We start from the raw sequence: 72089 nt of genomic DNA, 5'->3' as shown, positions 1-72089 counted from the left end.
ACTGTAAACCCTGACGGTCTGCCTCCCGCCTATGTCTGTGGTATTAGGATTGAAATAACTTTGTTTTTTGACATACACAAGGTTTATTTACAGGTTCAATTGGTTCACATTTTCAAAGTGGCATCCAGACATTAATTCTGACATCAGTTCCAAAAAAAAGTGTTTTAGGAGAAAGTACATAACAAATGTGTTAGATCCACTATACTGCATGCTCACACAGATCCCAACTGACACATGCACATATGTTTTCCACTCAATTTAATTACAACGTATGCTTTCTGTTAAGTGCCTGTGTTTGGTAGAGTAAGTCTCTATTCATTCTTGGAACTCTAATTATATCCTCCCAAGCAATACATTTGACACTTTTTCTTATTTAGTAAACAACCACATTCATAAGACGTTTACAAAAAATGGACAGAGTTTTTTGTCGTTATGAGAATACAAACTGCAGACGACTCTCTGCCTGGCACTGTCTGCCCCTTCATTTCAGTTCTTCTGATGAGGATGGACTCTCTGGGGGTTCCTGGCAGATGTGGAGAATAAGATATTTTAGCAGTATCGGCAGTGAATGTGATTAGACAATGGAAAGGTCATGTGGTCTCTGGCTCGGAAGAGGAAAAATATAAATTGTGTTATATCCACCTTATTCTCAGTCTCCGGCTTCCCTGGCAACGATTTCTGTGTCGTATGAAAAGCCTGGAGAAAGACTTACATTAGCATACCAACAAAGGAAACCAGCCCAAAGTTATCTATCTGACAAATAGTAGTTCCATCACTGGTTTAAGGAATTGACAGCCATCTCTCGCTCTCCTCTCTCTCTGACATAACATTCCACGTGTTGTAATGAAAGGAAGACCTGCAGCTCAGGGGGTTTAAACACACCAGCAGGGGGCACTCCCAGCTGTGAAACAATGTGATGGATGAAGATGCTTTTGGATACACATGACATGAGCAGACTGACTGATGGTATAATGTTGTCTACCTTTTTGGCTTGTTGAATCTCATCTGTTGACTTGGACCTGTTCTTCACTGTCTGTTTATTAGGAGAAGTTGGTTGAGCCTATGTGGGAAACAGCGAAAAGGAAAGAAATCGTTCAGACAGGATGATGTCACCAATTCCCACAAAAACAAAAAAGTCCACTAACTTTATTCTGTGCTGACTCCATAGTAGTCTATTCCAGCCCCAGGTTATCTAAGGTCTGTAGTTCAACGTCAATCTCTATCCACCGATGACTGTTCTACCTCTGGGAAATAAATCAACAGGAAACAGGACACCAGGTCAGTCAGGGCGCAGAATGAGGCTTCTCTCGGATCAGGTGCTCTCTGCGGTCCCAAGCAGAAAATGAACATAGTACATTGTTAGTTTTGTCATGGAGCTTACTCAATTGCAATAGACTTGGTCTGAAAAGCTCAATTGCAATAGACTTGGTCTGAAAAGTTCAATTGCAATAGACTTGGTCTGAAAAGCTCAATTGCAATAGACCTGTTCTGAAATAGCCTACTAATTTGGAGGCCTTAATGGGCGTAAGTGTATTACTGAGACTGTCAGAGTGACCTTGTATAAATCAAAACAAGTGGTGCAAAGTCAAGGAAACTTATCCCAGCACAGTTACAGCCCATAGACAGTTTTTCACTGGCAGATGTATACTATTAATGTAGATGTCTGATGACTCTCGTATAGGGAGGAGTACATTGACCTTGAATAGGAACTAGAATTACAGATACAGAGCTATGGATACAGATAGATTGCAGTACAGACTAGATGTCATAATATCCACTTCTACGCCACACACCTCTCTAACCCCTCACACATGCATGTGTATGTGTTTGAATGACTTTCCTGTCTGGCTCCCATCAGGTTTTATGTATGAAGTGTTGAAGAGGAAGCCAGAAGCAAATGGTGCTGCTATTTAAGAGAAGACAAACAGTGAGTCATACATACTGTACCTCTCCAGCTAAGGGTTTGACATGTCATGCACCACTCTAAAAGCTAGTGGGTTCTCTCTCTCTCTCGCTCTCTCTCGCTCTCTCTCTGTGCAGTTGTGTGTGTGCGTGTATTCTGATTCTAGCTTTGAGGAGAGCTCTGAAAGGCATCAAAGATGAAAACATGTTATCTCATACTTTTGAAGAAAAATAACATCATACAGCCTTGCTTTTCATCCCTGAAAATAATATAGCCCAAGTATTGCCCAAAATACACACCACCATGACATGCAGGAGCTAAAGCTAGAATGACAGTACAGAAAGCATCACCAAGGCAACAACATGTGGGCTGGAGCCTAGTGGGCTAGCTGAAAGAACCCAACTGTCTGAGAGATTCCGCCCTGGGGAACGTGTTCTGCTACACAGACACACAGACTGACAGTCACTCACTCAGTCAGTCACTCACCCACTCAGTCAGTCAGTCAGTCACTCACTCACTCACCCACTCACTCACTCACTCACTCACTCACTCAGTCACTCTCTCACTCTCTCACTCACCCACTCACTCACTAACTCACTCAGTCAGTCAGTCAGTCAGTCAGTCAGTCAGTCACTCACCCACTCAGTCAGTCAGTCAATCACTCACTCACTCATACATTCATTCACTCACTTTACTCAATCACTCACTCAAGCACTTACACACTTACTCAGTCACTCACTCTTCCACTCATTCAGTCAGTCAGTCACTCAGCCACTCACTCAGTCAGTCAGTCACTTACCCACTCACTCAGTCACTCACTCAGTCACTTACTCAATCACTCACTCACTCACTCACTCATTCACTCACTCAGTTAGTCAGTCACTCAATAATTTACTCACTCAGTCATTCACTCACTCATTCAATCACTCACTCGGTCACTCATTCACTCACTCCCCACTGGGCACACTGGTTAAATCAATGTTGTTTCAACATACAGTTTTTTACAATCACTTTGGCACTAATTTCAGAACCTTGATGTAATTTTTCAAAACTCTAGACACAAAACTCAAAACGGTCATCACTTGTAACACAGGCTGTCCAATGTTCAAAACATTGCATTGTGCATTCATATCTTTAAAGAAATATTGCACTTGCACAATCATTGGTTCAAAAAACAAATTTATTGTGAAATACCAATGAAACGTTAATTTAGATCACCCACACACAAGCAACCGATAGTTTCACTGTGTCATTGTTCGTACAATCATTAGATATTGTAGTATAAAATAGGTGATACATGTTTCATTATGGTACTACATGTAAATACATCCCTGTAAAAGTACTGCTGTAGTAGAGAGAATACTACAGACACAGTGGAATCATTGAACAAAATCTGAAATATGTTGATGAAAAACGATACAGTACTGTAAAACATCAAATGCAGTGTTCCTCAACTTGCTTGCTTGTACTGTAAAAAGCAAAACATAGGAGTGATTACTGTACTTCTACATTTTCATCAACTCTGTCTTGTGGATTTGGCCACAGGATCTCATCTACATCACAATGGATGTTTTCATTAGCCAAACATCTTGGAAAAAACCTTCGGCCATGGCGAATCCAGGCCTGACACTGGTCTGCCGTGATGTCATTGCATGTGTCATCCATGGCCTGGAGAAAAGTGACTTGTTCATGAGGGCGCCTATCATAAACCTTCCATCTCCATGTGGAGAAAAATTCCTCAATCGGGTTAAGGAAAGGAGAGTATGGGGGTAAATACAGGGTGGTAAATTGTGCATGGGCCTGAAACCATGCTTGCTCGGATTTCATTGGACACTCTTTGCTGTTGCTGCCGCTGTCTTGGTCCGTGGCCTTGTCCTCTACCACGTTCCCCCACACCTCTCAAACGAGGCCCACGACCACCTCTCAGAAGGGGTGCTTGTCCCCTGCCATTCCTTTGACCAACACGTCTTCCTCGTCTTCCTCCCACCACTACATGACCTCTATTGTGACCTGGATCACCTGCCGGCTCCATGTTACAGTACGTATCGCTATGTTGTTGCAAGTGGATCCCAATCAATTATTTATATACTCGTTCCATAAGGTGAACTCAATCATCAGTAACAAGTTGGCAGAATTGGACAAGCAATTACAAGGGCCTTCATCCATACAGTGCAGTACTGTCAATACTGTAAATAGTCTGAAAAGGTGGTACATACGACCATAGAAACGGTGTCTGATAAAGAATTATGATATATATAATATTACATCCATAGATAATGTAGTCTAATTGGTTCATGCTCCACGCTAATTGGTGACAATGAATCTCGTTATCTTGAAACTTTCATGATCTAAACATGGAATATTGTTTGTCTGTTTCCATACAACTATGCATTAAGAGTAATGCAACAGTTACTTATCATTTTGAGCAGTTGTATCAATTGATAGTTGGATAATTGTAATGAAATGAATAGACACTCATCTGAAATGTAATGTGTGAATTGCCTTTTGAAATAGTAGTACTTTGATGTTAAGTTGTGTCATATTGAACAGGTGATTTTTGTTAAGTGAACAAATGATCTTAGTTTTATGTGTATTGTATCCAAGCAATTGAAAAAAGTGTTAAGAGTTTTGAAAAATGTGCATTTTGATCATTGGTTGTGAGTTTTGTGTCTAGAGTTTTGAAAAATGACGTCAAGGTTCTGAAATTAGTGCCAAAGTGATTGTAAAAAACTGTAATTTGTCAATTGTGTGATGTATACACACTAAAAAAAATTATGCACGCATGACTGTAAGTCGCTTTGTATAAAAGTGTCTGCTAAATGGCATATTATTTTATTATTATGTGGACTCAATGTGGAAAATACATTGGATTTGAAAAAAGTAATCAACCAGTACCATTTTCATCTAATTTCAACCAGCACTGTAAACTTCAACTTAAATACATTTACTTAACCTGACTAAGAGGTTGTTAAATTAATGTAATTTCAACATAATCATTAGAACAATGTACAGAGCCTTCAGAAAGTATTCATACCCCTTGACTTACTCCACATTTTGTTGTTACAGCCTGAATTCAAAATGGATAAAAAAAATAAAAATATATATCTCACCCATCTACACACACTATGATGACAAAGTGAAGAAAACATGTTTTTAGAAATGTTTGCAAATGTATTGAAAATGAAATGCAGAAACATCTCATTTACATAAGTATTCACACCCATGAGTCAATACTTTGTAGAAGCACCTTTGGCGCCGATTACAGCTGTGAGTCTTTTTGGGTACGTCTCTAAGAGCTTTGCACACCTGGATTGTACAATATTTGCACATTATTCTTTTTTAAATTCTTCAAGCTCTGTCAAGTTGATTGTTGATCATTGCTAGACAGCCATTTACAAGTCTTGCCATAGATTTTCAAGCCGATTTAAGTCAAAGCTGTAACTCGGCCACTCAGGAACATTCAATGTCGTCTTTGTAGGCAACTCCAGTGTAGATTTGGCCTTGTGTTTTAGGTTATTGTCCTGCTGAAAGGTACATTTGTTTCCCAGTGTCTGTTCGAAAGCTGACTGAACCAGGTTTTCCTCTAGGATTTTGCCTGTGCTTACCTCTATTCCTTTTATTTTTATCCTAAAAGAACTCCCTTGTCCTTGCCGATGACAAGCATACCCATAACATGATGCAGCCACCACCATGCTTGAAAATATGAAGAGTGGGACTCAGTGATGTGTTGTGTTGGATTTGCCCCAAACATAACGCTTTGTATTCAGTACATAAAGTTAATTCCTTTGCCACATGTTTTGCAGTATTACTTAAGTGCCTTTTTTAAATACTTTTTTTGTATTCTGTAGAGGCTTCCTTCTTTTCACTCTGTCATTTAGGTTAGTATTGTGAAGTAACTACAATGTTGTTGATCCATCCTCAGTTTTTCTCATATCACAACCATTAAACTATGTAACTGTTTTAAAATCACCATTGGCTTCATGGTGAAATCCCTGAGCATTTTCATTCCTCTCCGGTAACTGAGTTAGAAAGGTGGCCTGTATCTGTGTAGTGACTGGGTGTATTGACACACCATCCAAAGTGTAATGAATAACTTCACCATGCTCAAAGGGATATTCAGTGTCTGCTATTTACATTTTTTACACATCTACCAATCAGTGACCTTCTTTGCGAGTCATTGAAAAACCTCCCTGGTCTTCGTGGTTGAATCTGTGCTTGAATTTCACTACTCGATTGAGGGACCTTACAATTATCTGTATGTAAGGGGGTACAGAGATGGGGTAGTCATTCAAAAAGCATTCAGTAACTGTTTGATTGAACGTTAGAATGGGCAAAACAAGTGACCTAAGCGACTTTGATCTGGTATGATTGTCGGTGCCAGGTGCCGGTTCCAGTATCTCAGAAATGGCCGCCCTCCTGGGCTTTTCACACACAACAGTATCTAGGGTTTACCGAGAACGGAGCGACAAACCAAAAACATCCAGTCAGCGGCAACAGCTCGTTGATGAGAGGTCGAAGGAGAATGGCAAGAATTGTGCAAGCTAACAGGCGGGCCACAAACAGACACATAACGGTGCAGTACAACAGTGGTGTGCAGAACGGCATCTCGGAATGGACAACTCATCGGTCCTTGTCACGGATGGGCTATTGCAGCAGACGGCCACACCGGGTTCCACTCCTATCAGCTAAAAACAAGAAGAAGCGGCTCCAGTGGGCATGCGATCACCAACACTGGACAATTGAGGAGTGGAAAAACATCGCACCACTGTCTATTTATTATACTTTTTAATAAAGCATTATGAATTACATAAGATGATTACTCTTGGTTTGGGTCCGACCAAATCACGGGCTGGTGCTCCCCAACTGTAAAAGATAGTGGCGCCAGTAACACCAGGGGGAAATGTTAGTCTGGAGCTCTGTAATAGTGGCACTTAGGTCATTCAGGGGAACACATGACAGGCACTAATTTACAATATAGCCTTACTCCTTAGTTTGGCTTTTATAACGTATAAGGCTTAATCAGACAGGCAGACTGATAGACGGACATACAGAACAAGAAAAAGCACAGAGTAACAGCAGAGAAGATGCTGAGACAGACAGACAGACAGACAGACAGACAGACAGACAGACAGACAGACAGACAGACAGACAGACAGACAGACAGACAGACAGCACAACAGGGAGGCTAACAAAATGGCTAGAGCAGAGGAACAGTTATAGTGGTGAGTTGTATCTCCAGACAGAGGAGCAGTTATAGTGGTGAGTTGTATCTCCAGACAGAGGAACAGTTATAGTGGTGAGTTGTATCTCCAGACAGAGGAACAGATATAGTGGTGAGTTGTATCTCCAGACAGAGGAACAGTTATAGTGGTGAGTTGTATCTCCAGACAGAGGAACAGTTATAGTGGTGAGTTGTATCTCCAGACAGAGGAACAGTTATAGTGGTGAGTTGTATCTCCAGACAGAGGAACAGTTATAGTGGTGAGTTGTATCTCCAGACAGAGGAACAGTTATAGTGGTGAGTTGTGTCTCCAGACAGAGGAACAGTTGTGTCTGGAGACACAACTCACCACTACAACTGTTCCTCTGTCTGGAGATACAACTCACCACTATAACTGTTCCTCTGTCTGGAGATACAACTCACCACTATAACTGTTCCTCTGTCTGGAGATACAACTCACCACTATAACTGTTCCTCTGTCTGGAGACACAACTCACCACTATAACTGTTCCTCTGTCTGGAGACACAACTCACCACTATAACTGTTCCTCTGTTCCTCAGTGATGTGGGCTGGTGTGGATACATTGTTGTCCCTGTCCACACCTAATGTATAGGGTTAGTTAAATGATGGAAGGTAAGGGAACAATAAGCCTCACCTGAGTGGCATCCCTCTAAAATGGTTTTAACATTCACTTTGAAAATGTGTAATTATATATTCTGCACTGTTGTGGTTTGTATGACTCCCAGTGGATGCTGTGAAATACACTGTCCACCCAATGACTCTATCAATCGACTGAACAAACCATTTTGAGTGAGGTGTCACATTCCTGGTCCTAGAATGGCAATGGTTATGTCCCAAATGACACTCCTATTCCCTAAGTAGTGCACTACTTTTGAACAGGGTAGATAGGGCTCTGGTCATAGGGAATAGGGTGTCATTTGGGACAAAGCCAATGTCTAACCTAGAGGGGCTTCATGACCTCATGGCAGTTTGGAAGAACCTGAAATCTCATGGGCTTAACAAACCCACTGTCTGACTAAAAACTTTTTTAAAGTATTACATTAAATGCAAAAATGTAATCCATTATTTCTTACTTCCTCCTGCCTTAGGCTATGATGCATCACCTGACAACAGTCATAGTGTAAAACAACTCCACTATCCAGTGATGTGGGCGGCTGTAAGATGTTAAAAATACAATGACAAATCACTTTTCTGTAGAGATACTGTAAATAGCTGACCTCAAGCTTTACAATACTGCAACAAAGCAATGCAAAGGAAGCTTACCTTGCTGTTCTGTATGAAGTCCAGCCCCGGGGAATTTAAGAGTTACAGTGGGATGTGGAGAATAGTACAAAGACAGTGCTTTCTTTGACAATCTGTAGCCTACTTGTACTCTCTGATAACAACGAGATGCAGAACTGCTAAGCGACACGCCTGAGGATGGTTAAGTGGGGTGGCTAAGAGTTATCTTCTCTCTCCCTCTCTCTCCTCCCCTCTCTGTCTGTTCTCTATGGCTCACGTGTTCCTCTCTCTGTTAGAGTGATTACTCTCAGTCCTCACCTCTTTATTTCTCATTCAGTAAATGACATGTGACAAATATATTATTCTCTGTGAGGATCAGATGTGCCGGTGTGGACCAATCACATCAAGGTATGTGCTTGTATGACAGAGAGAGATAGAGTGAGAGAGAGAGAGAGAGAGAGAGAGAGAGAGAGAGAGAGACGCAGAGAGAGAGAGAGATAGAGAGAGAGAGAGGCAGAGAGAGAGAGAGAGAGAGAGAGAGAGGCAGAGAGAGAGAGATGCAGAGAAAGAGAGACGCAGAGAGAGAGAGAGAGGCAGAGAGAGAGAGAGAGAGACATAGAGAGAGAGACGCAGAGAGAGAGAGAGAGAGACATAGAGAGAGAGACGCAGAGAGAGAGAGAGAGAGAGACATAGAGAGAGAGAGAGAGATACATAGAGAGAGAGGGAGAGAGAGAGAGAGAGAGAGAGAGAGAAAGAGAGACGCAGAGAGAGAGACACAGAAAGAGAGAGGTAGAGAGAGAGAGAGAGGGGCAGAGAGAGAGAGAGGCAGAGAGAGATGCAGAGGCAGAGAGAGAGAGAGGCAGAGAGAGAGGCAGAGAGAGAGAGAGAGGCAGAGAGAGAGAGATGCAGAGGCAGAGAGAGAGAGATGCAGAGAGAGAGAGAGAGGCAGAGAGAGAGAGAGAGGCAGAGAGAGAGAGAGAGGCAGAGAGAGAGAGAGAGAGAGAGAGAGGCAGAGAGAGAGAGAGAGAGAGAGAGAGAGAGAGGGGGGGGGCAGAGAGAGGGGCAGAGAGAGAGGCAGAGAGAGAGAGAGATGCAGAGGCAGAGAGAGAGAGGCACAGAGAGAGAGAGAGAGAGGCAGAGAGAGAGAGAGAGAGAGAGGGGGGGGGCAGAGAGAGGGGCAGAGAGAGAGGCAGAGAGAGAGAGGCAGAGAGAGAGAGAGATGCAGAGGCAGAGAGAGAGAGGCACAGAGAGAGAGAGAGAGGCAGAGAGAGAGAGAGAGAGAGAGAGAGAGAGAGAGAGAGAGAGAGAGATGCAGAGGCAGAGGCAGAGAGAGAGAGAGAGAGAGAGAGAGAGAGAGAGAGAGAGAGAGAGAGGGGCAGAGAGGTCATCCTCCTTTTTTATTTGAAGGCGTATGCATTGAATACTAACAACCGAACAAAGGAGACTGAAGATAAAAGGCCACCACATACCCAGGCAATTATCATCCATTTAATGCTCCACAGTATCTCTTCACCCAGAGAGAGAGTAATTCATTCCTCCACTGGATTCTTGTCAGAGATGACATTGTTGTGGCAAACATTGTATTCCAATGACAATATCATTTTATTTACACTTTACACTGTAGGTTATCAATACGTTAACATATTTTCTCCCAGCAAAATAAACAGAAGAACAACAGCACAAAACACAAATAAACTATAGGTAACTGTTCATATTTTGCATTTAAGTATATTACAGTTTTTCTCCATTGGTTTGGCTCATTTCTTGAAACAGAAATTACATTCTCAAAACTCTAAGATCATTTGGCAAAACAGTCTTACAGTTCAGCACAACACTATAGCTCACTTGCAAAAGCTCATATCTCTCCTAAAACTGTTCACTCATGCTTCAAAACTAAATTCCTTTCCCATATAAGGAGTCAGTGCCACGAAAATGGCAAAGATCCTTCTCAATTGCTTTGGCTCATTTCTTGAAACAGACCGGACGTTCTCAACACTCTTGGTGCTTTAGCCAAAATAACGTGGATGGTTCGGCACAACACCATGGTTCACCTGCAAAAGCTCATACCTCTCCCAAAACAGTTCACGCATGTGTCAAAACTAAATTTCCTTCTCATTTAAACAGTCAGTGCCCCCAAAATGCTTCGTCCCTTTGGCATTGTGTAAGCACTGCAAGTCAAAATGTTTAGATGTTTTGTCACTATGGCAGAGGACCATTGAAATATCCCTCATGTCCACCTTTCAGTCTTAGCCCAGTCCTTCATTGACAATGGTTACTGTACTGTTTTTTGTCTAGCTAACAGAATACAATTGTGTATAAAACTGAAAATAAATAAATAGGATTTTAGGGTAAGAGTAGCCTCCAAGGTTTGACATCACACATTGCACTCATACTGCCAAGGAAATTGTAACCATTATCATTCACACACATAAAGTAACTTCCATACATCAGAGTAAAAAGAAAATGTATACAGCATAATATACTGTAATATAAACACACAAACAAAAAACAATGAAAATTATATGCAGCCTACAGTGCTGTAAATAAAGCTGGAGTTTCACAACTAACAGTTCTTCACTGGTCGCTGTCCTCACCCTCCTGGCCATCCACACGCTGCTGTCTGTCTGGCCACAGATTCTCGTCCACATCACAGCGTATATTCTCCCTTGCGATGCAACGAGGGAAGAAACGGCGTGCATGTCGCAACCATCCCCTACACTGATCTGCTGTAATATCCTCACACGCAGCGTCCATTGCATGGAGCAGGGACCTCTGATCTTGAGCCCGATGCTCATACACTCTCCACCTCCAAGCGGAGAAATACTCCTCAATAGGATTGAGGAAAGGAGAGTAAGGTGGTAGGAACACCATGACCATCCTTGGATGAGTAGTGAACCAGGCCCTGATGAGCGGGCCACGGTGGAAATTCACATTGTCCCATACAATGACATATTGTGGTAGGTGAGGCCCTACGAGACCGCTCTCATTTTCAGGGATCAAATCAACATGAAGGCGGTCCAAGAAGATGAGGAGCTTCTGTGTATTGTATGGGCCAAGACTGGGGATGTGAGTGGCCACACCATTCTCCGATATGGCAGCACACATAGTTATATTGCCCCCTCGCTGGCCTGGGACATCCACCATGGCCCGGTGGCCAATAATATTACGGCCACGTCTTCGGCCCTTGGCCAGGTTGAAGCCAGCTTCATCCACAAACACGAGGATGTGATGGGTCTCGTTTCCTTCCAATGCCATTATTCTCTACAATAGCGTAAAAAAAGAAAACATCAAATCAGTCATACAGAAGAGTCATACACTACAGTTACAGACAATTACATAGGAATGTTCTATGTTCTCCACAAGTTCAATATACTACTGGCCACTACTCCAGTGGTTCCAAACCTGGGGTACATGTACCCCTATGCAGAGGTACTACAGGGGGTATTTGACAGAAAGGGGAGGGGGGAAATCATCAATGACTAGACTTACTGAAATGTTACAGTAAAACCCACAGTATTAGATAGATTTACATGGGAGGCACTAATTGCAGCTCTTTGACCCCTTTTCTTATTGTATGTTATATTCTTCAAAATAAGGATTATAATGATAATTGCATCATACAGTAAGCTGCAGTTTTTAGGCGAAATGTTGAAGTCAGATAAATCAAATACTTCCATACCTGGATTACCTGGATACACAAATCAGGTAAAGTGGGTACTGAAGCCAAAAAAGTTTGGGAACCACTGCTTAATTGTAAAAATGTTATAATGATGGACAACCAGTAACTGACTTACATGTACATACTGGTACCGCAGCTCTTTCACTCTATCAGAGTTCCTCTCAAATGGTACCCTGTAAATTTGCTTCATTGTCATCTGATGCTTCTTCAATATCCGGTCTATTGTGGAGATGCTTATAGAGTTGACATTTTGGAATATGGCATTGTCTTGTAGGATTGCAGCGCGGATCTGTCTCAATGTGATGGCATTATTTGCCATCACCATGTTACAGATCTCTTGTTCTTGTTGTTCATTGAGAAGTTTTCCTCTGCCACCTGTGCAAGGTTGTCGTCCAATCCTAGATATAGAAGTCAAAGGACAACACTCCATTCGTAATGTATACCTTATGTATTCCTTACAGAATGAGTTACCTATGTAATTGTATTGTTGTTTTACTTACAGTAACTTTACCACAATTCTAATGCATCACTGCACAGTGACTGGAATACTACTGTAAACTGTATCATCAATACTGTAGAAAATAAACTATTCCATAGTTTATTTTCTCCAATGTTTTTCTTGTCATTTTTAGTATCATAACATCCCATTGAGGTAAGATATTACTGTAGGCCTATCACACACACACACTAAATGAATAGGTAAATATGTAAATAAATATATTTCTTGCTCTATGCACAGTGTCCTGTCCTATACAACATATAATTCCATCATTGACTGACTACATACCTGTTTTCCCTGCGAAAGGTTTGGATGATGGAGGAGACTGTTGAGCGAGGCACATTAGGCTGCACTCGGCGACCTGCCTCCGCCATTGTGAGGCCATGGTTGATGACATGGTCTATAATTGTGGCCCGAATTTCATCCGGGACAGCATGGTGTCTTCGTGCTCCTCGGCCTCTTCCCCCTATTCCACCACCACGCACCCTTACTCCTCCTCCTCCTCTTCTTCTTCCTCTTCCTCGAGCAGGCAGTTGCCCTTGTTCATTTACTTGGCCAGGTGCCTCCATGTTCAGAAATTGTACTGGTCCTGCATGGTCAAGCTCTTTACATACATGTTTGGCAGCATTCACAGTCATGGACAGCACCTGTCAGGTAACTAAACATACTGTTTGATTGGTCATCTGAGATGTGTGAAACTCCTCCTTCGTTAGTCAAGTTCTAGTTTCACCTGACTGTCAATTGCTGTAATAAATTTATCAAATGTTCCAAGGGATTCATATATGGTATTCATGGTATTATGTTCTTGACTAATTTTGACAATTGAACAGACTATTGTGCATGTGATGACTTATACAATGAAATGACGCTGACACGTTTTGGAGCGAACAACCATTAGACTGAGAATCAACAATCAGTTTAGATCAACAAGATCTATTCACTTGGAAATTGTGCTAAATGTAGGCTACCTGTACTTAATCATTTGCAAAGATGTACTGAGACATTGAGACATGTACTTAGACATTTGCAATTTGATGAAATGAATGACAAATTCAATTCTGTTGTGAACAATTGCCAAGTGGTTTGGAGGTTTGTCCATGTAGTTTTGAGAATGTAATTTCTGTTTCAAGAAATGAGCCAAACCAATGGAGAAAAACTGTAATATACGTCAGGTAAATATCATGGGGCAGTAGAAGGCACTGCACTGTAAGTCAGCTGACTAAATAAGGCCAAACAGACATTCGTAACTAGCCTGGGTACCAGCCTGTTTAGCTAACATTCCACTAGCCTGGGTACCAGCCTGTTTAGCTAACATTCCACTAGCCTGGGTACCAGCCTGTTTAGCTAACATTCCACTAGCCTGGGTACCAGCCTGTTTAGCTAACATTCCACTAGCCTGGGTACCAGCCTGTTTAGCTAACATTCCACTAGCCTGGGTACCAGCCTGTTTAGCTAACATTCCACTAGCCTGGGTACCAGCCTGTTTAGCTAACATTCCACTAGCCTGGGTACCAGCCTGTTTAGCTAACATTCCACTAGCCTGGGTACCAGCCTGTTTAGCTAACATTCCACTAGCCTGGGTACCAGCCTGTTTAGCTAACATTCCAATAGCCTGGGTACCAGCCTGTTTAGCTAACATTCCACTCCTTGTAGTCTGTGTCATTGCTAAACAGACTTGTACACAGGCTAATTCATAACCCGTTTATCCACAGCATGTCCCCTCCCTCCCTCCCTCCCTCCCTCCCTCACACCACAGTCTCCGGGTCTGAAAGCTGACTGTCTGAGGGTGGTCTGGTCTGCTCTTCCCCTCCCTCCCTTGTGTCTGAGAAGTGCAGTGGAGGCCACGAGGGCAGCAGAGACAATTCAGGGAAGAGGACAAGAGATAGCTCCAGCTCTGTCTCAGTGAGCCTAAATCATTCCTGACCCTGTAGTCCCCCCAGTCCCCTTCCTCCTCCTCTCCTCCCATGTTCCTCCTCCTGATGCCCCTCCTTCAGGGGGAGCTGTAGGAACTGAGCTGCTCAGCTTCTCCTTCTTCAGTAGCCCTCTCATAGGTTCTTCTAACAGAAGGGTTTCTTAGCCTGGTGTTGATGGGGACTGTGTCAACACTACAGAGGGAGCTAGTGTCCACCTCTACAACAGCTGATCTTCTCACTTAACCAATATAGAATTTTTTTTTTTTTTTTTTTTTTTTCACCTTTATTTAACCAGGTAAGCCAGTTGAGAACAAGTTCTCATTTACAACTGCGACCTGGCCAAGATAAAGCAAAGTAGTGCAATAAAAACAACAGAGTTACATATGGGGTAAAAAAACATAAAGTCAGAAAATACAACAGAAAATATATATACAGTGTGTGCAAATGTAGCAAGTTATGGAGGTAAGGCAATAAATAGGCTATAGTGCAGAATAATTACAATAGTATTAACACTGGAATGCTAGATGTGCAAGAGATTATGTGCAAATAGAGATACTGGGGTGCAAAAGAGCAAAATAAATAATATAGGGATGAGGTAGTTGGGTGGGCTAATTTCGGATGGGCTGTGTACAGGTGCAGTGATCGGTAAGGTGCTCTGACAACTGATGCTTAAAGTTATTAAGGGAGATAAGAGTCTCCAGCTTCAGAGATTTTTGCAATTCGTTCCAGTCATTGGCAGCAGAGAACTGGAAGGAATGGCGGCCAAAGGAGGTGTTGGCTTTGGGAATGACCAGTGAGATATACCTGCTGGAGCTACGGGTGGGTGCTGCTATGGTGACCAATGAGCTAAGATAAGGCGGGGATTTGCCTAGCAGTGATTTATAGATGGCCTGGAGCCAGTGGGTTTGACGACGAACATGTAGTGAGGACCAGCCAACAAGAGCGTACAGGTCACAGTGGTGGGTAGTGTATGGGGCTTTGGAGACAAAACGGATGGCACTGTGATAGACTACATCCAATTTGCTGAGTAGAGTGTTGGAGGCTATTTTGTAAATTACATCGCCGAAGTCAAGGATCGGTAGGATAGTCAGTTTTACGAGGGCATGTTTGGCAGCATGAGTGAAGGAGGCTTTATTGCGAAATAGGAAGCCGATTCTAGATTTAACTTTGGATTGGAGATTCTTTATGTGAGTCTGGAAGTTGAGTTTACAGTCTAACCAGACACCTAGGTATTTGTAGTTGTCCACATACTCTAGGTCAGACCCGTCGAGAGTGGTGATTCTAGTCGGGTGGGCGGGTGCCAGCAGCGTTCGATTGAAAAGCATGCATTTAGTTTTACTAGTGTTTAAGAGCAGTTGGAGGCTACTGAAGGATTGTTGTATGGCATTGAAGCTCGTTTGGAGGTTTGTTAACACAGTGTCCAATGAAGGGCCAGATGTATACAAAATGGTGTCGTCTGCGTAGAGGTGGATCAGAGAGTCACCAGCAGCAAGAGCGACATCATTGATATACACGGAGAAAAGTGTCGGCCCAAGAATTGAACCCTGTGGCACCCCCATAGAGACTGCCATAGGTCCAGACAACAGGCCCTCCGATTTGACACACTGAACTCTATCTGAGAAGTAGTTGGTGAACCAGGCGAGGCAGTCATTTGAGAAACCAAGGCTATTTAGTCTGCCAATAAGAATGCGGTGGTTGACAGAGTCGAAAGCCTTGGCCAGGTCGATGAAGACGGCTGCACAGTACTGTCTATTATCAATCGCGGTTATAATATCGTTTAGGACCTTGAGCGTGGCTGAAGTGCACCCGTGACCAGCTCGGAAACCGGATTGCATAGCGGAGAAGGTACGGTGGTATTCGAAATGGTCGATGATCTGTTTGTTAACTTGGCTTTCGAATACTTTCGAAAGGCAGGGCAGGATGGATATAGGTCTGTAGCAGTTTGGATCTAGAGTGTCACCCCCTTTGAAGAGGGGGATGACCGCGGCAGCTTTCCAATCTCTGGGGATCTCAGACATTATGAAAGAGAGGTTAAACAGACTAGTAATAGGGTTAGCGACAATTTCAGCGGCTTGTTTTAGAAAGAAAGGGTCCAGATTGTCTAGCCCAGCTGATTTGTAGGGGTCCAGATTTTGCAGCGCTTTCAAAACATCAGCTGTCTGAATTTGTGTGAAGGAGAAGCGGGGGGGGGCATGGGCAAGTTGCAGCAGAGGGTGCAGAGTTGGTGGCCGGGTTAGTGGTAGCCAGATGGAAAGCATGGCCAGCTGTAGCAAAATGCTTGTTGAAATTCTCGATTATTGTAGATTTATCGGTGGTGATAGTGTTTCCTAGCCTCAGTGCAGTGGGCAGCTGGGAGGAAGTGCTCTTATTCTCCATGGACTTTACAGTGTCCCAAAACTTTTTGGAGTTAGTGCTACAGGATGCAAATTTCTGTTTGAAAAAGTTAGCCTTTGCTTTCCTGACTGCTTGTGTATATTGGTTCCTAACTTCCCTGAAAAGTTGCATATCGCGGGGGCTATTTGATGCTAATGCTGTACGCCACAGGATGTTTTTGTGCTGGTCAAGGGCAGTCAAGTCTGAGGAGAACCAGGGGCTATATCGGTTCTTAGTTCTGTATTTTTTGAATGGGGCATGTTTATTTAAGATTGAGAGGAAATTACTTTTAAGGAACAACCAGGCATCCTCTACTGACGGAATGAGATCTATATCCATCCAGGATACCTGGGCCAGGTCAATTAGGAAGGCCTCCTCGCTAAAGTGTTTTAGGGAGCGTTTGACAGTGATGAGGGGTGGTCGTTTGACCGCGGACCCGTTACGGACGCAGGCAATAAGGCAGTGATCGCTGAGATCCTGGTTGAAGACAGCTGAGGTGTATTTAGAGGGTATGTTAGTCAGGATGATATCTATGAGGGTACCCATGTTTACGGATTTTGGGTTGTACCTGGTAGGTTCGTTGATAATTTGCGTGAGGTTGAGGGCATCTAGCTTGGATTGTAGGATGGCTGGGGTATTAAGCATATCCCAATTTAGGTCACCAAGCAGTACAAACTCTGAGGATAAATGGGGACAAGCCAATGATGGACAAGCCAATCACTTTTTAAGTTAACACCTGAATCCATGTATTGTCCACAGACAGACAGGCAGGCAGACAGACAGACAGACAGACAGACAGTTAGACAGGCAGGCAGTCAGACAGTCAGATAGACAAGCAGGCAGACACAGACAGACAGACAGACAGACAGACAGACAGACAGACAGAGCAGACAGAGAGTAAGAGCAGACAGTCAGACCAAGCAGACAGACAGACAGACAGACAGACAGACAGACAGACAGACAGAGCAGTGCTCCAGTACCACTCACCCTTGTGCTGCTGCTCTGCTCGGTACCTGGGGGGAATATTATTATCAAATATTCTCAATCTCAAAAATGAAACTATGCAAAACAATGTAAACTAAATGTAGAACATCACAGCATAATGTGTTGACTGACTTCAACAAACTAGAGACATTCTTGCTCTTAAAAGCTAAAAGAGAAGTTGTCAAATGCCTTATTCTCTATCACTTGACATTTGCTATACATTAATGACTTGGTCAGTAACGGACGTGCTACAGTCAGTTCAGTAGACGCAAAGTGAAGTGAGTTTGGTGATGCTAGTGAGAGCTCCACTGGGGAGGGGTGACACAGCCCACAACAACAGAAATGTGAGGAGACATTTGCTCAGGAGGAAGCCCTGGTCCCAGTGCCATTGGAATTGTGAGAATATACTGTTTTGCTCATTGATGCGCATAAGCAGAAGATAAAGAGAGAATGTAGTGTACATTAAACAAGTACACTCACAGCGACATCTACAGTAGTAGATGTAGAATCTTTATCAGAAGATGTATTTTACTTATAAGAACATATATTTCACTTATAAGAAAATCATATTTTACAGTTGGCTATTTATCTGGTGTTTACATTGAAATCACATGGTAAAATGGTAATTACTAGCTTGGTCCTGTCACGATCGTCGGGAAGAGAGGAGGACCAAGGCGCAGCGTTGCAGGCAAACATACTCTTTATTAGCGAGTATACGACAAAATAAACAAACGATAACGTGACAGTTCACGGTCTAACACAAACCAACTGGAAACAAGAAACCACAATGAATGAATGCCTAACGGCTACCTAAGTATGACTCCCAATCAGAGACAACGAGCTACAGCCGTCTCTGATTGGGAACCACCCTGGCCAACATAGATCAACACGATATAGAACCAAAAACATAGAAAACAAAAAATAGAAAATCCACACCCTGGCTCAACATATAAGAGTCCCCAGAGCCAGGGCGTGACAACTGGGATACAAATTCACCTTTCAGCAGGACAATAACCTAAAACACAAGGCCAAATACACACTGGAGTTGCTTACCGAGATGACGTTGAATGTTCCTGAGTGGCATAGTTACAGTTTTGACTTAAATCGGCTTGAAAATCTATGGCAAGACTTGAAAATGGCTGTCTAGCAATGATCAACAACCAACTTGACAAAGCTTGAAGAATTTTAAAAAGAATAATGTGCAAATATTGTACAATCCAGGTGTGCAAAGCTCTTACAGACTTACCCAGAAAGACTCACAGCTGTAATCGCCGCTAAAGGTGATTCTAACATTTATTGACTCATGGGTGGGAATACTTATGTAAATGAGATATTTCTGTATTTCATTTTCAATAAATGTGCAACAATTATTTTCATACGTTTTCACTGTCAGGTATTGTGAGTAGATGGGTGAGGAATTCAGGCTGTAACAACAAAATGTGGAATAAGTCAAGTAATATTAATAGCTTTTGAAGGCTCTGTACATAATAATTCCCCCAAAAATGATTGATTGTGCTTTTTTTAGATTAATTGCAAAAACAAAGGAGCGCCATTAAGTGTCTTCTTAAAAGTAATTACCATGAAGAAGCATTACCATAACAACAGCAAAAACACTTGCTGAACGAGCACCGTAAAGGATCAAGCCTTACAGAAAATTGTCATGGGAAATCATAGCAGGTAGCGTAGTGGGTAAGAGCGTTGTGCTAGTAATCGAAAGGTTGCTGGTTCTAATCCCCGAGCCGACTAGGTGAAAAATCTGTCGATGTGCCCTTAAGCAAGGCACTTAACCCTAATTGCTCCTGTAAGTCGCTCTGGATAAGAGCGTCTGCTAAATGACTTAAATGTAATAATAGGAAATAGTGTATTGCAGAATATTGCACAGACTCATTTGGGAAATAAATGCATAAGCTTTGTTGATTCAGTATTAGTGTTACTTTTGAACACAGGCAATTTCACTGTCTAAGTCTCTCTCCTAAACACACACACACACACAAAACACAACTTTGCAGCCTACTAGCCTTTTACTTGGTCCAGTGTTAGCTTTTTCTTGTCCAGTGAGGATACGGCCGTGCTCATGCTTAGTGACTCTCTGCTCCCACTCTGAAATTAAATGGAGCATGGCGAGAAAACATCCAAGGGTTTACAGGTTATGCAAGAGAACGTCACAGTCAGAATCCCACAGTTTGACTCACCATGGTGACTATGACGTCCTGTGGTCGCAGACGTTGCTTCTGGAGCACTGGGGTCATTGCTTCCTGTAGAGTTTTATTGGACGTCACCACAATACCCACTGTCTTCCCTGTGGACACTATCTCCACCCTGAGAAATACACACAACTTGGCATTGGTAGTATCGTATCTGAAGATTATGCCTTTGTTAAATGTTTTTCATGAAGAAATGGAATGGTGGTTATGTTAGTATCAAGAGGGAATGTTTTGGGTGTGACGCCAAATACAACAGACCGGAAGTGTCTTGTAGACAGGGGAGACTGGGGATTGGCCAGAAGAGGGAGCTTCATTGTTTATAAATAGGGGGGTTAAACAAAGAAGAAGTCAGCAGCCATTCGGAGGCGTCGTTCCCCGGGTGTCATGTCACCTGTCATTTATGCTGTAACCTCGTGATTTTAATAAAAGCCTCTAACACGATGCAGCATAGACGGACTCTTTGTTGACAGCAATAATGGCCACCATTCACCCGATACGACATAATGGTGCCCAACGTGGGGCTGGGTTTGCGTCTCTTCCTTGTTTCAGTCAACCGCCAGGCTAACTCGCTTTGAAGCATGGCCAAAAGGGTGAGTGTTTCTTACCGCTTCGGAGTTTGTTGGATTGGATACGACTTGTGTACACTGGAGAGATGTACCATTGCGACCCTGCCTCGGGTGGCGTTATTGCGGTCGACTAGAGTCTGCTAAAATTTATTCCATTGGAAACGGCAGATAATTGGGAGTTTTTAGAGCATGAAACGGTAGGATTTAAGTATTGAAGTGTACGATTAAGGCAGATATGCGCATTCTTTAGGGCACTGTACCATTTAAGACCTCCAGGGGGGGCCATTTTAGATGTTGGGCCGACAAATCCGTTTGCTCGATAGAATGGGTGGACGGTGGGTTTCTTTTTTTTAAAGAGAGCTCGGATTAAGGAGATTTATCTGATTGTGATTATGATTTGACTTTCGTCCGACGGGGTGTTTGATTGGGTTTGATTTCTCGGTGTAATGCTCATTAGTCCCGGTAGCAAAAACGGTAGGATAAATATGTTAAAATTGATAGGACAGTGCAGGATATTGATTGGCGTAGTAGGCCGCAGTTAGCTAGAGGCTAAGGCTAATGTCAATGCTAAATGGGAGTGTGTTTCATGCTACATGGTACATCGTGGCTAAGGCTAATGCTAAATGCTAATTGTGTTGTGTGCTACATGCTAATGTATCCTTAGAGACTCCATTGCGATGGATTAAAGTCTCTTAAACTTGTCTCTGTGTGTAAGTCAGGTTATATGTTTTGTGAGCGCTGTTAAATGTTGTTTGACTATAAGGGGGAAACGGGAGTTACAGCTGGAGTGTTATTCTGTCTGTTTGGAGAGAGAGAGTAGAGAATCTTCCTTCCACGGTGAAAAGGTATTTTTGAATGGATGTGCGCATGTGCTTGATTTTACGGGGCTAAAACTACGACATGCGGTCGCGCTGAGCCTACAAACCAAAATGGTGGGTTAAGGTCATAGGTCCCATTTGGCGTTACCCTGCAAGGGGGAAATGGACACAGACAAAAGAGGAGAGATTTTAACACGAGTATTTTAGTTTCAACGGCGGCTGGTTAAAGGTGAAACGTGTTTTGTGACCTATTGAATTTATACATTAAATATATGTTGGCGAAGTATAATGAATTGAATTAAATGACGGATTAAAATAAAATAAAAATGTTTTTTGAGCGATCTATTTAGTTCTGATTTTAGTCTTAGAGTGAATAATGTAGAACGAACGAATATTGAATGGTTGAAATAACTCAGGGATTGCATTAACTACTAAAATGTGATTCTGTTTCTCTGTTTTTCTGTCATATGAGTGGAGCAATACGATACGATACGACAGGAGAGAGGAGGGGCTAACGTGTGCGTGACGTGACAAGGTGTGACGAGGCAGAGTCAGATGAGAGGATCAGATCAGGCTAGTGCACAAAATCATCCTAACAAAATATGTGATGTTATGACAATTTTACATAGGCTTGGAAAATGATTCATTAAAAATTGCATTTGAGGCTCTGTGTATCACTGGGGTTTGATTGGAGTTCTGTTGGAATCCAGGACTGACATTATTCTGTAAATTTAAGATAATTTAAGATAACTTATCTGATAGAGCAAGGGGTTATGGGAATTGGAGTATTGAAGGGTTGTAGGGTTAGAGGCTTTGTTTTTGGGGGATTGCTTTGAAGTTGACTAACTTCATTTACTTGCATTTGATGGGTTGTAGTAATATAGCCACCACTAATGGATAAGTTGGTGACATAGGATATAGGAATACAAATTGGTTTTAATTATTCAGGATTTTTAATTGATTTTTAAAAAAAATTGCTAATTTTTTTTTTTTTTTGGAGTTGTTAGTTTTATATTAATAATTAGAGGGGGGGAAGCCATAGGCTATACAGTCTAAAATAAGATAATTCATAATAAAGGAATATAAAAGAGTAGTTACAATGGGGAGAAAGGACAGCAAGGCTAGATGAAGGTGATTACACCGATTGATATAGGAAAAATAGTAATCCTTTAACTAAAGTAGTGTTAGAAAGTAGGGTTAGGAGAAACTAATGGCAGAAGTTAGTACACCTGTCTCACATACGGATTCAGCAAAAAGTACAGCTTAGGGATGTTTATCCTCAGCTTTCAGTGATCATCTAGGAGGGTGATTGTTACATCAGAGATGAAGACGAATAATAGATAGAGGACAAGCAGAAACGACGATGAAGATGAATCCAAGACTCCAGAAGGAAGAAAATGTGAGGTCTGGAAGAAAAGAGGGAGGTAAGGAGGATGGTTCTTAAAGAAGATGATGATGAAGATTAGAGTGATGATGAAGAGGTCATGCATGGGTGGATATGACTCTGTGATCAGAAGGAAGTTGGCAAGAGGGAAAAAGAAGAAGGATACACGAGATTTGATCTCTGATGGAAGATGAAGAAAGCGATGAAGATTTGGAGATTAAAGGTGCTTTATGTTCAAGAGGATTTTATCCTACAATGACTAGCAAAGAAGAAATGGAGATATAGACCGATGTTTATAAGCAAAGAGTTTAGAAGTAACACAGCTGAAGATACAGAAGAGGAGAAACTGCTGAGAAAAGGATCCCAAGAATTGGAGAAGAAGAAAGAACAGGATGAAGAAACTCTGAAAACTCAATCATACAACGGGTGGAGAAGATAAGTTTTGGTTATGAAGAATCAGAGTGAACCAAATCAACAATCACTGTTACAGCTTCAACTGAACAATATCACATGCAATTGTACCAGCCAAGGGGGGTATCAGCTGAGAGCATCGATTAGAGAAGAAGAGAAAATAGCTAACAGTTGAAACAACCGACCATTAGAAGTGATAGTGAATAGTGGAAAAACTTATCTGGGTTCAGCCTAAAGAGGTTAAACATCTCACTAATTGATAACTAATTAGGATAGGGATTTGAGGTAGTAAAACAGTTAATTACTCTTAAGGTACTAATATTAGAAGATACTGTTATTGCAGTGTTGGGAAGAGATGCATTGTTTAAATTGAATTGTACAATAAGATGTACACTAGATGACTGGGTTTTTGGGAATCATGTGCTTAAAAAAGATAATATCATAGGAAGGATGATAATCTATTGTTCTGTCTATTAGACAATCTGTCTGAAAAGTTAAAAGGGGTGACTGTTTATTCTGGGTTATATTCTTACACTAAGAGATTTCAGGCTAGGCTAAAAGGTGTTTAGTCGTTTGCCAAGTCTGTGTGTAATGAGTCAGAAGCAGGTGGGGAACTTTCCCAATCACATATTCCAAAAATTTGGTGGTAAGAGATTTTGTGAATAAATCAGGGGGAAAAGTTGTAAATGTTATGAGAGAAAAGATTAGATTAAAATAAGTTAGGAGTAGATTAGGGTTGAAGGAACTCTGAGACAGTAAGCTAAGTTTCAAAGTTAGTAGTAAGAGAGGGAACAATGGTGAATAACACTGTAGAGTAGGAAGATCAAGGTAATTATAGGTGTATTTGTGTAATCAAAAGTTTGAAAGTCAGGAATTAGAGAAAGTACTGAGATTTGGGGAAAAAGTGACACTAGTGGTGATAGATGGAAGTACAAGTAAAGAGTTCAAAGTCTTAGGGGAAAACTGGGGAAAACTAGGAGTAACTAAGGACCTTAACACTTCAGTTTATTAGAACAACAGGGAGAAGCAATTTAACTCTTTCAACATTGATAGTCATAAATATATTGCATTTGATTATAAGGGTCCAGCACCAATTTTAGGGGAAAGAATACTTATTAGGGTTAGGATGGTGACGTTTCTCCCACATAGAGAGATAATTAGGGAGAAGAAGTATTGTTATCAGGACCAGAAGTAGAAGCGGTTGCACCTAGTCAAAGGAGGTATTATGCGTCATGTTACAGAGAAAGGTCAGGAAGTGGAAGAGGTTAGGAGTGACTGTTCATTTATGTTACGTAATGTTACAGAGAAAGGTCAGGGAGAATATATGTATGCTTATTTAGGGCAAGCATTAGAAGTTGTTCCGGTTAAGAATTATTGGTTAAAAGGCTATGTAATTCGTAAAGTGATGCCTATGATGGAAGATTTGAAATCTGTTGAAGTTCCACAGTCATTGAGGGAGTTCAGGAGGAGTAGATTACAGTAGTCACTCCAACAGTAGATAATACACATAGGATAATGGGAACTTTTGCACTAGAAGTAATTAGGGTTGATACAGCAATTAAGTCAACTACTTTAATGGTAACTCTGGAAGGGATTAGTGATACGATGGCAATAGCAAATGTAGGGAGTATGACATCGACAACAACGTTTCTGAAATTAATGGGTTATGTTACGGATGGAGAGTGCTGTCAATGATAGTACGAATAGGGTTAAAATAGGAGAACAGATAGTAGTAGAGAGAATATAGATTAATCATGGAGGACAGGATGAGGTCTTTGATTTTAATGACAGACAAGGAGAGGTATCTGATCAGTACCGCTCGTTCTTCTGTTGTGGAAATTAGAGATAGATTAACTCATTCTGTAAGATCAGTGAGGAATCTTGAGGGTCCATGTCTGTTGAGGATTCCAGCACCAAACATGTTAGACGGTCGCGCGGCCTCTATCAGGTATGGGTCAGTCTTATGCTTTGTCATGACTGTGGTATCAGCAACGGTCATTGACCGATAAAATAATGTCGTTGTCAGAACAGTGGTTTAAGCCTAGGTTTAAGTGTTCTTGGTTAAATGAATTACCCTATGGGAATTGTTAAATGGGAAAGGAAAATCAGGTAACAACGGAACCCTGAAGTATTCAGGTGAAACATTGAGGGCTAAAAGTTGTTTGGTTCTAATAAAACATAGGATATAAGGGGTATGTTTATGGGAATATCAGATTGTGATGTTATATGATGACTTTAGATAAGCACGAACATAAGGTTAGAGATGACAAATATGATGTAATTTTTGTGGACCAGTTAGTGGGAACAGCAGGACTTTGATGGTTAAACTATTAGCTTTTGACTGACAATGTGACTATTGGGAATTTTAGAGATATTTAGAGGGTTTGGGGTGATAAAGCATATATATTCTTACATTATGGATGGACAGGATTTGGTTACATGTCAACGTTGAAGCTTCCATATGAGGCTTTTACTATTAAAAGAGGAGTAGCACCGAACACAGATCTATCTGAAACTAGAGTTCAAAATAGGATGAAAAGGGACATGTCATAGGCTTCAAGCCTATCATTGAAGGATAAGTCTAAGGGAGAAGGGGGGACTTTATTCATGGTATGGTGTAACATTTGGGAAGATCATATTGATAAATATTAGTGATACTTTGAGTCCAGATAGTTCAGATAATATCACTGGGGTTATAGATGCATTGAAGGAAATAAGGGATGCATTTGGAAGACTTGGTTGCAAAATAAATTAGGCCCAGTAGGGGCAGTGATGGGTCAGATTTTAGTTTCAGCTTTGATAACACTGTGTGATGTTTCATTTGTTATTGACCTTTGACAAAGTTATGATATTGAGATAGGTTGGAGAGTGATGCCTGGAGACAACACTCAGATGCCGGTGTTGACTGTTCCTGATCTGGATAAAGATGGACAAGTGGAACTGATGGATAAATATCATTTTGATTATTTGATGATTTTTCAAAAAAAAAATCAATATTGGGGTGATGTTGGTATGATTTATGAATCAAAGGGGGGAATAGGTTTATGTGATTCATGCATCATTTATATATCAGTTTATATTCTTAGTTGATATTCATGTTTAATTTGAAAGTGTTTGTTTTGCAAAAGATACTGTTTGGTCATTTCTTTTTCTTCCAGAAGCATTTGGGAGAACATGTGGAGATTGAAATACTCAAACAAAGACAATATGAAGGGACAATATGACTGGAGGAGATGAAACAAGGAGGGTGTGGCTGATTCCATCATCAACAATCCATTGGAAGTCGAGACTACAGGGAGATGAAGTGTAGTGGACTACATTCCAGTGTCTGCAATGAAATATAGACATGTGTAATACATAATTGTGTCATATTCTTAGGGATTAATTTTTGTAGAAGGATATTTGATGTTATTGAATACATGTGAGGATCTTAGATGTTTTTGTTTATTTCGTGAATGTTTAGGGACAGAGAGGCTAGGAAGGGAGAGTTTCATTGTACGGTCCAATGGGTTGACCAGCCTTACAATGGATATTTATTGGATAGGATTTTGTTTGTAGGGGCTTACATGTGTATTTAATTGCATCATACTTTCAAGTGCATTTACATGGGTTATGAGGTTATTTGGAGTACCGAAGGTGGTCGCCTGGGGCAGAGGGACCGTGAGAGAATTTTACTGTCTTGATTGATGGATGGATATCTGAAAAGATGGCTGCCGGACAGTTTTTCGCTCTTACACTCCATAGAGATTTGTTCATATGTCATAGTAATGTATTCACATTTCATAAACAGTTATTGCATAGAAAGGTATTTACACTCTGGAGAATGTTTTTGGTTTAATGTTAAAGATACTCAATAAGATAAATTGTTACTAGTCATAATCCTATTCTGTTTGTTTTCGAGACGTTTAGTTCGTCTCGAAGGGGGGAATATCGTATCTGAAGATTATGCCTTTGTTAAATGTTTTTCATGAAGAAATTGAATGGTGGTTATGTTAGTATCAAGAGGGAATGTTTTGGGTGTGACGCCAAATACAACAGACCGGAAGTGTCTTGTAGACAGGGGAGACTGGGGATTGGCCAGAAGAGGGAGCTTCATTGTTTATAAATAGTGGGGTTAAACAAAGAAGAAGTCAGAACGAGCAGCCATTCGGAGGCGTCGTTCCCCGGGTGTCATGTCACCTGTCATTTATGCTGTAACCTCGTGATTTTAATAAAAGCCTCTAACACGATGCAGCATAGACGGACTCTTTGTTGACAGCAATAATGGCCACCATTCACCCGATACGACAGTAGGATTTTGTCTGGTTGTCTGATTTATTTCATTACAGGATAATAAGATTGTCTTCCCTATGACCTATGATCCATTTACTTGTCCAATCCCTCTGTGTCATTGTTCTGATGAAGGCCATTGATGAAGGCCGAAACGTCAAGCTTTTAATATTTATACGTTTTTAATGTTGATCGAGCATGGCGCCTTTTCCATTTCAAGGATAATAAAAGTCATGGAATATCAGGATGTGGACACACATGCAAAAGTCACCCTGAGCTCCAGAAAAACCTGCTGCTCCTTCAGAACTGAGCTGTCCTGATCCAGAGAGAGGGGTTTCTAGGGAGGGACCAGAGAACAGAAAGAGAACAAACAGGTCAGGTACATCAACCATAGAAACTCTCTTCCACCTAAGATGTAGCTGAGTGACAGACAGACCCCATTTTGGGTAAAACCAATCGTTTCATTCCAGGGGCTATTATGAACAATTCCATGTAGCGTCCTCCTATGGGCAGGTGGTGGCACTCCTTATGTCTGACTGTAGTTTGTTTCCTGCTGTGTGTTCTGTATGTCATGTGTGTGTCATGTGTATGTCGTGTGTATGTTGTGTGTGTCATGTGTGTGTCGTGTGTGTCATGTGTATGTCAAGTGTATGTTGTGTGTATGTCAAGTGTATGTTGTGTGTATGTCATGTGTATGTCATGTGTATGTCATGTGTATGTTGTGTGTATGTTGTGTGTATGTTGTGTGTATGTCATGTGTATGTCACGTGTATGTTGTGTGTATGTCGTGTGTATGTCGTGTGTGTCATGTGTATGTTGTGTGTATGTCATGTGTATGTCATGTGTATGTCATGTGTATGTTGTGTGTATGTTGTGTGTATGTCATGTGTATGTCATGTGTATGTTGTGTATGTCATGTGTACATTTATCTTGACATGGTTCTGTTATAATCTCCACCCGGCACAGCCAGAAGAGGACTGGCCACCCCTCATAGCCTGGTTCCTCTCTAGGTTTCTTCCTAGGTTTTGGCCTTTCTAGGGAGTTTTTCCTAGCCACCGTGCTTCTACACCTGCATTACTAGCTGTTTGGGGTTTTAGGCTGGGTTTCTGTACAGCACTTCGAGATATTAGCTGATGTACGAAGGGCTATATAAAATAAAATTGAAAATTGATATTGATGTGTATGTCATGTGTATGTTGTGTGTATGTCATGTGTATGTTGTGTGTATGTCATGTGTATGTCATGTGTATGTCATGTGTATGTTGTGTGTATGTTGTGTGTATGTCATGTGTATGTCATGTGTATGTTGTGTGTATGTTGTGTGTATGTCATGTGTATGTCATGCGTATGTCATGTGTATGTCATGTGTATGTTGTGTGTATGTTGTGTGTATGTCATGTGTATGTTGTGTGTATGTTGTGTGTATGTCATGTGTATGTCATGTGTATGTCATGTGTATGTCATGTGTATGTCGTGTGTATGTCATGTGTATGTCGTGTGTGTCATGTGTATGTCATGTGTATGTCGTGTGTATGTCATGTGTATGTCATGTGTATGTCATGTGTATGTCATATGTATGTCATGTGTATGTCGTGTGTGTGTCATGTGTATGTTGTGTGTGTGTTGTGTGTGTCATGTGTATGTCATGTGTGTGTCATGTGTATGTCATGTGTATGTCATGTGTATGTCGTGTGTGTGTTTGTGTATGTCATGTGTATGTCATGTGTGTGTCATGTGTGTGTTGTGTGTATGTCATGTGTATGTCGTGTGTATGTCATGTGTATGTTGTGTGTATGTCATGTGTATGTCATGTGTGTGTTGTGTGTATGTCGTGTGTGTCATGTGTATGTCGTGTGTATGTCATGTGTATGGCATGTGTATGTTGTGTGTATGTTGTGTGTATGTCATGTGTATGTCATGTGTATGTTGTGTGTATGTAGTGTGTATGTTGTGTGTGTCATGTGTGTATGTCATGTGTATGTCATGTGTACGTCATGTGTATGTTGTGTGTATGTCATGTGTATGTCATGTGTATGTCATGTGTATGTCATGTGTATGTCGTGTGTATGTCATGTGTATGTCGTGTGTATGTTGTGTGTATGTTTTGTGTATGTCGTGTGTGTCATGTGTATGTTGTGTGTATGCTGTGTGTGTCATGTGTATTATTTTTTTTTTTTTCATTATTTTATTTTTTTCACCTTTATTTAACCAGGTAAGCCAGTTGAGAACAGGTTCTCATTTACAACTGCGACCTGGCCAAGATAAAGCAAAGTAGTGCAATAAAAACAACACAGAGTTACATATGGGGTAAAAAAAAAAAACATAAAGTCAGAAATACAACAGAAAAAATATATACAGTGTGTGCAAATGTAGCAAGTTATGGAGGTAAGGCAATAAATAGGCTATAGTGCAGAATAATTACAATAGTATTAACACTGGAATGCTAGATGTGCAAGAGATGATGTGCAAATAGAGATACTGGGGTGCAAAAGAGCAAAATAAATAACAATATAGGGATGAGGTAGTTGGGTGGGCTAATTTCAGATGGGCTGTGTACAGGTGCAGTGATCGGTAAGGTGCTCTGACAACTGATGCTTAAAGTTATTGAGGGAGATAAGAGTCTCCAGCTTCAGAGATTTTTGCAATTCGTTCCAGTCATTGGCAGCAGAGAACTGGAAGGAATGGCGGCCAAAGGAGGTGTTGGCTTTGGGAATGACCAGTGAGATATACCTGCTGGAGTGCAGACTACGGGTGGGTGCTGCTATGGTGACCAATGAGCTAAGATAAGGCGGGGATTTGCCAGGCAGTGATTTATAGATGGCCTGGAGCCAGTGGGTTTGACGACGATCATGTAGTGAGGACCAGCCAACAAGAGCGTACAGGTCACAGTGGTGGGTAGTGTATGGGGCTTTGGAGACAAAACGGATGGCACTGTGATAGACTACATCCAATTTGCTGAGTAGAGTGTTGGAGGCTATTTTGTAAATGACATCGCCGAAGTCAAGGATCGGTAGGATAGTCAGTTTTACGAGGGCATGTTTGGCAGCATGAGTGAAGGAGGCTTTGTTGCGAAATAGGAAGCCGATTGTATGTCATGTGTATGTCATGTGTATGTCATGTGTATGTTGTGTGTATGTCATGTGTATGTCATGTGTATGTTGTGTGTATGTCATGTGTATGTCATGTGTATGTCATGTGTATGTCATGTGTATGTCTTGTGTGTGTCATGTGTATGTTGTGTGTGTGTTGTGTGTATGTCATGTGTATGTCATGTGTATGTCATGTGTATGTCATGTGTATGTTGTGTGTATGTTGTGTGTATGTCATGTGTATGTCATGTGTATGTTGTGTGTATGTCATGTGTATGGCAAGTGTATGTTGTGTGTATGTTGTGTGTATGTCATGTGTATGTCATGTGTATGTTGTGTGTATGTAGTGTTTATGTCATGTGTGTCATGTGTATGTTGTGTGTATGTCATGTGTATGTCATGTGTATGTCATGTGTATGTTGTGTGTATGTCATGTGTATGTCATGTGTATGTCATGTGTATATCATGTGTATATCATGTGTATGTCGTGTGTATGTCATGTGTATGTCGTGTGTATGTTGTGTGTATGTTGTGTGTATGTCGTGTGTGTCATGTGTATGTTGTGTGTATGCTGTGTGTGTCATGTGTATGTCATGTGTATGTCATGTGTATGTCATGTGTATGTTGTGTGTATGTCATGTGTATGTCATGTGTATGTTGTGTGTATGTCATGTGTATGTCATGTGTATGTAATGTGTATGTCATGTGTATGTCGTGTGTGTGTCATGTGTATGTTGTGTGTGTGTTGTGTGTATGTCATGTGTATGTCATGTGTGTGTCATGTGTATGTCATGTGTATGTCATGTGTATGTTGTGTGTATGTTGTGTGTATGTCATGTGTATGTCATGTGTATGTCATGTGTATGTTGTGTGTATGTTGTGTGTATGTCATGTGTATGTTGTGTGTATGTTGTGTGTATGTTGTGTGTATGTCATGTGTATGTCATGTGTATGTCATGTGTATGTCGTGTGTATGTCATGTGTATGTCGTGTGTGTCATGTGTATGTCATGTGTATGTCGTGTGTATGTCATGTGTATGTCATGTGTATGTCATGTGTATGTCATGTGTATGTCATGTGTATGTCATGTGTATGTCGTGTGTGTGTCATGTGTATGTTGTGTGTGTGTTGTGTGTGTCATGTGTATGTCATGTGTGTGTCATGTGTATGTCATGTGTATGTCATGTGTATGTCGTTAGTGTGTTTGTGTATGTCATGTGTATGTCATGTGTGTGTCATGTGTGTGTTGTGTGTATGTCATGTGTATGTCATGTGTGTGTCGTGTGTGTTGTGTGTATGTTGTGTGTATGTCATGTGTGTGTCATGTGTATGTCATGTGTATGTCATGTGTATGTCGTGTGTATGTCATGTGTATGTCATGTGTATGTCATGTGTGTGTTGTGTGTGTGTCATGTGTTTGTCATGTGTATGTCATGTGTGTGTTGTGTGTGTGTCATGTGTGTGTCATGTGTATGTTGTGTGTATGTTATGTGTGTGTCAAGTGTATGTCGTGGTCTCAGGCTGGGCTGCACGCCAACGCTCCCTCTCCAACTGCTGCGGGGAAAGGGGGCGAAAGGCACAAGTTAATTCAAAATGAAATTATGTCGGCACATATTTTGTGATACAGTTAGAGCTTGGTGTGTGGTGTGCTTACCTCTACTGCATTGAGGAGAGACCCCGGCCTGGCTGTGCTCTGTAAGATTGCAGCATGGTCAGCAAGCTCTGCTAAGGGAATGGGGTACATTATATTCAGCTGCAGGTATACACTCTTAGAAAAAAAGGTGCTATAGGAGAACCCTTTGAAGAACCCTTTTTGGTTCCAGGTCGAACCCTTTTGGATTCCATGTAAAACCCTTTCCACAGAGGGTTCTATCTGAAACCAAAAGGCTCTAACCAGAACCAAAAAGGGTTCTCCTATGGGGACAACCGAATAACCCTTTTTTCAATATACCAGAAACCGTACCAGAAACGTCATATACTGTACCGTAAACTCTGAACCAATGCTATCCCCATTGTATTATACCTCCCCACAAGCCCCTCTATTCCTGGCGTTTCTCTCTGGTTAGCTTGTTCTGTGGAGCTTTAATCTTCTTCTCTGCTCCCTCGTCCACATCCAAAGGAAGAGACTTTCCTGGTTTGACCTTTGGTTTCTAAGAACAATCAGTCATGAGTTGGTTTATGCACAAACATTATAGCCAAGCTTCACAGTACTGTACAGTACCTTTTGGGGTTTCTGGTCAGCCTTGTGCCTGTCACTGAGATAGGCGCTGTCAGTCCCAGCAGTCTTCCTGTTTGCTGTGCTTTTCGAGCAGGGTCCCAGCTCAGGTAGAGGCCTGCCCTCCACATAGGCCAACATGCAACTCTGGTAGAGCTGGGAGCGAAGTTAATGTAGCTGTCATACTTCATCAGCTTGAAGATCTAAAGTGAGGGAGAGACAGAGGAGAAGCCTCGTCAAGTCAGGCAGCACAACCATCTTTGTAACTAAACTCAGTTTTCATGGGCATTTCTTATTTTTCCTACTGTGTTTCCCACAGCAATAAATGGCCTTACTACCGTAAGGGAATAGAGGAATATTTCATTATTTTCTAGTGAGCCTTGGTACAGTAGATTATATTGTCCTGTATGAATCAGTTGACAGAGCAAGGCACTTGCAACGCCAGGATTGTGGGTTCGATTCCCAGGGTCACCCGTACGTAAAAATTGTATGCACGCATGACTGTAAGTTGCTTTAGAAAGTCTGCTAAATGGAATTACATTTGAATATACTTTATAATGATGTGTCCACGGTGGTGGACCTGTTGTTGGGTATTGTGATACATGTCAGGGTGAGGGTTTCTCACAAGACCGTTCCTCGATGCGGACTGTGTCATCTACGTTGATGGGATGGGAGGCACTGCCTGAGATGTCGTTGTTGTAGAAGGAGCGAGCCTCCTGGTTCAACTGGACAGAAGAGAAATAATGGTCAGACCCTGACTCACAGAGACCCCTCTTAGAATAGCACACAGAGTCATCTTGAAACTCTCCAAATCCGTTTTAATCTGTGAAGTACCTTCTCTTTCTGATTGGTTGGGATCTGTCGGAACTTCTCACATGCCTGCCAAAATAAGATGTTCTCAGCACTGACCTCCGACTTCAGGAAAGCCTGTCGGTTTAAACAGAAAAACATTTCTGCCACCAATTTCTACCCAGCAGCCACAATACATTATCAGCAGGCATCATCTTCAGCCTGATTTGACTCTGTCTGAGAACTGCAATTAAACCTTAGCACTACTTTATATTTGACTTATATTGTTTACTCTGATATTTCTGTCAAGCACACACACATCCCTCTACTCTCCACAGGCCTCAAAATCCAGACTGGCAAATCTCATCTCTTTTCCCATAAGTCCTCCACCCCTAAGGAGAAAATCAGACGCCCACGCGGTTCGTGCCTTTTAAGTGACTCATGCGTGGGCCTCTTTCTCCTTCTAATTTCTTGGGCAATTTGACAATCAATCTTTGTGGCAGAGCTTTGCTTTGTCTCCTAGTCAGTAAAATGCTTTCAAATAGGAGCGATCACTTCAGATAAAAACGTGTAATCTAAAGTGATGTAATCTAAACGGTTGGGCTGACAATGTCATTTATCTCTTCAAAACAATGGGCCCTCCTTGAAACAAACACACAAGACCCATAAACAGACAAGCACAAAAACAATGTGTACGGTCAGTTTGAGCCCTCACCGTGAAGTAGAGGGCACCTGTTGGGTCCTGCAGGACTGACAGCCGAGCTGGTCACCTTCCCCACACCACTGGCTCCCTCACTGGGCACGGTGGGGAGACTGGAGTTACTGCTGGAACACAGGCCTACACTGGCCCCACGCTCCTCTGGCACCACATTCAACTCTGAAGACATTAACAACAGGGCTGTACTGGATGTAATACAGAAACGACAATGTATGCTTCACTTTGAAATACGTGATTTTGAATAAAGAAAACTTTGAATGTTATCACTGTCTAAATTGGAGAATTGTGAAAATGTACATATAGCTGTCAGCTATTGAGGAAGAAGTCATTGTGGTAAACCCTGAACCTCAGAGCCAGACAGGCATGTCAACCCAATAGACAGTGCATGCTTTCTCTTTGACAAACAGTAAACACTGTTTAGCCTATGTGAGTGAAATACATTGAGAGAGAAGGACACCATGTGCTACAGAGCCATTCACTGATTCCCATGTAGCTATGATCTACAACCATTCTGAGCACTCAGCAGAAAGAGTGTGTGTGTGTGCGTGTGTGTGTGTGAGAGTGTGTGTGTGTGTGTGTGTGTGTGTGTCTGTGTGTGTGTGTGTGTGTGTGTGTGTGTGTGTGTGTGTGTGTGTGTGTGTGTGTGTGTGTGTGTGTGTGTGTGTGTGTGTGTGTGTGTGTGTGTGTGTGTGTGTGTACAGGTGGATGAGGCTGGCCATCCATATGTATAACTGGGAGGAAGCAGAAGAACCGTGGTCTGGTGTAACATGTTCAGCAAATTAAATATGTCTCCATGTTTCAGCTCACCTCCATCAGATACTGTCAGACCCTGTAAGCACAGACATAAACCAGTGAATACATCTGCTTTGGGAAACAACAATCAGAAACACAATGATTTAATATATAAAGTAAAATATTTGTTGTTGGCATAAAACCTGTGATCTTTAGCAGACCCTATTGCTTCAGTTCATTAAAAGATTCCAAAAGAGACATTGATAGATCACTGAAGAAGGGTTCCGGTAGTGTTCTTCTCTGAACCTACTTGCTTTGCACTGACTGCCACTTCCTAACTACACAGAAAGTATTGCCATAGCAACATGACAAGGAAGTGTTGCCATAGCAACAAGACCACAAGATGATGTGTGTGCACCCTACACAAACCTATGTCTCCTTTTGCCCCCTGTCTGAAGCAATATTATTCTTATTCATGCAGACGCAATAGCATACAGCAAAACATGAAATGAATACACAGAAGAACACACAGCTTGGAAATAGTTTGTGGTACAGTGGCTGGCAAAAGTATTCACCTCCCTTGGCATTTTTCCTATTTTGTTGCCTTACAACCTGGAATTAAAATGGATTTTTTGGGGGTTTGTATCATTTCATTTACACAACATGCCTACCACTTTGAAGATGCAAAATATGTTTTATTGTGAAACAAACAAGAAATAAGACAAAAAAACTGAAAACTTGTAGAGCCACCTTTTGCAGCAATTACAGTTGCAAGTCTCTTGGGGTATGTCTCTATAAGCTTGGCACATCTAGCCACTGGGATTTATGCCCATTCTTCAAGGCAAATCAATCAATCAATCAATCAATTTTATTTTATATAGCCCTTCTTACATCAGCTAATATCTCGAAGTGCTGTACAGAAACCCAGCCTAAAACCCCAAACAGCTAGTAATGCAGGTGTAGAAGCACGGTGGCTAGGAAAAACTCCCTAGAAAGGCAAAACCTAGGAAGAAACCTAGAGAGGAACCAGGCTATGAGGGGTGGCCAGTCCTCTTCTGGCTGTGCCGGGTGGAGATTATAACAGAACCATGCCAAGATGTTCAAAAATGTTCATAAGTGACAAGCATGGTCAAATAATAATCAGGAATAAATCTCAGTTGGCTTTTCATAGCCGATCATTAGAGTTTAAAACAGCAGGTCTGGGACAGGTAGGGGTTCCATAACCGCAGGCAGAACAGTTTAAACTGGAATAGCAGCAAGGCCAGGCGGACTGGGGATAGCAAGGAGTCACCACGGCCGGTAGTCCCGACGTATGGTCCTAGGGCTCAGGTCTCTCAGTTGGCTTTTCATAGCCGATCATTTAGAGTTGAAAACAGCAGGTCTGGGACAGGTAGGGGTTTCGTAGCCGCAGGCAGAACAGTTGAAACTGGAATAGCAGCAAGGCCAGGCGGACTGGGGGCAGCAGGGTGTCATCATGCCCGGTAGTCCTGACGTATGGTCCTAGGGCTCAGGTTCTCAGAGAGAAAGAGAGAACGAGAGAATTAGAGAGAGCATACTTAAATTCACACAGGACACTGGATAAGACAGGAGAAGTACTCCAGGTATAACCAACTAACCCCAGCCCCCCGACACATAAACTACTGCAGCATAAATACTGGAGGCTGAGACAGGAGCGGTCCGGAGACACTGTGGCCCCATCCGAAGAAACCCCCGGACAGGGCCAAACAGGAAGGATATAACCCCACCCACTCCGCCAAAGCACAGCCCCCGCACCACTAGAGGGATATCCCCAACCACCAACTTACAATCCTGAGACAAGGCCGAGTATAGCCCACAGAGGTCTCCACCACAGCACAAACCAAGGGGGGGGGGGGGCGCCAACCCAGACAGGAAGATCACGTCAGTAACTCAACCCACTCAAGTGACGCACCCCTCCCAGGGACGGCATGAAAGAGCACCAGCAGGCCAGTGACTCAGCCCCTGCAACAGGGTTAGAGGCAGAGAACCCCAGTGGAGAGGGGAACCGGCCTGGCAGAGACAGCAAGGGCTGTTCGTTGCTCCAGCCTTTCCGTTCACCTTCACACTCCTGGGCCAGACTACACTCAATCATATGACCTACTGAAGAGATAAGTCTTCAGTAAAGACTTAAAGGTTGAGACCGAGTCTGCGTCTCTCACATGGGTAGGCAGACTGTTCCATAAAAATGGAGATCTATAGGAGAAAGCCCTGCCTCCCGCTGTTTGCTTAGAAATTCTAGGGACAATTAGGAGGCCTGCGTCTTGTGACCGTAGCGTACGTATTGGTATGTACGGCAGGACCAACTCGGAAAGATAGGTAGGAGCAAGCCCATGTAACGCTTTATAGGTTAACAGTAAAACCTTGAAATCAGCCCTTGCCTTAACAGGAAGCCAGTGTAGGGAAGCTAGCACTGGAGTAATATGATCAAATTTCTTGGTTCTAGTCAGGATTCTAGCAGCCGTATTTAGCACTAACTGAAGTTTATTTAGTGCTTTATCCGGGTAGCCGGAAAATAGAGCATTGCAGTAGTCTAATCTAGAAGTAACAAATGCATGGATTAATTTTTCTGCATCATTTTTGGACAGAAAATTTCTGATTTTTGCAATGTTACGTAGATGGAAAAAAGCTGTCCTTGAAACAGTCTTGATATGTTCGTCAAAAGAGAGATCAGGGTCAAGAGTAACGCCTAGGTCCTTCACAGTTTTATTTGAGACGACTTTACAACCATCAAGATGAATTGTCAGATTTAACAGAAGATCTCTTTGTTTCTTGGGACCTAGAACAAGCATCTCTGTTTTGTCCGAGTTTAAAAGTAAAAAGTTTTCAGCCATCCACTTCCTTATGTCTGAAACACAGGCTTCTAGCGAGGGCAATTTTGGGGCTTCACCATGCTTCATTGAAATGTACAGCTGTGTGTCATCAAAACTGCTCCAGCTCCTTCAAGTTGGATGGGTTCCGCTGGTGTACAGAAATCTTGAAGTCATACCACAGATTCTCAATTGGATTGAGGTCTGGGCTTTGACTAGGCCATTCCAAGACATTTAAATGTTTCCCTTTAAACCACTCAAGTGTTGCTTTAGCAGTATGCTTAGGGTCATTGTCCTGCTGGAAGGTGAACCTCCGTCCCAGTCTCAAATCTCTGGAAGACTGAAACAGGTTTCCCTCAAGAAAATCCCTGTATTTAGCGCCAACCATCATTCCTTCAATTCTGACCAGTTTCCCAGTCCCTGCTGATGAAAAACATCCCCACAGCATGATGCTGCCACCACCATGCTTCACTGTGGGGATGGTGTTCTCCGGGTGATGAGATGTGTTGGGTTTGCGCCAGATATAGCGTTTTCCTTGATGGCCAAAAAGCTCCATTTTAGTCTCATCTGACCAGAGTACCTTCTTCCATATGTTTGGGGAGTCTCCCACATGCCTTTTGGCGAACACCAAACGTGTTTACTTATTTATTTCTTTAAGCAATGGCTTTTTTTCTGGCCACTATTCCGTAAAGCCCAGCTCTGTGGAGTGTACGGCTTAAAGTGGTCCTATGGACAGATACTCCAATCGCCGCTGTGGAGCTTTGCAGCTCCTTCAGGGTTGTCTTTGGTCTCTTTGTTGCCTCTCTGATTAATGCCTTCCTTGCCTGGTCCGTGAGTTTTGGTGGGCGGCCCTCTCTTGGCAGGTTTGTTGTGGTGCCATATTCTTTCCATTTTTAAATAATGGATTTAATGGTGCTCCGTGGGATGTTCAAAGTTTCTGATATTTTTTTATAACCCAACCCTGATCTGTACTTCTCCACAGCTTTGTCCCTGTCCTGTTTGGAGAGCTCCTTGGTCTTCATGGTGCCGCTTGCTTGGTGGTGTCCCTTGCTTAGTGGTGTTGCAGACTCTGGGGCCTTTCAGAAAAGGTGTATATATACTGAGATCATGTAACAGATCATGTGAGACTTAGATTGCACACAGGTGGACTTTATTTAACTGATTATGTGACTTCTTAAGGTAATTGGTTGCACCAGATCTTATTTAGGGGCTTGCTGAAGGCTGTACTGGGCTGCTGAAGGCTGTATTGGGTTGCTGAAGGCTGTATTGGGTTGCTGAAGGCTGTATTGGGTTGCTGAAGGCTATATTGGGCTGCTGAAGGCTGTATTGGGTTGCTGAAGGCTGTATTGGGCTGCTGAAGGCTGTATTGGGTTGCTGAAGGCTGTATTGGGCTGCTGAAGGCTGTATTGGGTTGCTGAAGGTTGTATTGGGTTGCTGAAGGCTGTATTGGGTTTCTGAAGGCTGTACTGGGCTTCTGAAGGCTGTACTGGGCTGCTGAAGGCTGTATTGGGCTGCTGAAGGCTGTACTGGGTTACTGAAGGCTTTACTGGGCTGCTGAAGGCTGTATTGGGCTGCTGAAGGCTGTACTGGGTTGCTGAAGGCTGTATTGGGTTGCTGAAGGCTGTATTGGGTTGCTGAAGGCTGTACTGGGCTGCTGAAGGCTGTATTGGGCTGCTGAAGGCTGTATTGGGCTGCTGAAGGCTGTATTGGGTTGCTGAATGCTGTATTGGGTTGCTGAAGGCTGTATTGGGTTGCTGAAGGCTGTACTGGGTTGCTGAAGGCTGTACTGGGCTGCTGAAGGCTGTACTGGGTTGCTGAAGGCTGTATTGGGTTGCTGAAGGCTGTACTGGGCTGCTGAAGGCTGTATTGGGCTGCTGAAGGCTGTACTGGGCTGCTGAAGGCTGTATTGGGCTGCTGAAGGCTGTACTGGGTTGCTGAAGGCTTTACTGGGCTGCTGAAGGCTGTATTGGGCTGCTGAAGGCTGTACTGGGTTGCTGAAGGCTGTATTGGGTTGCTGAAGGCTGTATTGGGTTGCTGAAGGTTGTATTGGGTTGCTGAAGGCTGTATTGGGTTTCTGAAGGCTGTACTGGGCTGCTGAAGGCTGTACTGGGCTGCTGAAGGCTGTATTGGGCTGCTGAAGGCTGTACTGGGTTGCTGAAGGCTTTACTGGGCTGCTGAAGGCTGTATTGGGCTGCTGAAGGCTGTACTGGGTTGCTGAAGGCTGTATTGGGTTGCTGAAGGCTGTATTGGGTTGCTGAAGGCTGTACTGGGCTGCTGAAGGCTGTATTGGGCTGCTGAAGGCTGTATTGGGCTGCTGAAGGCTGTATTGGGTTGCTGAATGCTGTATTGGGTTGCTGAAGGCTGTATTGGGTTGCTGAAGGCTGTACTGGGTTGCTGAAGGCTGTACTGGGCTGCTGAAGGCTGTACTGGGTTGCTGAAGGCTGTATTGGGTTGCTGAAGGCTGTACTGGGCTGCTGAAGGCTGTATTGTCCCCTGTAGCTCAGTTGGTAGAGCATGCAAAAACAACACATTTCACTGCACCTATCCGGTGTATGTGACAATAAAATATAACACTGTCTCTGGCCCAGCAACACAAGTCACAAAGGGGGTGAATACATATGCACGCACCACTTTTCCTTAATTTATTTTTTAGAAATTTTAGAAATTTCACTTCACCATTTTGAACTATTTTGTGTAAATCCAAATTAAAATCCATTTAAATTACATGTTGCAAGGCACTGTATCTGAGTTTTCTTGGACAAATGTTGGTCATACAGTATGTCAAACTGTCCAGTGTTTCCAGATTTCTATGAAATATGACCTATAATTAATGACAATATGAGTGAAATAGTTTTCCTTCCAAAAAACTGTAATTAAGTATATTAAAAAGCAGATTTTCTGTGTTGGAATGGTGTTGGTGTACCCCAACAACAGAATGATGTGGGCAAATACCGGTCATAAAAAAAATTCATACGAGTAGACCACTGATTGGCCGGCTCATCCTCCATGACATCATCCTCTATGAGGAAATAGCAAGCATTTTTGAAACGGTCTGTTTGAGATACAAGTTTGAGGTGGGGTTTTTGAAGTGTGTTTATTCAAATGTATGCTTTGGCCACAAATACTAATATAGGATGAGTCAACAACATTATTTGGATATGAGTTAACAGAATATGAACTTTTAAATGTGAGATTTTCACTAGACAGTAAACCATGAGAAACTGCCACCTACCGTAAGTGGCTAAACAAACGTCGTCACTACCATAAACCACAGCTCAGATTAAGTCTGATATTAGTTCATAATTAGTTGATAAATGAATATCTATCAGTTAATTTTAGAATAGGTTTACCCTTGTGATATTCAGTGGTTTGATGCTGGTCTCAGTTTTGCATCTTCCAAGTCTCTGTCGGAGAGAAGTTCTCAGGGCAAAGTGAGAGAAACCTTTGGTGAACTCTTTGAACATCTTTGTTTTCTGTATAGGATAAGTTCAAAACAATCCATCATTGATCAGATATGGAACAAATGGAAAAATCACGTCACTTCGATAACAACCCAAGGGTAGCTGGGAAATCTGATCAGAGACATGTAACCCACTCATATCCCATTTAAACATAAACCAGCCCACATGTAACCCACTCATATCCCATTTTAACATAAACCAGCCCAGAGCCCAGATGTAACCCACTCATATCCCATTTAAACATAAACCAGCCCACATGTAACCCACTCATATCCCATTTTAACATAAACCAGCCCACATGTAACCCACTCATATCCCATTTTAACCTAAACCAGCCCACATGTAACCCACTCATAACCCATTTTAACATAAACCAGCCCACATGTAACCCACTCATAACCCATTTTAACATAAACCAGCCCACATGTAACCCACTCATATCCCATTTTAGCATAAACCAGCCCACATGTAACCCACTCATATCCCATTTTAACATAAACCAGCCCAGAGCCCAGATGTAACCCACTCATATCCCATTTAAACATAAACCAGCCCACATGTAACCCACTCATATCCCATTTTAACATAAACCAGCCCACATGTAACCCACTCATATCCCATTTTAACCTAAACCAGCCCACATGTAACCCACTCATAACCCATTTTAACATAAACCAGCCCACATGTAACCCACTCATAACCCATTTTAACATAAACCAGCCCACATGTAACCCACTCATATCCCATTTAAACATAAACCAGCCCACATGTAACCCACTCATATCCCATTTTAACATAAACCAGCCCACATGTAACCCACTCATATCCCATTTTAACCTAAACCAGCCCACATGTAACCCACTCATAACCCATTTTAACATAAACCAGCCCACATGTAACCCACTCATAACCCATTTTAACATAAACCAGCCCACATGTAACCCACTCATATCCCATTTTAGCATAAACCAGCCCACATGTAACCCACTCATAACCCATTTTAACATAAACCAGCCCACATGCCCATATTGTCATTTAGACATTTCGACACTGTATAGAGCTGTGCTGTGAGTACCGTGTTTTTATTCCTTCATTCAAGAAAATAAGATTGACATCCATCCTTGTGTAATATACTCTATATGACACTATTCGCTGTAACATTTAATTATTTGCAGTTACCTAAACGTTAGATCTGCCTGTGGCTCAGTCATACTGAGAGGAACTGAGGAGAAAATATGAGTGTCAGCTTGCAGGGCTGGCATCATGCATACCGAATAATACTGGTGGATAAGTGTTGGAATATGCGTCAGACGAATCTGACTCATGGCGAGATGATTCATGGGTGGACGAGGACCAAATACTAAAACCAAACACAGAGATGATTTGCTTTAAATTTGTCTAGAGAAATGTTTTGTTTTGGGATAGAGTAGAGTTTATCGGCAATAGAAAAGCAAAGAGATTCCAGGTGCAATGGAAGTTTAAAACACAAATGGTGTCAGTAGTTTATGACATCATCAGAATAATCTCCCAACCCCTTTTCTCCTTGTGTAGCTTTATCCTGTCACTCAATGCATCAGCAGCAATACAGCTTTGAACTGACCACCACTGGAGCAGACTGGAACTCAAACCAGACTGAGTCAGACATGCACTATCAGAGCTCTCAGCTCTCACTCAAGATCGGGTCCCAAATGGCACCCTATTCCGTATATAGTGCACTACCTTTGGTCAAAAAGTAGTGCACTATATAGGGAATAGGGTGCCATTTGAGACGGAGCCTAGAGGCATCAGGCTACGAGACTGAGATGTAGCCACAACTAGGATTACCTTGACAACACCCTTTCTTCTTAGCAGCCTAGGTATTTGTATTGCAGTGAGTAAGTAAGGAGGCCAAACAGGCATAATAGCCAGCGTGGTTGGTAGGGCTGCTATAGATTTAGTCAGGGTTACTTTCTCGAAAGTCTGACATGATTCCAAAATAATGGACAATCTTTTTTTGACTGTCTATCACATAATGTACGGTCATTTAACAGGCATTTGTGCTGGACTGCATTGTGTAAACTGTAGCAATCCGCCTGGGTTGTGGGTTCGATTCCCACGGGGACCAGTACGAAAAAGTAAGAAAATGTATGCACTCACTAATGTTGCTCTGGATAAGAGCGTCTGACAGTCTGGTTCAGCTGTTGCTCAGGGTTGGCTCGTTAATACTGGAGACTGTCTCCTTCTGCAGCTATACAGGAGGGGATGATGTCACTCGCGACGATCACTGCAGGAGCAAAATCAATTTGAGAAAGATTACAGTGACATAACTAAGGGGGACAGCCCAGACTGGCTTTATTGTACCTCTGTCCCCTTTTAGACGACAGTGAACAAAGACTACCCTACTTGGTTTATAATAGACCCAGACCAGGGAACTGGTTTATAATAGACCAGGGAACTGGTTTATAATAGACCCAGACCAGGGAACTGCAGGCTTTTGTACTGGGAAGAAGAGGACAGCCAAGCTTCTAATTCTTGAGTAAAGGTAATCTGAGGGTCAAATGAAGTTGTGATTCTTTCAAATTTGAAACTCTTTCAGAAAGCTATTTTTACTCCAAAACACGAAACCCAATGGAGAGACTCAGAAAGACTTGAAGATTGGTTGGACCTATGTTCTATTGTCCTCACACAAACGTCCATGATGTCAAATATAATCATCTGATGGTGATTAAAGAACCCCAGCTTGACTCTGACCGGATTTCCCTTGATATTATTCACAAACAATCACTGAGTATTTCATAGATTCTGACATATCCTGGAGTGCATTGTACAAATTAGGTAAATCAATGTGTCTGAGTGGCAAAAGTTGATCCCCCGGGCCCTTCACCACTCAATCTAAATTTATACATGGCCATGCGTCCCACAGCTTCCACCAGGTGGTTCTATTGTAAATGAGGTAACCTTTACATGGGTCGTGACTACCTGGACAAGTTGAAAAGTCGGAAATCCCACTTATTTCTTCAATTTCTCTTCTTAAAAGCTGATTACTGATTTTAAACCTTACCCTGACCTTAACCTTAACCCTAACATTAACCACACTGTTAACCTTATGCCTACCCATAACCTTTAATTAAGACCAAAAAGCACATTTTATTTTCATACATTTTTACGATATTGCCGATTTGACTTTGCAGCTTGGTCATCTAGTGAGAACCCTTTACGCATCACTGTGTCCACATACGTTAGCATCCAAGATTGACAGCAGCAGTGTAGAGCTCAACACACCTACCTACCTGAACACTTGATTGAGAATTCTACCAAATGTATTTCTTTATCTCCATTGAGAGTTATTGGGCTTGTTGTTAGACCCCTGTCAAGAAACATGTGCACAGTTCACACACGTTTCTTTACGTGATATACAGTACCAGTCAAAAGTTTGGACACACCTACTCATTCAAGGGTTTTTCTTTATTTTTACTATTTTTACATTGTAGAATAATAGTGAAGACATGAAACTATGAAATAACACATATGGAATCATGTAGTAACCAAAAAAGTGTTAAACAAATCAAAATACAGTGGGGAAAAAAAGTATTTAGTCAGCCACCAATTGTGCAAGTTCTCCCACTTAAAAAGATGAGAGAGGCCTGTAATTTTCATCATAGGTACACGTCAACTATGACAGACAAAATGAGAAAAAAAAATCCAGAAAATCACATTGTAGGATTTTTTATGAATTTATTTGCAAATTATGGTGGAAAATAAGTATTTGGTCAATAACAAAAAGTTTCTCAATAATTTGTTATATACCCTTTGTTGGCAATGACACAGGTCAAACGTTTTCTGTAAGTCTTCACAAGGTTTTCACACACTGTTGCTGGTATTTTGGCCCATTCCTCCATGCAGATCTCCTCTAGAGCAGTGATGTTTTGGGGCTGTCGCTGGGCAACACGGACTTTCAACTCCCTCCAAAGATTTTCTATGGGGTTGAGATCTGGAGACTGGCTAGGCCACTCCAGGACCTTGAAATGCTTCTTACGAAGCCACTCCTTCGTTGCCCGGGCGGTGTGTTTGGGATAATTGTCATGCTGAAAGACCCAGCCACGTTTCATCTTCAATGCCCTTGCTGATGGAAGGAGGTTTTCACTCAAAATCTCACGATACATGGGCCCATTCATTCTTTCCTTTACACGGATCAGTCGTCCTGGTCCCTTGCTTCACAGTAGGTAACCCCATGCTTCACAGTAGGTATGGTGTTCTTTGGATGCAACTCAGCATTCTTTGTCCTCCAAACACGACGAGTAGAGTTTTTACCAAAAAGTTCTATTTTGGTTTCATCTGACCATATGACATTCTCCCAATCCTCTTCTGGATCATCCAAATGCACTCTAGCAAACTTCAGACGGGCCTGGACATGTACTGGCTTAAGCAGGGGGACACGTCTTGCACTGCAGGATTTGAGTCCCTGGCGGCGTAGTGTGTTACTGATGGTAGGCTTTGTTACTTTGGTCCCAGCTCTCTGCAGGTCATTCACTAGGTCCCCCCGTGTGGTTCTGGGATTTTTGATCACCGTTCTTGTGATCATTTTGACCCCACGGGGTGAGATCTTGCGTGGAGCCCCAGATCGAGGGAGATTATCAGTGGTCTTGTATGTCTTCCATTTCCTAATAATTGCTCCCACAGTTGATTTCTTCAAACCAAGCTGCTTACCTATTGCAGATTCAGTCTTCCCAGCCTGGTGCAGGTCTACAATTTTGTTTCTGGTGTCCTTTGACAGCTCTTTGGTCTTGACCATAGTGGAGTTTGGAGTGTGACTGTTTGAGGTTGTGGACAGGTGTCTTTTATACTGATAACAAGTTCAAACAGGTGCCATTAATGCAGGTAACGAGTGGAGGACAGAGGAGCCTCTTAAAGAAGAAGTTACAGGTCTGTGAGAGCCAGAAATCTTGCTTGTTTGTAGGTGACCAAATACTTATTTTCCACCATAATTTGCAAATAAATTCATTAAAAATCCTACAATGTGATTTTCTGGATTTTTTTTCCTCAATTTGTCTGTCATATTTGACGCGTACATATGATGAAAATTACAGGCCTCTCTCATCTTTTTAAGTGGGAGAACTTGCACAATTGGTGGCTGACTAAATACTTTTTTCCCCCACTGTATATTTTATATTTGAGATTCTTCAAATAGCCACCCTTTGCCTTGTTGACAGCTTTGCACAACCTTGGCATAATTTTTCTAAATGTCCCCCTTTGATTCACGTTTCTTTAAGTGATATACAAGTTGATAAAATACTTTCCAATTCTTCACCTTATCTTTCTACCTTCCTCTACAGATTAATGATATATCTCTGGGGCTCTTTCTCAATTCATAGTTCCTCTCTTCAGCAGCCTCCACTGTTCTCCAGCTGTCTGAGCATGACTCAGAGGAATCATTTACATTTACATTTGAGTCATTTAGCAGACGCTCTTATCCAGAGCGACTTACAGTTAGTGCATACATTACTAATTTTTTTTCATACCCCCCCGTGGGAATCGAACCCACAACCCTGGCGTTGCAAACGCCATGCTCTACGAACTCAAAAGGTTTTGGCCACCAATGAATGAATGGTCATATGGTATGTCACTCTGACTCCACATATATATTTTTTTATTGTCTTACGTAAGGAAAACACCGAAACAATGTTTGAAACATTGAAACAGATGTCCAGTAAATCAAGATTTTTAAGGAACGCAAATTATGGAGAACGATGAGGACTTGGAGGATAATGGGCAGAGACCAGATAAAAGCAAAAGAAGGCTGATATTTTCCTTCTTCCAGCAGAGTGATGGAGAACCCTGGGCGTTGAGTAACAGATGGTGGTTCAGAGTGATGGAGAGCCCTGGGTGTCCTGTAACAGGTGGTGGTTCAGAGTGATGGAGAACCCTGGGTGTCCTGTAACAGGTGGTGGTTCAGAGTGATGGAGAGCCCTGGGTGTCCTGTAACAGGTGGTGGTTCAGAGTGATGGAGAGCCCTGGGTGTCCTGTAACAGGTGGTGGTTCAGAGTGATGGAGAGCCCTGGGTGTCCTGTAACAGGTGGTGGTTCAGAGTGATGGAGAGCCCTGTGTGTCCTGTAACAGGTGGTGGGGAGGATAATCCAGGTAAAGTCTTTAATGCATGGAATGGAGGAACTGGAAGGGCAAGGGAGGGGCAGAAGCCAATGGGGGCGGAGTAATGGCGTGCACAACAGGGAGGGCTAATTGTGGCCCCCTAATCCTTCCCTGGCCCCCACCTCCTCCTCCTGAGGGAGAGCTGCTGGGGGAGGCCAAGCAGGAGATGACTCCAACCGGCTCTGGACGCTTCAAACGGACGTAAAGGGGACCAAGGATCTATCTGTAGGCCTATTTACAGAGTACCTGCCTGGACAACACTGTGCTCACCTCTGAAGATTCACCAAAGAATGAGGATTTGTCTCTTACCTTTCCTCTTTCCTGCCTTCTGAAGCACATCATTCAACATGGGAGAAGTTCAAAAGGTAATCCCACTTGCTACCTTCTGCTGATCTTTGAGTTTGATGGGAATGCACATCTTGATGAGTCCTAAAGCGTGTTTAAGGGACAGATTGTTTTCCCTTTTCAATAAGAAGCTAACTGATGAGTTGACACTCAGCTAATAAACTACATAGTAGTCCCTTACAAGCTTCCTAATTGCTTTCTGTGTCTGTTTGTAATATCCTGTTCTATCTCGTTTCTCTCAGGGGTTCTTTTCGGTCCTGCAGAAATTAAAGGGAACCACAGAACAGGAACTTCGGATAGTCCTCCTGGGTCTAGACAACGCTGGCAAGACAACACTGCTAAAACAGCTATCATCCGAGGATGTCAACACCATTACTCCCACACAGGTCAGATCCGATCCTGACCTGCTCTAAACTTACATAAGCAGGCCATGTAGTTTTGTAATGACAACCCTGTGACACTTCCTTCCTCAGGTTGTTGCCCAAGGCTTCCACGTGATGGCACTTACTCAATGGAAGCATTTCTTTACCTGCTGATTCAAAATCTGATCTCTGATCATATCAATGTCTTAGATGACTCTACCAGGGTCAGGTCACTCCAGGTCAAACGCTAGGGGGTTCTGGAAGTAGTATCCTCCAATGTGGACTTTAACACATCGAATAAGACGGTCATGTGTCTCTAAAACACCACAGTAGTGATGCTTGACTTGTTCTTCTTTATACCATGTTATCTGGTAGCAAAGCATCACAGCCGGTTGGTTTGTGCAGTCCCTCTGTCGCAGAAAATAGCACATTGACAATGATACATTTAGCTAGACTAAGAATAGATGCTGAGACTTTAATCCGGGGGTTGAAGATTACTTAACCATAAAGTCAGAGAGGGTGCGACACACATCTTGTAAGGTCCAGGTAAGAAATCGAGGGTCAAGGTTTATGTCATTGTACCTGTCTATCTGGTCATGTCAGGATTTGTTTCTAATAAAATAACATTATAAATAAATGCTTATTTAGAGCCACTAGTAACAGATTAAGGCTGTGTTCTGCTAAACTGTGTTACCTCAATGAATTCTGCTTCTCCATTGATCCAAAAGGGCTTCAACATTAAGAGTCTCACATCTCACGGAATGAAACTGAACGTGTGGGACATCGGAGGACAGAGGAAGATCCGGCCCTTCTGGAAGAAATATCTGGAAAACACAGATTTGTTGGTGTGTAAATTATGTTTGCCCTTTTCTCATTTCATTTTGTCATATTATATCTATAATCTGTTTCAGAGAGTAAAATAGATTCCATTTACTACAGTTTAGATTTATACTACATCCTGTTCTATTGGTTGAGGAAAAAACTGGCCATTAGTTTACTTCAGAATCTTCAATCTCAATAAAAGCTAGAAACCGAATAGAGAATCGATCTTATTAGTGTTACAAGATGATAAATGTCCACCTTTGATTCAATATTTATTTTTTCTCTTTCCTCCAGATATATGTCATAGACAGTACAGACAAGAAGCGGTTTGAAGAAACAGGACTGGTGAGGCCAACTGAAATAGCTGTTATACTCTGTTCCAAGCGTTAACATTAACAGTAAGCTTAGCATATTAACAGTGGACATGCAAACCTTTAAGTGCTGACAACACAGAGATGTAGTCCCCAAGACTCTGTTAGTCTCTGAGTTAGATAACACTGCTGGTCCTTTGATCCCTCAGGAGCTATCAGAGCTGATTGATGAGGAGAACCTGAAGGGGGTTCCGGTGCTCATCTTTGCCAACAAGCAGGACCTGGCCACGGCCTCGCCCGCCAGCGAGATCGCAGAGGGCCTGAACCTGCACACATACCGCGACCGGGCGTGGCAGATCCAGGCCTGCTCAGCTGTCTCTGGAGAGGGTGTACAGGTAGGCCACAACATCTCTCTCAAAATAGGACAAATCATACCCGTTTTATGAAGTTAGATGGACACCATATCACAATATAAAATAACAACAGTACTGTACCATCCTCTAGGATTTACAAGACAGATATTAAAGGCATCATCCAGTGTCAGTTCAGTGGGTGTTCATGTTCTATTCCTCTCCATGTGGTACAGGAGGGGGAGTGCAACCTGTCTGCACTGCAGAAAAGATCCTCTTCTCACGCTGTTCATGTAGTAAAATAATTGAGAGCCCACAGGGGAATCAGAAGTTATTCTCTGCTGGCAACCATGTCATTAGCAGGATCTTTTCAGAACATAGTAGGATTAGTAGGATCTTTTCCTAATCTTTTCAGATCGTTTCACATACTGTGTAGCAGATTCTGTCATTACAGTTTCCAGTAGGGTTGTCAGGGCAACATCTCAGTAGGGGGGAAATTAAGAGCGAAAACCAACTAGTGGGGGGCCGACAAATGTTTTGCCTCATTGTCATGACACAACACAGATGCCGTGTAAAGCTCCAGATTATGGTCTGCCCCTGAGGTCAGGAGGTCAGGCCTGATGTCCTGTTACATACGTAACACAGTACTGTATGCATTTACAACCGGTGTACGCTTTGATTGCTTTGTAATTTTTGTAGCTTGGAATAGTTAATGTGTATATGTGATGTATTTGTTCTCACAGGACGGCATGAACTGGATTTCCAACAACATTGTGAATAAGAAGAAAGATGACTAGCCCCTGAATATCCAACTTTTAAACACACTTTTGAATTTCTCACGACACCTCTGTACATACAGTACCATTCAAAAGTTTGGACACACCTACTCATTCAAGGATTTTTCTTTATTTTTACTATTTTCTACATTGTAGAATAATAGTGAAGACATCAAAACTAGGAAATAACACATATGGAATCATGTAGTAACCAAAAAAGTGTTAAACAAATCAAAATATATTTGAGATGTGAACTTCTTAAAAGTAGCCACCCTTTGCCTTGATGACAGCTTTGCACACTCTTGGCATTCTCTCAACCAGCTTCATGAGGTAGTCACCTGGAATGCATTTCAATTAACAGGTGTGCCTTGTCAAAAGTTAATTTGTGGAATTTCTTTCCTGCTTAATGCGTTTGAGCCAATCAGTTGTGTTGGGACAAGGTAGGGAGAAGATAGCCCTATTAGGTAAAAGACCAAGTCCATATTATGGTAAGAACAGCTCAAATAAGTAAAGAGAAACGACAGTCTATCATTACTTTAAGACATGAAGGTCAGTCAATCCAGAAAAAATTCAAGAACTTCGAAAGTTTCTTCAAGTGCAGTCGCAAAAACCATCAAGGGCTATGATGAAACTGGCTCTCATGAGGACCGCCACAAGAAAGGAAGACCCAGAGTTAGCTCTGCTGCAGAGGATAAATTAATTAGATTTAACTGCACCTCAGATTGCAGCCCAAATAAATGCTTCACAGAGTTCAAGTAACAGACACATCTCAACATCAACTGTTCAGGGGAGATTGTGTGAATCAGGCCTTCATGGTTTGTTTATCACTTTTTTGGTTACTACATGATTCCATATGTGTTATTTCATAGTTTTGGTGTCTTCACTATTATTGTACAATGTAGAAAATAGTCAAAATAAAGTAAAACCCTTGAATGAGTAGGTGTGTCCAAACTTTTGACTGGTACTGTATGTTGATACCCAATGCAATGGTGACAGGTTTTATAGATGAAGCCTTCTCTCTGAAGATGTCCCAAAACATTTGAGAGGTTGCTGGCTTCTCAAATCCAGCCACAAGAAAATGGATGGAAGGATGGGTTCACATCAGAGACCATCAACAAGAGAAAAATCACAACTCCCATTAAGGGTTATTGCCGCTGCTCTGGAATGATACTTTCTTTGATTTAGTCTATGGAAGAAAAAACTATCCTGGAAGAGCACAAGTAAAAACAAAGGTCAGAGCATTTAATGGGCAAATAGCCAAACAATGTTTTGAATAGAATATCTCTCTTTAGTTTAAGGCATCATTCATACAGTCACAAAAAAGGTAGATTGTGTAGTTTGTGTGGTTTCACTGTTTGTATAAAAATAAAAAATAAAAATAAATTTAAAAAACTATATTGTGTGAATTGAGACTGTGCTATCAAATAAATATTGAATTGGAAGAATCTCCTCATACTTGATGTGATATGCTTGGTTTGTACCATCAACATAGACAAGCACCATTCCATCCTCTGTCACCGGTTGCCTTGTTGTCTTGCCTTGTTGTCAGACAGTAAGTCAGTGCTGCCCCACAGTGGGCACTGTCATCATTACACTTGAGGCAGGAATGGTAAACACACAAAAAAACCTATTTGGTCTGTGTCAAATTCATTGTAAGTTCCTAAAGACTATTCCATCAAATGTAGGTCACACACACAATGAGGGCTCAGTGAACAACTGAAAGAGTAGTATCCGTGTCTCTATAGATTCTACGGACCTTGAAGCCAGTTCCACTGCTTTTTTTTCATTATTCCCTCTTAACAGGGACTGATTTAGACCTGGGACAGCAGTTAGGTGAAATTAATTATTAGGAACAGAAAACCAGCAGTACTCTGGACCTCGTAGGGTAAGATTTGAATACCCCTAGACTATGGTGTCGACTCAGGTTCTGTGTCAGCTGGATCATGTTTTTATTATCAGGGATAATGTGAGGAGCACACTCTGACCAGTGACCACCACTCACTAAAATATCCTGTGATCTAAGGTGGGTGGTACAACCACCGTCAGAACCCAGTCTTCCACCAGCAAAGGAAGCTCTGCCTTGAATAAAGAGACATTAGCAATTAGAAAACAGTTTCTTATAGCATCATTCAGGAGTGAGTTAGCTGATATCTGGAGGTAGTTCTGGAATTCCAATAGCAGGTAAGACATTATGATGCCACGAGGATTTGTTCTGTCAGTTAGTCTCATGTTATTACTGTTTAACTCCTGTACAACTAATGTTCTATATACATTGTTCCCTACGTGACATTAGACAGAATGGCTTGGCTGTGACCAGTCTACTTGCCATATCTCTCTGGATGTTTACTTGTTGCTATACTGGATTGTTATGTAGTAACAAGATTATAACATAAGAACAACACATGCTTACAGAGACTGTTTCTGCCTGCCATACTCTCTGATGGCAGGGTGTAATACCCTAACTCTCTGATGGCAGGGTGTAATCATACTAGTCTTTGATGGCAGGGTGTAATCCCCTAACTCTCTGATGGCAGGGTGTAATCATACTAGTCTTTGATGGCAGGGTGTAATCCCCTAACTCTCTGATGGCAGGGTGTAATCATACTAGTCTTTGATGGCAGGGTGTAATCCCCTAACTCTCTGATGGCAGGGTGTAATCATACTAGTCTCTGATGGCAGGGTGTAATCATACTAGTCTCTGATGGCAGGGTGCAATCATACTAGCCTCTGATGGCAGGGTGTAATCCCAATATTCTCTGATGGCAGGGTGTAATCCCAATATTCTCTGATGGCAGGGTGTAATCCCACTATTCTCTGATGGCAGGGTGTAATCCCACTACTCTCTGATGGCAGGGTGTAATCCCACTACTCTCTGATGGCAGGGTGTAATCATACTAGTCTTTGATGGCAGGGTGTAATCCCCTAACTCTCTGATGGCAGGGTGTAATCATACTAGTCTCTGATGGCAGGGTGTAATCATACTAGTCTCTGATGGCAGGGTGCAATCATACTAGCCTCTGATGGCAGGGTGTAATCCCAATATTCTCTGATGGCAGGGTGTAATCCCACTACTCTCTGATGGCAGGGTGTAATCCCACTATTCTCTGATGGCAGGGTGTAATCCCCTAACTCTCTGATGGCAGGGTGTAATCATACTAGTCTCTGATGGCAGGGTGTAATCATACTAGTCTCTGATGGCAGGGTACAATCATACTAGCCTCTGATGGCAGGGTGTAATCCCAATATTATCTGATGGCAGGGTGTAATCCCACTATTCTCTGATGGCAGGGTGTAATCCCACTACTCTCTGATGGCAGGGTGTAATCATAATAGTATCTGATGGCAGGGTGCAATCATACTAGTCTCTGATGGCAGGGTGTAATCATACTAGTCTCTGATGGCAGGGTGTAATCATACTAGTCTCTGATGGTAGGGTGTAATCCCACTAGTCTCTGATGGCAGGGTGTAATCATACTAGTCTCTGATGGCAGGGTGTAATCATACTGGTCTCTGACGGCAGGGTGTAATCATACTGGTCTCTGATGCAGGGTGTAATCCCACTGGTATCTGATGGCAGGGTGTAATCATACTAGTCTCTGATGGCAGGGTGTAATCATACTGGTCTCTGACGGCAGGGTGTAATCATACTGGTCTCTGGTGCAGGGTGTAATCCCACTAGTCTCTGCTGGCAGGGTGTAATCATACTGGTATCTGATGGCAGGGTGTAATCATACTGGTCTCTGATGGCAGGGTGTAATCATACTGGTCTCTGATGGCAGGGTGTAATCATACTGGTATCTGATGGCAGGGTGTAATCATACTGGTCTCTGATGGCAGGGTGTAATCATACTGGTCTCTGATGGCAGGGTGTAATCTTATTGACAGGGACGATGCAGGCACCAGACTGTGACCTGGCCAAGCAGAGGAAACAGCTGGTCCAGGAACTGTGCATGGAGACACAAGGAGGTATGGCAACCACCACAGTCCACCGAGGGAGTCACGACTCACGACGTGCTATTGAAAAAGAAAGCCACATTGCATTGCATTTCATTGGAGAATTCCATTATCTTTGGGTTCCCTTTCAAATCCTATTTGATCCAGAAAAGTTAATATATTCTAGCTCAACAGGGCAAACAGCATTCCCTCTGAGCTCAACTGTGAGGGTCGTGAATGATCAGGGAGTGAGGGGAGTGAAGGGAGCGAGGACCAAGTAATGTATATCACTCCAGGGGAGGAATATAATTATGCCGAGGCGAGGGGTGACTCATAGCAGCAGGATGGGGCAGAACCATGAATCCCACATACATGACCTCATAACAAGAACAGCATGCCCCAGACTCCTCCATGTGTCAGGTTTAATGATTACACATGTCCAGCAATCAAACACCTTCCCGAAGTAACCATCCTCATTCAGGGTCTGAGAGTAGAACTCAATGTGCCAGAATAAGATACTGTTACAAACAGTGAGAGGTTAGAGCCGGTTAGCCATATTCTATTGAACACAGAAGACATGGTTTTGCTTGCAAGGTAAAGAGGCCACTACAATCAAGTCAAAAGACTCTGTGGAGGATATTAATACTTTCGTCTGTGTTTATCTCTCTACGTATTTGATTGTTCATGTGTCAACACTATCTACATGTATCATGTATCCGTCTCTGTGTTGCTAACACCTCAGAGCACTTTGACCTGGGGAAGAAGATCAGCGTTCCTCAGGATTTGATGATGGAAGAGCTCAACCTGCTGTCTAACAGAGGTTCCAGAATGTACCAGGAGAGGCAGAAGAGGGTGGAGAGGTTCACCTTGGAGAACGTAGCACCAGACACTCACAGGTTGGGGCCCCTCAACCCCCAGCAGCCAGACCATAGTAGTACACATAACCAGGGAGCCTCACAAGGAGGGAAGAATAATTACCACACAGAGGTCTATTTTGGACAACCAGGGAGAAACAGCCTAGTGAGATCCCTGAAGAACACAATAGCCAGTAAGGGAAACCCCAGTGTCCTGGCCCCAGGTAACTGAGTGTGAGAGAGTGTCTGTCTGTCTGTCTGTGTGATGGAAGGGGACAGGGTATTACCCCTACAATAACAATCCACCTCACCCCTCCCTCAAAGGTTACTCTGGGCCTCTGAAAGAAGTCCCTCATGAGAGGTTCAACGTCACTGTGATCCCCAAGTCCTACTGCTCCCCATGGCTGGTTCAAGACCAGCACGGTGACAGTGACAAGCTGCTGACTGCCATCTCCGCCCATCTACCTGAGCTGCCACAGAAACTCACCCCAGCCAACTACAGGTGCTTCAACAGGTGACCCCACGCTACTGGCTCTATAGGCTGCCCTTGATCACTCCCTACACTCCCACACAGCTTGTGGTTGACTAATCAAGGTGTGTGTTTTTGAGAAATACTTAAGCATCAACCTTTCAGTCCAGTCAACGAAAATTCTAGGCCTCTGGTTTCCTCCTTGGCTGGCTTCTGAAACCTCTTTATAAAAGGCTGCTGTCTGCTTGTGAAACCAGAATCTGGCACTGGCTCACACCAGACTGGACCACTGAGTCGTGTCTATTTTAAAACACAGCGTCTGTAAACTGATGCCCACACAACTCTAGAAAATACTCAAGACAGATTTATATCAAGATACAAGGGGGAATCTGTCTGCATCATTCAACTTTTTGAGATAATCTACTCACACCATGCTACCATTACCCACCCACCCACTAGAGGCTTTTTGATCAGAGAGAAGCCATATTATTTAATCTGTGGTTATACTTTCGAACTGCAGATCCTGACACACATTTATTTCTCTAGGGCCCCAATGCCATTTGGGGGGACAGCAGGTAGTGTGAGGATGTTCCCCCTGCCTGGTTTTGAGCTCCTGCAGGCCCATACTGAACCTAGTCGGACCTGGGAGAGCATGTGTGACCGGCCCAACTTCAACCGCACCCCAAGAGGTTGGGCTGCCCACTACACTGCTGAAATGGAGACTTCAGACCTCTGAGACCATGGCTGTGATCGAGAGCATCAGGGGTAACTTGTGACTGACTGATCTACAAATAATATTGAGTAGTTATGTATGATGCAAGGTGATTTGTTGATCAGTCTCGACTCTCCTGTAAAGTCGGCTTCAATGGCGAAAGCGCCCCTTGACAGCTTTAGATGATGACACAGATGACCTCTTTACACTCTTAGAGACATGAACGGCAAGTCCAACTAGTGGATACTAATGTGTATCCAGCAATTTTCTTGCATGTAATTACTTTAGAAAATGATGTTCTGTCCTTGTCTTGTTCTGCCACAGCTAATTATATCAACAATTTCTTCAACCAGGTCATTCTTTATCAAGGCCACAACTTGTTAAATTATGCTAATAAATAAAAAACATAAAAACTTTTAAAAGAAAGAAGGATAATATGTTTAATGAAGCAAAAATGTGAACGATACACTTTTCACAGTTATAATAAAACAAAGACCTTAACAATTCTATGGAGTCATGGACACCTTTATCAATCTTTAGATAATAGTGCCACCACATAGAAGTAAAATGGTCTTCATGACTGGAAGTTCTGAAGACTTAACGTCTGACAATTCTGCACAAAATGCATTACAGAAAAATATTGTAGAAATGGAAGTTCAAATAGTGACATTCTCTTGTATAAGAAAGGTTCAGTACAATATGCACATCTTGCAAACGTAACCCTCCCCCTTTTCAAATCTACAAACCAGAGTTAGAACATACAGGTAACTGCCAAAATAAAAGGAAACACTTGAATAAATGAGGGATACAACATATATTGAAAGCAGTTGCTTCCACACAAGTGTGGTTCCTGAGTTAATTAAGCAATTAACTTCCCATCATGCTTAGGGTCATGTATAAAAATGCCCAGTTGACCATTATTCTGGCTATCATGGCTAGAAGAGATCTCAGTGACTTTGAAAAAGGGGTCTCAAAGGAGCATAGGGGGTTTAAAGGGTGTGTGTGTCTCAGTCACCAGATCTCAACCCAATTGAACACTTACGGGAAATTCTGGCGCGGCGCCTGAGCCAGCGTTTTCCACAACCATCAACAAAACACCAAATGATGGAATTTCTCGTGGAAGAATGGGTGTCACATCCCTCCAATACAGTTCCAGACACTTGTAGAATCTATGCCAAGGCGCATTGAAGCTGTTCTGGCTCGTGGTGGCCCAACGCCCTATTAAGACACGTTATGTTGGGGTTCCCTTTATTTTGGCAGTTACCTGTAGGCTCGATGGAGGAAGGTATAACGAATCATACTGTTCAGCACTCCCGTTTCCTAACGAGCAAGACCTTGCTGGTGGACAAACAGAGGTTCTTCTCTATTACGCTTATATAAAATAAGCATCTCAAATCTGTGAACTGTGCCTACAGTCACTGTGTCTGGGTTTTTAATAGGGTGAAATTGGTAAAACTATCACGATGTTAATCAAAATGTAATAATAAAATAAAATAAAAAATAAATCACTATAAACAGTGAGGTACGAGGGTCTAGGAGCCTCCGCTATGGCTGGCGTGTGCACCCATGCGCTGTGGATCCTGGGACGGGTAGTGGACATGGACAGGGGGCCTCATGCCCATGGGAGGGGGCATCCCCATGGGGTCCATGGAGTGGAACATGGGTGGCCCAAAGCCTGTAGGGATGGAAACGCCACAGGTTATAAAACCTTAGTTGGGGGGGGGGTTAAAAAAAACATGTATAACACAATGAAAATACTTTTTTACATTTGTGGTCCACTACGGGGGGGAGAATTCATGGGATTCTTGTTTTACCTGGAGGAGGGGGCATAGCCACGCCGGGGGGTGGGGGTAGGCTGATGTTCATGACAGGAGGGGCTGAGTTGGGGCCCAGGTTGAAGTAGTTGGTAGGGGTGTCTTCGTCCACAGGCGGTGGAGGTAGCGCTGCAGGACAGAGACAGAGGGTCAGTATTGACAAATCACATTACTGGAAGGGTATGGTCAAATGTGTGTGGGGGTTTTACCCACACTCAGGGGTTGAAAACAAAATTATTTTCCAATCGTTTCGTTATGAGCAGAACCATTATTTTTTTGGTTCCGTTCCACTGTTCCGACCAACAAAATAAAGTTCTGAACTGGTTCGAACCCCAAAGAAAGTACCGGTTGATATCGTTCCTTTGTTCCTTTTTAAACCCCTAAGCCAGGGCTGCCCAACCTTCTTCCTGGAGATCTACCGTCCTGTGGATTTTCAGTCCAACCCTAATTTAACACACCTGATTCTACTTATTAGCTGCTCAACAAGACCTTAACTAACTGAATCAGATACGCTAAATTAGGGTTGGACTGAAAATCTACAGGACGGTAGATCTCCAGGAAGAGGGTTGGACAGCCCTGCCCTAAACCATAAAATGACTTCACCAATTAGTGCAGATAGAGTAGCTTGCTGTGGAGCGGGTAAGCAATTTAAATCAGTATAGGAAATAAATCGTATTTTGCCATAACAGCATGATGTGTTATTCAGTATGGTTTAATCATGAAAGACAAACCCACATACACAGTGCTGCCAGTTACAGTGTAGGGCGCGAGATGCAACTGGCATTTTGCGAGAGAGGATGGAGGAAGCTTACCTTGAAGTGCTGGGCATCTTATGACATGCATTATCTGAATTAGGCCCACAGAATTATACCTACGGAGGAGGGGCTTCTATGGAGGAACTTTGAATGTCTTTAAACTTCCGAGTTGGTTTAACGTTGGACCAGAGCAACCTTTAGCTCGCTAGCCAACAAGCTTGTGTGTGCCGAGCAGCACTAGAATTAAAAAACACATCTTACCTTTCTGTAGTTAATAAATCCAACGTGAAACATAACTATAGTATCCTTAACTAGCATTGAAAAAGTTGATCCATTCTTTTAAACATCATGCTTGTAATGTCGTCAGTAGGCTACAGTAACCTATGCTTCAGAGGGGAGGGGCAGGTAGCCTGCACACACACAGGCAAAGATGTTCAGCTGGCAGGCAGACACTGGAATATATTTCTGAGTGACAGAGTGAGGGTTTTGCATAGGGCGCTTTGTTGCGATTTTTGTGGGAATGGAAAAAAATGTCCGTAATAGAACGTTATTAACAGGTCGCCATGCATAAACATGTTCAGCATCTCCAGGCCTCCTCACATACAGTGGGTAGAGAAAGTCTCCACCCCCTTTCAAAATGTTCACCTTTTGTTGCCTTACAGCCTGAAATGAAAACACATAAAAATCAGACTTTTTCCAGGTTTATTTACACACAATAACTCACAATATCCAAGTGGGAGAATTTTATTTATTTATTTTAACTCTGAAACTGTAGTCTCTTTGAATACGTCTCTAACTTTGCACATCTAGAATTTGCTATAATTTGCCCATTCTTCCTTGCAGAATTGTTCAAGCTCAGTCAAATTGCATGGTGACGGCTCATGGACTGCACTCTTCAAGTCATTCCACAGATTCTCAATGGGATTTAGTTCAGGGCTCCGACTAGGCCACTCAAGGACATTCACCTTCTAGTACTACAGCTACTGTACGGTTGCTTTGGCGGTGTGCTTTGGGTCATTGTCATGTTGAAACGTAAACCATCTTCCCATTTTCAGCTTCCTGGCAGAGGGCTGCAGGTTCTCCTCAAGAATCTGTCGGTATTTTGCACTGTCCATTTTCCCTTCTATCCTGACAAGTGCTTCAGTCCCTGCTGAAGAGAAACACTCCCACAACAGGATGCTGCCACCGCCGTGCTTTACTGTAGGCATGGTGTTCTTTGGGTGGAAAGACATATTGGGTTTTCGCCAGACATATCGTTTTGCGTTCAGGCCAAAAAGTTCAATTTTGGTCTCATCTGACCACAGCACATTTTGCCACTTGGCCTCGGAATCTACAATGCGCTTTTTGGCAAAGCTCAAACGAGACTTGATGCTGCCTTTTTTGAGGAGTGGTTTTTTTCTTGCCACCCTCCCATAGAGGCCAGATTTGTAGAGCGCTTGTGATATTGTGGTCACATGCATGCATACATTGACCAGCCTTTGCCATAAAGGCCTGAAGCTCCTTCAAAGTCGCCATTAGCTTCTTGGTAGCCTCTCTGATTGGTCTCCTCCTTGCCCGGTCATCCAGTTGAGGGACGGGCTGATCTATGCAGGGTCTGTGTGATGTCATACGCCTTCCACTTCTTAATAATGGTCTTAACTGTGCTCCGAGGGAAAGACAAAGCCTTTGAAATCTTTTTATATCCATCCCCTGACTTGTGCCTTTCCACAACTTTATCTCGTAAATCTTTTGAAAGTACCTTTCCGCCCATAGTGGATTATTTTCTTTGAATTGCACTACTAAGCAGTGGAGTCCTCTATGAACAACTGCTTTTATTCTGAACTAATCAAAGTCACTACAATTGATCACAGATGGAAGCCAATTAGCTGGATTTTTCTATCTGGAAGGTGGTTGGTTATACCTCAGCAAGTTTGCAATTGCAATTCTAAAGGGGGGTGTTCACTTATCCAAATAGGGTATTTTACGGTTTGAATTTTAATTACTTTTCGGAGTAAAAAAAAGAAACGCTTTCACTTGGATATTGTGGGTTACTGTGTGTAAATAAAGCCGGTAAAAGTCTGATGTTATGTGTTTTCATTTCAGGCTGTAAGGCAACAAAAGGTGAACATTTTGAAAGGGGGTGGTGACTTTCTATACAGTTGTGGTCAAAAGTTGAGAATGACACAAATATTAATTTTCACAAAGTCTGCTGCCTCAGTTTTGATGATGGCAATTTGCATATACTCCAGAATGTTATGAAGAGTGATCAGATGAACTGCAATTAATTGCAAAGTCCCTCTTTGCCATGAAAATGAACTTAATCCCAAAAAAACATTTCCACGCATTTCAGCCCTGCCACAAAAGGACCAGCTGACATCATGTCAGTGATTCTCTTGTTAACACAGGTGAGAGTGTTGATGAGGACAAGGCTGGAGATCACCCTGTCATGCTGATTGAGTTAGAATAAGACTGGAAGCTTTAAAAGGAGGGTGGTGCTTGAAATCATTGTTCTTCCTCTGTTAACCATGGTTACCTGCAAGGAAACACGTGCTGTCATCATTGCTTTGCACAAAAAGGGCTTCACAGGCAAGGATATCGCTGCTAGTAAGATTGCACCTAAATCAACCATTTATCCGATCATCAAGAACTTCAAGGAGAGAGGTTCAATTGTTGTGAAGAAGGCTTCAGGGCGTCCAAGAAAGTCCAGCAAGCGCCAGGACCGTCTCCTAAAGTTGATTCAGCTGCAGGATCGGGGAACCACCAGTGCAGAGCTTGCTCAGGAATGGCAGCAGGCAGGTGTGAGTGCATCTGCACGCACAGTGAGGCGAAGACTTTTGGAGGATGGCCTGGTGTCAAGAAGGGCAGCGAGGAAGCCACTTCTCTCCAGGAAAAACATCAGGGACAGACTGATATTCTGCAAAAGGTACAGGGATTGGACTGCTGAGGGCTGGGGTAAAGTCATTTCCTCTGATGAATCCCCTATCAGATTGTTTAGGGCATCCGGAAAAAAGCTTGTCCAGAGAAGACAAGGTGAGCGCTACCATCAGTCCTGTGTCATGCCAACAGTAAAGCATCCTGACACCATTCATGTGTGGGGTTGCTTCTCAGCCAAGGGAGTGGGCTCACTCACAATTTTGCCTAAGAACACAGCCATGAATAAAAAAAGGTACCAACACATCCTCCGAGAGCAACTTCTCCCAACCATCCAAGAACAGTTCGGTGACGAACAATGCCTTTTCCAGCATGATGGAGCACCTTGCCATAAGGCAAAAGTGATAACTAAGTGGCTTGGGGAACAAAACATCTACATTTTGGGTCCATGGGCAGGAAACTCCCCAGACCTTAACCCCATTGAGAACTTGTGGTCGATCCTCAAGAGGTGGGTGGACAAACAAAAACGCACAAATTCTGACAAACTCCAAGCATTGATTATGCAAGAATGGGCTGCCATCAGTCAGGATGTGGCCCAGAAGTTAATTGACAGCATGCCAGGGCGGATTGCAGAGGTCTTGAAAAAGAAGGGTCAATACTGCAAATATTGACTCTTTGCATAAACTTAATGTAATTGTCAATAAAAGTATTTGACACTTATTGAATGCTTGTAATTATACTTCAGTATACCATAGTAACATCTGACAAAAATATCTAAAAACACTGAAGCAGCAAACTTTGTGAAGACCAATAATTGTGTCATTCTCAAAACTTTTGACCACAACTGTACAAGCCGCTAATGCACGCCTTTGGAACATCTAAATTTTAAAAAGTCTAATAAATCAATTGAATATACACCATCACAATACATCCATTATTTATTTTAGGCAGGTCTAAAGAAACATTATGATATGAAGAAAATGTATTTCAGAAGAACAGAATATGAGTTGGCCTACTGTATGTTATCTGGCTATGCGGCATGCTGTAGGCTTGTTCATTTAGCTGACAAGATATGCTTATAAGTCCCGTGCCATTATTTTATATTATAGTAAGAAGAATGTAATTAAACTTAGCTGTATAAAATATAAAGGATATTTTTCCCATTCTGGAGCGAGAATGTGTGCATACGAAGTGGCTATGTTGAGCGTAAAAATGATCATTTGAAACAGGTCCTTTACACTAGATTTAGAGTTATCCGGCAACTTTAGTTGTGAATGATACAAACCTTAGAATGTCTTAGAAATCAAAACATTTATGAGCTGCATGATGCGACTACAGGCTATTGATGATTTGAGAAAGTCGAGAAAAAAAGAAAAAAAAGCGTGTGCTCTGTTCCTTGCCTCAGGCTGCACACACTGCTCTCTCATCAAGTGATTTTCACCCATCAGACTATTCTCGATTTAATCTTGTCTTTACTAATATGTAAACATATTTTCAATTTAGAATGTCCCATTATCAAATGGGCAGGAACAGAGGCAAGACAAAAAATACATGTCATCTGAATGTACTGGAATAGCGAATGGAGGCCACTTTCCCACTGGTACATGTTTTACTCATGTCGGGTAGGCTCCTCTGCAGGTGATGTTCTTCCCAAACTGTTTGCCATGGGCTCTTCAAACATGTTCCTGCAGCTACCCAGTGCTTAATTTGGAAAACCAAGTGAAATCTGTTCCGGAACATCGATAGTAACATGTTTTCACAACAAAACATATTTCATTAAACGGTTGACAGCCCTTCTCTCTGCACGCTGGAGGAAGAAATTAAGGAGTGGAGGAGATGGAAACTCACAGTGGTGGGATATTCTGTAGCTAAAAGGTAATGTGTCAGCCTATTAATTATGAAAATATAAAACAATGCCCTATTAATCTGCTATTCAAAATCAACTACAAATTAACTATATTTTTAGGCTAAATTTTACATTTACATTTTTAGTCATTTAGCAGACGCTCTTATCCAGAGCGACTTACAGTTAGTGAGTGCATACATATATATATATATATTTTTTAATCATACTAAATCTTAATTTATGCTAGACCAATAATGTTCCAAAGATATCTCAAATCAGTATTTTTTTATGCCGTGTGTAATATGTGGTAGGATATGTATTTTATAACAGCGCAATCATTATTTTAATTAAGGTTTTTTTAGGGGTGGGGCTTGGGCTCATTTAGAGGCCTATGCATAAGCTCTAATATGCATATAGTGTTTTTAATTAATTGTCACCTTAGAAAGCGCTGTCCATTTCGTTGTGTTAGGCTTTGAAATGACACCCACAAGGACCATGTTTCCCACTCAGTTTCAACCTGTTGTTGAACTTCTTTCTTCAAATTAATCAATCACAGTGAGGTGAGTTTTAAAAGCACATACTGTTTTGATAAGTGGTTGATGTGATTTCAATTGCATTGATGTCAGTGGTTAGAGGGACAATAGAGCCCTGAGCACCAGGCCATTAGCAACCTGATGATCGCTAGCCAGTTCGGTACTACTAATCAAATCACATTTTATTTGTCACATGCGCCGAATACAACAGGTGTAAACCTTACCGTGAAACGCTTACAAGCCCTTAACCAACAATGCAGCTCAAGAAATAGAGTTAAGAAAATATTTACCATATAAACTAAAGTAAAACATAAAATAAGAAGTCCAGAGTGCATAAGAGCAGATTACCGTGACCGAGTCACATAGAATTTTACTGCGGTCATGACTCATGACTGCCCGTGTGGCGGTAATACGGTCACCGCAACAGCCCTAGTTCCTTTCTCCTAGCCTCCTTCTCAAACCCCATTGGAGGAGGTATGAGGTCCCTCATCTTCTGAACTTCTCATCTAATGGGTTTTGAGGAGGAGGTGGTGAGGACAGAGGTAGCTAGGAATCAAGGAAATGCGTTTGAGATTCTCCCAGTGTATAGCTCTCACCTCCAGGTAGACCAGGAACCGGCTCCAGCTTCAGCCCCATCTCAGTCAGCCCTCCTCCCCGTCCTTCTTTCCCCCCTCTCCCGTCCCTCCTTCCCCCCTCTCCCTGGGACCTGGAACAGAATAACACACAGTCAATCCATCACATCAATTCATGTCACACTGGAGGTGTTTTTACTTGTAATATCTGTGATAACAGAGAAATCAATCAACAGAAGAACAGGTACCTGATGCCACAGCCATCTGTCACTAGTATTAGGAACCACAGGTGGAAGTGTATGAGACTGTCATATCACAGGATGGTACTTTACCTGCCCCACTTGACGTTGAGCCTACGACCGTTTATAATGAGCTTGTTGAAGGACTTCTCAGCAGCCAACTCTGCAGCCTGGCGGGTGGCAAACTGGATGAAGGCACACTGCTGCCTCTGAACGATGGTGGTGGTCCGGATCTCCCCGAACTGGTAGAAATGGTTCCTGTTGGGAGGCAAGCAGTTATATTGGCTCATTCATCCCCCCTCCTCTCCCCTGTAACTATTCCACAGGTTGTTGCTGTAAATTAGAATGTGTTCTCAATCAACTTACCTGGTAAAATAAGGGTTCAATAATAAAATATATATATATATATAGCCCAACTGTAGTACTGTCCGTTGACAACATTCAGCAATGCACACTGGATTAAATTCACTTCAGTGAGCCCCGTCTGCTTCATTTGGAGTAAAACTGTACTAATTTCGGGCAGGCACTCACCTGAGCTCCAAGTCTGTGATGGAGTCTCCGAGCCCCCCCACGTACAGCGTAGTGATGGACTTGTCCTCTGGAGTGTCCAGTCTCGGCATGGTGGAGGCTCTCTTCAGCAGTTTGTCAGCCACAGGGTCGTTGATACCATAGTAACGGTCCTTAATGTTCTGGTCTGCCAGGGGATCGTCTGGATCAGTTGGCTTCTCGTGCCTGGAGTTCAGTAGGTCACAGATAATGAGAGTTAAAGCAACACGTCAGTCAACATCTTAGATGATAACCAGACCTGTGCCACTGAATTTACTTTTTCCATTGGCTCATAAGTCAACAAATTGCCTGATGTTTAACGTGTCACGTCTTTCTTTGCACCTATGGTTTCATGATGTTGACAGTTGCTCACCTGTAAGGACACTCCTCTCCTCTCTTACATTCTCCCTTCACCCAGAAGGAGCAGATGTGTGGTCTGTTCCTCTTGTAGTAAGGCGTGGTGCGGGCTAGCTTCAGCAGCATATCACTAGAGCTGGGGGCCTTACCCAGGAGACCCACAGGCCGTGTACCATCAGAGTTCCCTATCTGCAGTCAGGAGAGAGCTACTGTCAAAGGGACGCATTTTACCCCCATTTAAACCATTTCATTTAACTGAAATAATGATGAATGACCTGGCCATGGAAGGTACACAACTCAGACCAGAGGACCAAAGACCAGATATTTCTGGGTGGTCCTGATAAATAAGTCCTGTGACATCTGGTGAGTAAACATTGTCTGGAATCTTCCCAAGGGAAAATGAGAAGGGTCAAAGGGTGCTATCTGAACCCTCGGCATGAACACACTGTTAGGATATTTGCAAGCAGAATTAGGCTAGATGACAGAATGTAAACATTGATCTGTCTGGTAACATTACTGCCACCACACAATTAGAAGTTTACGCATGGGACTCAGATCATAATGTTAACAATGACCTTTGATCTTCTTTGTCACCAAAGCCCCATATACTACCCACCACTGTGACCTGTACGCTCTTGTTGGCTGGCCCTCACTACATATTCGTCGCCAATCCCACTGGCTCCAGGTCATCTATAAATCACTACTAGGCAAATCCCCGCCTTATCTTAGCTCACTGGTCACCATAGCAACACCCACCCGTAGTCTGCACTCCAGCAGGTATATATCACTGGTCATCCCCAAAGCCAACACCTCCTTTGGCCGCCATTCCTTCCAGTTCTGTGCTGCCAATGACTGGAACGAACTGCAAAAATCTCTGAAGCTGGAGACACTTATCTCCCTCACTAACTTTAAGCATCAGTTGTCAGAGCACCTTACCGATCACTGCACCTGTACACAGCCATTCTGAAATTAGCCCACCCAACTACCTCATCCCCATATTATTTATTTTGCTCATTTGCACCCCAGTATCTCTATTTGCACATCATCTTCTGCACATCTATCATTCTAGTGTTAATACGAAATTGTAACTATTATGCACGATGGCCTATTTATTGCCTTACCTCCATCATTTACTACAGTCGCACACACTGTATATATATTTTCTGTTGTATTTTTGACTTTATGTTTTGTTTACCTCATATGTAACTGTGTTGTTGTTTTTAATCGCACTGCTTTGCTTTATCTTGGCCAGGTCGCAGTTGTAAATGAGAACTTGTTCTCAACTGGCTTACCTGGTTAAATAAAGGTTAAATTAAAAAAATATTTAAAAAAATAAGGGAAAATACATCACCTCTCTTTCCATGTTCTGAGTGTAGTATTCCTTGTTCACATCTGATTTCGGCACGTCGTCCTTGATTGACAGCCCAGTGTCTCGGACCTGTATTGGCAAGCCTAGACGAAGGAGTCATGAACATTTTAACAGCCACCCTGAACTTGTCGGTCGTGCAATATCTCATTTTTTATACAACTCTCTCTGTGTGTGTAGTCATTCTCTAGATGGTACAGACATAACCTGGCCCAGAGGATGACTGTTCCAAATCCTGTTCTTGTTGACTCACCATACTCTAGATCCAGCAGGCAGGTCTGACAGACATTCTTTATCTTACTGCATGTCTGGCAGGCCTCTGTCTTCTTGAAGCGCATACGGGTCCCAGGACACCATCGGAACACGGTGAAGGGTCTGGCACATATCTAAGCAGGACATAGCGGAAGCAGGAGGTCAGTCAAGGTTTAGATTGCAGAGTGGCATACTCTATAGCAGGGTTCTCTACTTATGCGCAGGTTTTCTTTCCGGCCCAGCACTAGCCAACACAAATAAATCAACTAGTGGTGGTCCAGATTAAATACCTTCAATAGCTAAATTGTTGTATCAGATCTGGGCTGGAACAAAGGATTACACACACAGTATCTCCTCAGAACCTATGTGGGAGAACTCTGCTATATGTGTAACTGTGACTGATTAATCCAATTGAGCATTAATGCACTTGTGAATTTCTTACCTTGCACTCCTTGCCATACTTCTCCTTGGTCTATCAAAAATAAACAGATTGTGATACAGGATGAGTACTTGTTTTGAGTAACCATATCTAGAAGAACATGTCAATCAAAATAGCACGATTCAGCTACATGGATATGCATTTAGCAAAAAGATGGTTAGCTCCTAGCTCTCGAAAACTCTGGGCGGACTTCTGCCTTCTCCTACAGTTCTCAGCCATTAGCTTCGACCATGAGCTACAATACCGACACTGTGTTTTAACGGTTAGAAACGTCAATCAGTGCTTGGGATATAGCCCTTATCTTTCATCTGCGAGAATAAAAAATATTTCTAATAAAAATATGTACTTATTGTAGCGGTTTTGCGCAAATCCATACAGCTACGGGTGCCTCCATCTGACAAACTACACTTCTGCTGCACTTCCCGAGTTACGCTTATACACAGGTGTTTGGCGCATGTTAGCACAGGTGGTCGCCTCTTGTCTTCCATCTCCAAACATGGATATACTAACCCTATGAAGGTGTGTATCAATTTAACCTTTTGTTTTTTGACAATTATTCATCACTGATATAAAACATATCCTTCTGCTTCCAAAATCGTACCTCAAGCAATGCATGTTAATGTTCAGACCGAGCGTCGGGGATCTTAATAAAACTTCCCCCTACAGAAGACGCCCTTCGTCCAATGACTTATGTTATGTGTAATGTAATTGAACGAAGAGTCATGATCAATGGCTAGTTAACTTGAGAACATTAACCCGAAGTCAGAGAATTGATTAAACGTACCATTCGAATATAAGGATTCTCTCCAAGACATGTCTGGCAGAGAATGGGAAAATCCTGTAGAAGAGAAGATGGAAACAAAACAATTAACTAACGCGTTAACTAGTTACAGTAGATACTAGTAACGTAGCTAGCTAAGGGGTTAGCTAACGATAAAGCTCAAATCTGATATTTTACGAATTAACTAGCTAGTTAGATACTTTGAATAATCGATTAAATAGTTCAAGAACATTAAATGTTTAGCTACGTAGCTGTGATGTTTACTTTATTTTGCTAATTATTAAAAAGGGCAACGACTTAGCTAGCTAGAAACCATCTCTGATTTGCAGTTAGCTAGCTAGCTAAGCGAGCTCACAGGAAAACACCTAACGTATCTCTAGTAAATTACCACTGCTTATTGACACAATCAATGTCGCAGAATAACAATTACACATTACATTTTCCTTTCAGATTAACTGAAAAATATCATTTAAAACATACCGCGTCTTCCCAATTTTGTCTATTGTAAGTGTTAGCTCCTAAAGATGTCGCCATTTTCGAAATCCTCCGTCAGCGTCTTCCTGGTAATCACTAGTTACCACAGTCACAAAGTCATAAACCCCGCCTATTTCTAAAATGTGTCTTCTTCAAATCTGATCTTAAACCTGACCCTAACCTTTAAACTAAGACCGAAAAGCACATTTTTGTTTGCAATATTTTTATGATAGCCAATATGGACTTTGTGGCTGTAGTAACTAGTTGAAACCAAGTAGTTATATATACGCTAGATACACTAGATGAGCGTTTGGGGGCGTTGTGTTGAAGCCACCGTGCTTCCATCTTGGCAATCCTCCACATTTTTACATTTTAGTCATTTAGCAGACGCTCTTATCCAGAGCGACTTACAGTTAGTGAATACATATTTTTTTTATACTGGCCCCCCGTGGGAATCGAACCCACAACCCTGGCATTGCAAACGCCATGCTCTATCAACTGAGCTACATCCCTGCCGGCCATTCCCTCCCCTACACTGGACGACGCTGGGCCAATTGTGCGCCGCCCATGAGTCTCCTGGTCGCGGCCGGCTGCGACAGAGCCTGGATTCGAACCAGGATCTAGTGGCACAGTTAGCACTGCGATGCAGTGCCTTAGACCACTGCGCCACTCCACCGTCGTAAAGCATAATTTGGAAGCTATAGAAATGCATTTGTTAATGTCTACATTCGTTTTTGCTACATTTATTCTAAAACAGACACCTTAATGCATGCTTTTAAATTATATTATGTGAGCTAAACATACAGTAGTACATAACATTTTCCTCAAGTATAATCTTTTAGAGATTACTAATGTTACTGTCCCCACTACAACAACAAAAAACTTAACTACATGTAATTTTGTCCTTTAAACATTTAATTGAAATACTGTAGAATTCAATTTATTCCTATGGAGAACTGCTCATTTTACATTTTACATTTTACATTTTAGTCATTTAGCAGACGCTCTTATCCAGAGCGACTTACAGAAGCAATTAGGGTTAAGTGCCTTGCTCAAGGGCACATCGACAGATTTTTCACCTAGTCGGCTCGGGGATTAGAACCAGCGACCTTTCGGTTACTGGCACAACGCTCTTACCCACTAAGCTACCTCCTACTCCTTCTGCCAATATGGCAGACTGTTGGCTTCAAAGCCTCTCAATGGCCAATAAATAGCTACAGCAATCCAGGGTTTATATACATCGTTGGTGAAAACCCTTCTTCTTCTTTTTTTTTCTTCTTCTTCGTCTATGGTATTATGGTGGTCCGCATACATACAAGGTGCATGCCGCCACCTACTGTGTGGGCTGTGTCTGCCTACTGTCCTGGAGTGTGAATTCATTACACTTTGTCACACAAAAATGGGAGGGGCAAAAAAGGACAGGGAAAAGGGAATAAAAAATTGCCCTACCAACACAGGACAGGGTTTCCCAAACTCAGTCCTGGGGACCCCAAGGGGTGGACATTTTGGTTTTCCCCCTTGCACTACACAGCTGATTCAAATAAACAACTCATCATCAAGCTTTGAATATTTGAATCAGCTGCGTAGACAGTGCTAGGGCAAAAACCAAAATGTCCACCCCTTGGGGTCACCAGGACCGAGTTTGGGAAACCCTGTCCTACACCCATTAAAACTTCACCACTATTCCACTACTTTGGCCCTGTCTGATCCTAGTCCCGTGTAGCTCAGTTGGTAGAGCATGGCGTTTGCAATGCCAGGGTTGTGGGTTCGATTCCCACGGGGGGCCAGTATGAAAATGTATGCACTCACTTAACTGTAAGTCGCTCTGGGTAAGAGCGTCTGCTAAATGACTAAAATGTAAAATGTACCTCAGGCCGGCGGCCTGGGAGGACGGGACACTTTCGTTCAACACACCTTGTAATTATTCTGCAGTTAAACCTCGTACGCCCAAGTACTTCTCTGCAGCTGCCACCACAACATCTATTTTCTGTGATTTATGTTTAATTTCTGCAGTAGAGTTGATAACCATGGCTATGAACACTAAGAAGCCAACCTTACTGAAGCACGTTATTCCTATGAGTCTCTATTGGCCTCGGCCTACTCACAATTGTCATCTTCAACCTAGCTCACAGGGACCCATCTTCCTCTACTACTCTCTTCACTGCCTCCGCATACGACACCTTCTGTACTACTCTGACCCTGGCTCAGCGTTTTCCTAGCATGCACTGCAGCAAAAAGCATTCTCAAGTGATCAGACCAAAACACACACACACCTTCATACATTGTCTACAGTCATTGACACACACAAACACACACACCACACAGACAGCTTTATAAAAGTGTATAAATATTATTTCAGAGTGGAAACAACATCTTCAACAATCATCTGTGGATCATTTTATTGTGTATGGTGAATAATTCTACCCGCATGCTTGTGTGTATATATAGGGGTGGTTCATTGAGGAAAGGGTAATTTACCCCCAGTCTCTCAGGTGATGATTAGGAGCATGGCCTGAGCTGAGGTTAAAGATGGCCTACTATTATAATTTTTTATAAGTATTTGGCACATTTTCACAAATCTAAGACAAACAGATCATCAAAACGGCTCATGTTTCACAACTCTAAGCACATTTTCAATTCACTGAGTACAACAAAAATAATTCACAGTCACTTGTTCACTGAACCAAATCACTTTTTCAATTTGGATACATATTCAATCTAAGTATCTGCTTTTCAAAATGCAATATTTACTTTACTTTTGATATGATTTTCTTGTCATTTCTTAACAATACTATTACTTAGTCAAACTTCTCAAAACTGTTAACTACTTAACCAAAATATGTAGTGCCTAGTTAAAGTATATAGTTTGATAACTGCTGAACACTGTAAATGTCTATATTTTTACCTCA

The 72089-nt window shown here is 42.4% G+C and overlaps 3 protein-coding genes and 1 pseudogene across 5 annotated transcripts; 2 read left to right on the top strand and 2 right to left on the bottom strand.

Moving 5' to 3' along the window:
- Positions 1 to 27708: 27708 nt before the first annotated feature.
- LOC311099874 (regulator of G-protein signaling 10-like) lies at positions 27709 to 34447 on the bottom strand (annotated as a pseudogene). The gene is made up of 7 exons: positions 34276 to 34447; positions 33606 to 33698; positions 33352 to 33496; positions 32778 to 32974; positions 32580 to 32706; positions 32211 to 32281; positions 27709 to 27804 (listed from the first exon to the last, which is right to left on the bottom strand). The product of its transcript is annotated as a regulator of G-protein signaling 10-like (transcript).
- A 12982-nt stretch (positions 34448 to 47429) lies between these two features.
- LOC311099873 (ADP-ribosylation factor-like protein 3) lies at positions 47430 to 50409 on the top strand (the record flags this gene model as incomplete). The annotated part of the gene is made up of 7 exons (XM_084140596.1): positions 47430 to 47623; positions 47757 to 47787; positions 48010 to 48153; positions 48858 to 48974; positions 49246 to 49296; positions 49472 to 49657; positions 50356 to 50409. The coding sequence occupies 7 exons, from the start codon at positions 47430 to 47432 to the stop codon at positions 50407 to 50409; spliced, it is 777 nt and encodes a 258-aa protein (XP_083996722.1).
- A 3869-nt stretch (positions 50410 to 54278) lies between these two features.
- On the top strand, positions 54279 to 56380 carry LOC311099337 (myozenin-2-like; the record flags this gene model as incomplete). Its single annotated transcript, XM_084140058.1, has 4 exons — positions 54279 to 54354; positions 55064 to 55399; positions 55500 to 55689; positions 56191 to 56380. 4 exons carry the CDS (start codon positions 54279 to 54281, stop codon positions 56378 to 56380), a joined length of 792 nt encoding a protein of 263 aa, XP_083996184.1.
- A 394-nt stretch (positions 56381 to 56774) lies between these two features.
- On the bottom strand, positions 56775 to 69267 carry LOC311099710 (pre-mRNA-splicing factor RBM22-like). 2 transcript variants are annotated; one of them, XR_014609754.1, is made up of 12 exons: positions 69187 to 69263; positions 68710 to 68763; positions 67929 to 67958; positions 67488 to 67620; positions 67220 to 67320; positions 65885 to 66057; positions 65497 to 65697; positions 65059 to 65223; positions 64751 to 64860; positions 58171 to 58299; positions 57776 to 58031; positions 56775 to 57124 (listed from the first exon to the last, which is right to left on the bottom strand). XR_014609754.1 is itself a non-coding variant. In XM_084140450.1 (11 exons), exons 1-11 carry the CDS (start codon positions 69238 to 69240, stop codon positions 57889 to 57891), a joined length of 1293 nt encoding a protein of 430 aa, XP_083996576.1. In that variant the 5' UTR covers positions 69241 to 69267; the 3' UTR covers positions 57224 to 57888. The 2 variants fall into 2 exon arrangements, 1 of the variants encoding a protein (XP_083996576.1); XM_084140450.1 differs by lacking the exon at positions 56775 to 57124 and having other exon boundaries at positions 57224 to 58031; positions 69187 to 69267.
- Between the last annotated feature and the right edge of the window lie 2822 nt (positions 69268 to 72089).

Source organism: Coregonus lavaretus (assembly GCF_964263955.1).
Source record: "Coregonus lavaretus genome assembly, chromosome: 24".
Taxonomy (NCBI): domain Eukaryota; kingdom Metazoa; phylum Chordata; class Actinopteri; order Salmoniformes; family Salmonidae; genus Coregonus; species Coregonus lavaretus.
This window is presented reverse-complemented; position numbering and strand designations above follow the sequence as displayed.

Excerpts from the sequence above, each read along its gene's own strand:
- LOC311099710 (XM_084140450.1), bottom strand. The coding sequence starts at position 69,240 with ATGGCGACATCTTTAGGAGCTAACACTTACAATAGACAAAATTGGGAA. Across the intron at positions 67,321-67,487 it reads CCTGCTGGATCTAGAGTATG|GCTTGCCAATACAGGTCCGA; the intron begins GTGAGTCAACAA and ends TCCTTCGTCTAG. Across the intron at positions 58,032-58,170 it reads GGCTATGCCCCCTCCTCCAG|GCTTTGGGCCACCCATGTTC; the intron begins GTAAAACAAGAA and ends CCATCCCTACAG.